The 71,710-nt window shown below is 45.3% G+C and overlaps 1 protein-coding gene, 2 long non-coding RNA genes and 1 pseudogene across 4 annotated transcripts; 2 read left to right on the forward strand and 2 right to left on the reverse strand.

The window, feature by feature from the left end:
* Positions 1–581: 581 nt before the first annotated feature.
* Positions 582–8,748, reverse strand: LOC308619710. Its single transcript, XR_014016220.1, has 3 exons — positions 8,303–8,748; positions 7,290–7,429; positions 582–1,014 (listed from the first exon to the last, which is right to left on the reverse strand). It is a non-coding gene; the product is annotated as an uncharacterized lncRNA (long non-coding RNA).
* Positions 4,225–5,925, forward strand: LOC308619706 (lysine-specific demethylase 4D-like; annotated as a pseudogene). Its single transcript has one exon. The product of its transcript is annotated as a lysine-specific demethylase 4D-like (transcript).
* Positions 8,749–8,892: 144 nt separating the features above from the next.
* Positions 8,893–39,835, forward strand: ENDOD1 (endonuclease domain containing 1). Its single transcript, XM_081238787.1, has 2 exons — positions 8,893–9,308; positions 35,624–39,835. The coding sequence occupies exons 1-2, from the start codon at positions 9,009–9,011 to the stop codon at positions 36,824–36,826; spliced, it is 1,503 nt and encodes a 500-aa protein (XP_081094913.1). The 5' UTR covers positions 8,893–9,008; the 3' UTR covers positions 36,827–39,835.
* Positions 39,836–61,276: 21,441 nt separating this feature from the next.
* On the reverse strand, positions 61,277–68,609 carry LOC308619709. Its single transcript, XR_014016219.1, has 4 exons — positions 68,492–68,609; positions 68,290–68,382; positions 67,288–67,391; positions 61,277–61,472 (listed from the first exon to the last, which is right to left on the reverse strand). It is a non-coding gene; the product is annotated as an uncharacterized lncRNA (long non-coding RNA).
* Positions 68,610–71,710: the final 3,101 nt, after the last annotated feature.

The raw sequence follows: 71,710 nt of genomic DNA on the forward strand, positions 1-71,710 counted from the left end.
GACCATCAGTTCAAGTTTCATTTGGAAATGTTTTCTTGAGAGAGTACCTGTTTTCTTGGAAGGATAATTGTCTCTACTTTTATCCAAAGCAAGAAGATCAGAGGAGACTTCACTGCAAAGGTGATGCTTGGGCTGAGGCTTGAGAGTTGCCTGGGTGCAAAGACCATCAGACAAGAGTATATCGGCCTTTTTGAGACACAGCCAGGAATGTGTCTGGAAGGAGAGAGCAAGGAGCCGGGTAGAAAGGGGTGAGGTCAAGAGGTGATGGTGGGCCAGATCGCTTAGGGACTTTTAGGACATTCGAAGGATTCTAAGTGGGGTGGAATAGGTGTGCCTGATGTTTGAGGACAGGAAAAGTGAAAGAGAATATTTGAATGGTGGAAATGAGGGGAGCTTAAGAGGATTAGGAAACAGTATTAAGGGAGCACTTGAAATTGGGTTCATGAGATACTTTGCTTTGTTTTCTTTTTCTTGTTTTATTTGTACACATATATTTTCTGTCCTAAAATTATAACTATTACATGTGCTCTATAGAGTTCAAGTTGAACATGGAGTATACATAGTGAAGTTTATTTTTGGAATTGTTTTCAATATGTTTTTTTCACACACACACACTGTATTTTATTTTTACAAGAGATAAATAAAGTGACACCAAGCATTGTAAATGGATGACCACAAGAAAAGCAAAAATGATTGCAATTACCAAACACGAAACACACTCATATTATGTCATAATAGTGACATTCAGTCCAGTAATCTTCCACTGTAACAGCTCCTTTACTTTGCAGTGAAAATTAACTTGTATATTTTTTGCCTCTGAGTTCTTGTGGGATTTTTTTTTATTCAAACACAAAGTCACAAAAATTATAATCATCAGTTCACTCATTCCCATGTAATTAATTTCTTTTTCTTCTTGATGTTTTGTAAGGCACGTTTATGAATTCATCAGGTTTCCATTAGAGTTCTGAAAATGCTTATTCCTTCAGTTCCACAGTATAGTCAGTTACCAGAAACCTGTAATTGTCAGAGTGTTGTCCATGAATTTCTTCAAGATGAAACACTTTTATAGGAACATTTTTGCAAAAGCATCAGAGTATACGCAGTACTCTCTGTAAATGACAAAAGACTTAAAAATGACCACTGTTAAAGATTTGATGAAAGTTCATAATAATGCAATTGACAAGGAAATTTAGTTATTTCTGAGATATACATTTTAAAGTAATAACTAGAATTATGAGTTATAACATTATACCAGAACATATAAGATTTTTAGAAATTTTGTGTAATGTCTGAAACATTTATTTTAACGTATTTCCATACAAATAACCTAAAGGAAGTTTAGTATTAGCTGTTTGTTTGTTTGTTTGTTTATAGAGCAGGTTCTTATTAGTCATCAATTTTATACACATCAGTGTATACATATCAATCCCAATCGCCCAATTCAGCACACCACCATCCCCACCTCACTGCAATTTTCCCTACTTGGTGTCCATACGTTTGTTCTCTACATGTGTGTCTGAACTTCTGCCCTGCAAACCGGTTCATCGGTACCATTTTTCTAGGTTCCACATACATGCGTTAATATACGATATTTGCTTTTTTTTTTCAACTAACTTCACTCTGTATGACAGTCTCCAGATCCACCCACGTCTCAACAAATGACTCAGTTTCGTTCTTTTTTATGGCTGAGTAATATTCCATTGTTTATATGTACCACAACTTCTTTATCCATTCGTCTGTCAATTGGCATTTAGGTTGCTTCCATGACCTGGTTATTGTAAATAGTGTTGCAATGAACATTGGGGCGCATGGGTCTTTTAGAATTATGTTTTTTTATCTGGGTGTAAGCTCAGTCACGGGATTGCTGGATCATATAGTATTTCTATTTTTAGGTTTTTAAGGAACCTCCATACTGTTCTCCATAGTGGCTCTATCAACTTACATTCCCATCAACAGTGCAAGAGGGTTCCCTTTTCAACACACCCTCTCTAGCTTCTGTCGTTTGTAGTTTTTCTGATGATGCACATTCTAACTGGTGTGAGGTGATACCTCATTGTAGTTTTGTTTTGCATTTCTCTAATAATTAGTGATGTTGAGCAGCTTTTCATTTTGATGCATCTCTTTTTCCTAACTTTAATGAAAATGTTACTTTTGTTTCACTGTGAAGAATGATCCTTGCTATTTTTTACCTTGAAATTCTTTATCTTACAAAACAAGTTTCTCTTGATGTTTTGAAAGTAAGAATTGTAAAATCATGAATGGATTTTGCTTTTCATCAAATGCTTTTTTGGTACCTACAAGATGATGACATTTTTCATTTATTTTGTTAATATTTTGAATTATATCATTAAATTTTCCAGTGTTGTATCATCCTTCCTTTCTATTTGGTCATGATGTATTATTCTTTTATAATATTGCTGTATTTCATTGGATAACATTCCATTTTATGTTTTCATCTATGCTTATAAACAAAGATGTCCTGTAGCTTTATTTTTTATTGTTCTGTTTTCGTTTTGCTATCAGAGATCAGAATAGCCTCATCTGAGTAGCTTTCCAACTTTTTCTATACTCTGAAACAATGTGCACAATAAGAGTTAACTGATGCTTGAAACTTTTCTAGATTCACATATAAAATGATGTGTCTCCTGGACTTTCAGGGGTCATACTTTGAACCAGCTTATTTTCCTGGGGTATTATTCAAGCTTTCTGGTGTTTCATGGATCCATTTTGGATATGTTTCCTCTCCAGAAAATTATTCTTTTCTCTTTTGAAAATTTTGCTGTCAAGTTTCTCCTAAGATTCTCTTTTGAGACTTTAAAAATTCTTTTGTGCACTACTTCATTCCTAGGGGTTTATTTTCCCCTTTTTTCTTAGGTTCAGTTATGCCCATGCTTTATTGCTATTATTAATTTCTTCCAAGTATATTTTTGGTCATCACTGTGTGGTCTTGTATGTGTTTTCTTTGATTAAGTTTGTCTTTATTCTTTGTTATTTGTTTACTCCTACCACTTTTTTCTCTTGTTCTATTTTCTAGCTTCTTCAATTGAATGTTTAGTTCATATATTTTCAATCACCCTTCCTTTTCCTTTTGGTACGATGAAAGATATCTGTCTCCTTTAATTCTTTTCACACTAAACTACACTTTAAAAATGTATTTAAATAATTTAAATACATTAAAAAAATATTTCACAGAAATTTGTAAAAATCATCATAACTTGATGATTTATGACAATGAGCCATTCTGATGGCTGTGTAACCAGCACCTGCCTTCAGGATAGAATATTGACATTATTCTAGAGACTTCCGCACACCCCCACTCACAACCTTTCTCTTTCACAGCGGTAACCACTACTCTGACTTCTAACATAGATTACGTTGCCTCCTTTTTCTCTTTATATAAATGGAAGCATAGAATAGGAATTCTTTTGAGTCTGGATAATTTTCCTCAGTATTCTGTTTATAGAATTATTCTTATATTTTCATGTAGTTCTTCTTTATCTTCATTGCTGTATTGTATTCCATTGTATGAATATACTACAATGTACTTAACCATTCTAATGTTGACTGGCATTTGAGTTGTTTCCAGTGTTTGGCTACTGAAATAATGTTGTTCTGAACATTCTTGGACTGGACTTGCATTGCACAGACATACACATATCCTAGGCATGAATCATAGCTCACGGGTAAGTTCAATGTTAGTGGATACTGTCCAAATAGTTTTTCAAAGTGAATGCAATGATTTCCATTTTCCTTACTAGAGTACAGGAATTTCCACTGTTCACAACACCATTTCTTGTATTGTCAATCTTATGAAATTTAGGCTTTATTTGAATATGCAATTATATTCCATGGTGGTGTTTTATTTGTAGTTCCCTAGTAACTATTTGCAAACATTAGTTTTCAACCTGTCTCTATTGTATTTTTTTTTTTTAGGTTTTGTTTTCAATACTGCCCTGAAGACACTACATTTGGGATACCCACCCAGGGCTGGGTGATTCACTAGACCTAAAGAGGCCAGAGCCAAGTGTCAACCAAGGACATCCCAGACTTGCAGGCTCAGCCAGCATCAGTCCTGAGCAAGGCTTCTGCCCAGTGTGGAGTCCCCTGCAGAATCAGCAAGCCTAAGAAATATTATCAACTCATTGCATTAAAGTCTACTGGGGGTTCCTGCTGATATACTCCAACCCATTTTTGAAAAAGTAGTGTTTTCCAGCATCCTCACCTATCCAGAACATAAATAAAAACTTGGGAGTTTCTTGCTTATTAGTGAAAGCTATGAAGTCTAAGTCCAACTGGGACCAGAACCCAAGTTGTAGCATAATGGTATTTCATCCAACCAAAGAAGAGTTTAATGATTTCGAGAAATACATTGCTTATATGGAATCCCAAGGTGCACACCGAGCAGGCCTGGCTAAGATAATTCCACCCAAGGACTGGAAAGCCAGAGAGACCTATGATGATATCGATGACATCTTAATAGCTGCTCCCCTCCAGCAGGTGACTTCTGGGAAGGCAGGTGTGTTTACTCAGCACCACAAACAGAAGAAAGCCATGACGTGAGCGAGTATCGCCACTTAACAAACAGTGAAAAACACCAGACTCCATTCTACTCTGATTTTGAGGATCTGGAGCGAAAATATTGGAAAACACGCCCCTATGATTCACCAGTATATGGTGCGGACGTCAGTGGCTCCTTATTCGATAAAAACACGAAGCAGTGGAACCTTGGCCACCTGGGAACCATTCAGGACCTGCTGGAACAGGAGTGTGGAGTGGTCATCGAAGGCGTCAACACACCCTACCTGTACTTCGGCATGTGGAAGACCGCCGTCGCCTGGCACACGGAGGACATGGACCTTTACAGCATCAACTTACCTGCACTTCGGGGAGCCTAAGGCGTGGTACGTGGTGCCCCCGGAGCACGGCCGGCGCCTGGAACGCCTGGCCAGGGAGCTTTTCCCGGGCAGCTCGCGGGGCTGTGAGGCCTTCCTGCGGCACAAGGTGGCTCTCATCTCGCCCACGGTCCTCCGGGACAACGGCATCCCCTTCGGTCGGGTCACTCAGGAGTCTGGAGAGTTCATAGTGACGTTTCCCTATGGCTACCACTCTGGCTTCAATCATGGCTTCAACTGTGCAGAAGCCATCAATTTCGCCACCCCGCGCTGGATCGATTATGGCAAAGTGGCCTCGCAGTGCAGCTGTGGGGAGGCCAGGGTCGCCTTCTCCATGGACACCTTCGTGCGCATCCTGCAACCGGAGCGCTATGAGCTGTGGAAACGCGGGCAGGACCGGACCGTGCTGAAGCACAGGCAGTTCCCGGAGCCCAGCAGCCAGGGCCTGAACGCCTGGAGGGAGGTCCGCGCGGCTTGGGGAGCCGTTCTGGGCCCGAGGCACCACCAGCCCCGCCGCGCTCTGCGCCCCTGTGAGCCTGTAGCCGCGGACGGTGGGACCCGCCACCGAGTCCCTGTGCGTGCTGTGTCCCGGCGCCCCTCGCCGTCCCGGGGTTCTTGCTCGGCCGTCCAGTTCGAGGCTGCGGCCACCTGCACCTCCGGGGAGCCCGGACCGCCCCAGCCGCCGACCCCAGGTCCATCTGCCCCGGATCGCCACCCAGTTGGAAGATGTGGCCCTCGTCGTCGTCCTTGGGAACAGGGGACTCAGGAGCCAACTGCTCCCCCCAGGGCGAAGAGGAGGCTTTCCTTAGACATAGCTCAGGACCCAGAGGCTCAGCCCCTGCCTGTGGAGGCACCCTCGCCAGACAACGCTGACCCGCTCAGCCCTGGTCTCCAGCATCCCGCCAAGGCTTCTGGCTGTGGTTGTGGCCTTGTCCCCTAAGCCCAGGGGATGCCTTTCTACCCCATCCTGTGGGCCAGCTCTGGATGCTCCTGAACTTCTAAAGCATCCTGGGCTTTGATTAGCCTCCAGTCTCTCTCCTTTTCCTCTTCCCCCTCCCTTCCCACTTTTCTTGCCAAACTAGGCCCTTTTGACCAATTAGGTCAGTAGAGACTCAGATAATAATTGATCATCTTTCTGAGTCTTTGATGTATTTAAAATGTGTTCTCTGCCAGTAAGGTAAACAGAATGTTAAAATCTGACTTTATTAAATATATTAAAGGTAACCAGAATGTTAAAATCTGACTTTATTTTTTGTGTTGTTCAGTCAACTGAGAGGTGGTCGCTTTTCCTGCACTTTTCTTAATTATATCAAAACATTTCAAGCAAAACTTATTTTTCTGAGCTTGTTGCCTTGTGTGACGTTGGTGAGTGAGTTTGTGGTTGATTGCTGGGTTCCAGCTGGCTGGCTGGGTTGGGGGATTTGGTTTGCAGCCCTATCTGAAGGATGACTTGGTGGAAATCACCTGTCACTTGGTAGCTCCAAGTTGCTAGGAGTGATGAGCAAACATAGGGCAAAAAGTGCCAGCATGTGAAAATCTCCTCTCCAAGTCTCCACTGCCTTCTCAATGCTGTATGTATATTTCACATGGTTAAGTCATTGATACATCCCAATAAACAAATCCATAAATAAATGAACAAGACAATTTCAAGTGGGCATATGTTCTGTGAAGAGATTAAAGGGGATGGGGTGATAGTGCAGAATGGGCAGTGTGGTTCCGGTGGTCAGGGACTACTTCATAGAGCAGGAGACCTTTCTGAGTCCCAAATGACAAGAAGGAAGGTCCAGAGCTGATTTCCACTTGGATGAAACAACAAGTGTAACAGCCCTAACACAGAGCATGGTGTTTTTGTGTGGATAGAGAGGAAGCTCATTTGTGTCTGGGGCATAGAGAAGGGAGAGGCAGGGTCCAGGGTATGTAGGACCTTGTAGCTCATGTTAAATATTTGAGTTTTTTTCAGCTTGAAATGAGAAGGCATTGGAAGTTTAAAACAGCACTTGACATGATATAATTTGCATATTTAACTAATCACCTTAATTGTTCTGTGGACACCTTGGGGGCAGGAGAAGTAGTTACAACATCTAAGTAATACAGGTGAGAATTGATGGTTACTGACATAGGCCATATTGTTGAAAATGCACAGAAGTGGCTAAACTCAGAATAAATTTTGGAAATTGAAAATGATAGTTTGGATGCAGAAGGAACATGTGACTCCAAGTCTAGTTGTTACTGTGACATCACACTGTATGTGTCTTTTTTTGTTTTTTTAATTAAGAAATAAATTTAGGTTTCATTTCAGGGGCCAAGTCAACCTTTTCAGGTATTGAAGCCTCCAAGAATTGGTTCTTAAGCTCCAAAATCTGCTTTTCTGACAATTTCTCTATTTTATAGGCTCACCTCATGGATTTGCTGTGACTTAGAGGAAAGGCCAGGCTTAGGAAGCAGATGGGCCTGGCTCAAATCTGGCTCAGGACTCACTGATTATGCCATCTTGGACAAGCATCTGAATGCTCTGGTCCAGTTCCCCACGTGGCACACTGAGGAAATAAGATTAAATAATATGATGTGAGTGAAGGCACCCTAGTAGGCGCTCTGCTTCAGTCTCTACCACCACCGCAGTCCAAGCTACCATCTCTCATCTGGATCTTTATAAATGTTTTTCTTCATTCATTCTGGGCCATTCCAGTCTGTCCATTTCTGACCAGAAAACAAATGTGATTGTGTCTACACCACTGAAAGATCAAAATCCTCAAAATGATTTATATAATTTTACTTTCCAAACTGCAGGACATGAGCCATTAGTGGGTCATAGAAACAACTTTGTGGGTTACCAGCAGCATGTTTTTTAAAGGGGAACAAAATAGAATACAACAGAAATACTAGATTGCAATGTCAATTTTAAGCGTAAGGATTATTACATGAAGCTTGTTTTCTCAATATGGGTCCGTGTCCTGCTGAAAAATGTTTGACGGCCTCTAGCCTATGATCCCCTGAATGCTGTGTCTCCCGCCTCCTTTAGCCCTATTTCTCATAATCTTCTCCCAGGTCTCTGTTCTCTACCCACACCCACCTTAAATTCCTCCAACATACCACGTTCCCTTCTGCTGGGAGACCCCTTAGCACATGCTGCTTTCCTCTTTGCCTAGTTCATGTCAACATCTTGGTCTCAGTCCAGACAACACTCTTCAGGCAAACATGCCCTGAATCCCTGGAGGGGCAGGTTCTCAGAGCTCCATGTTCAGTGTGTGTCATTATTCCTTTAATAGCCTGCTTCTTTGATTAACGACAAGCTTTCCCACTAGGTTTCGTCTGCAGGACCGCAGGGACCCTATTCTTGTTTACCACTGTACCCAGTCGCTGAACACAGGTTGGCACATAGGCACTCAAGAAAGACATATGAATCAACCAACCTATCAACCAGTGATGTTGGCCGGTCTCGTTTATTTCTTGGTTTTGGTTTTGATTCTAAGCCTCGCAGCACCAAGTAAACCACAAGAGCTGTCCTATCTCCCTAGGTTAGGAATTTCCTAGAAGCGGATTTTTAACTTGGGTCTCCTGGCTTTTGATCTGCTGAAACTTCATCAAAGTTGTGTCCGTGAATTGGCGGATGAGCATTTCGTTGTAAAGGGGGAGACTGATTTCCGTCGGATGTCACTGGGGGGGTCCCTGCCCATCAGACCCAAAGAGCCACAGTTCTGTGGGCATCTCCTGCCGCCTCTTTGCATCCTTGAGGATCCCTGGGGCGCGCTGGCTCAGTAGGCTTCTAGGCTCCCAGCCCCGGGGACGGTTCCTTCCCGTTTCCTCCGATTAAGCCGACCCGGTTCATACCTTTCAGTCTTGGGAGCGCGCGTCCCCGAGCCTGCGAGCGCAGACTGCAGAAACCAGGCGGTGCAAGTCCGGGTGCATCGCCGCGCCCGGCCCCGGGCCTGCGCAGCCATCTTCAGGGAGGAGGGTGAGAGGGAGGCGCGGCCTCGGGACGCGGACCCGCCCCCGCCGCCGGGGCCGCCCAGCTCGGCCCGCAGAGCGCTAGCTGAGCTGCGCCGCCCCCGGCTTCCGACTTCCCCGCGGCCCCGCTCGGCGGCCTCGCGCTCTCCCCGCCCGGCCCGCAGACGCGCCATGGGCCCCGCGCGCTGTTTGGCGCTGGGCGGCCTCCTCGCTCTGGCGGGGCTATTGGAGGGCCGGCTCGTGCGCGAGCAGGAAGCCGGCTTCGGCGAATGCGACCGATTCTTCTACGCCGGGACCCCGCCCGCGGGGCTGGCGGCCGCTGCCCACGTGAAGATCTGTCAGCGCTCCGAGGGCGCCGAGCGCTTCGCCACCCTGTACAGCACCCGGGACCGTATTCCCGTGTACTCAGCGTTCCGCGCCGCGCGCCCCGCGCCCCTGGGAGCGGAGCAGCGCTGGCTGGTGGAGCCGCAGGTAAGCGAGGCGCTTCCCAAGCCCGGCCGCTGGGCTGGCCTCCCAGGGCGCTTTGCAGCCACCGTGAGCGGTAGGGCGGGGAAGGGCAGCCCCAGCCTTCGGTGCCAGGGTCGGGGAACCCGGGTTTCCACCCGCCCCACCGCGCCCCCGGAGTTACAGACTGCCTCGTCCCCTGTCAAAGCCACGGCCAGAGCTGGGCGATCTGCGAGCCTTCGCTTTAAGCCTCAGGGGTCCGAGGCCCCCAGTGGGAGGTGGTTCTCTCTGCACTTCAGAGGAGACATCTGCAGTGTCTCATTCACTTCCTGAATAATGAGGACTGTGAGACGGAGACCCAAGAGACCACTCAGATCTTCGGGACGCCTAGGCTGGGAGCTCACAGGTCGTTGCCACAATTCTGTGGGATGGGTGGGTGAGTGGGCATTTTTATGCCCATTTTACAGAAGAGGAGATCAAGGCTCGGCGGGGCGATGAGACTTGCGTAAAGATGGGGCCGGTCTTTTGGCTAGAAGTTCACTGCCCTTCCTACTAGGGAAAAGCTTTTCTTCTGCAGAGGCCACCTGAGCCTGAAAAGCCTTCCCTTCTGCACAGGACATTGAGTAAATTCGATCTGAAGTTAATGTTGGGTTAGGACAATGAAATAAAGGTATGGATTTTTAGAAATGCGATGGGATAGTTACAAATAGTAGGGACATTGACTACCTCCTACTAATGGGAAGAACAAACCTGTTTCTCCTGGCTCTTCATCTCTATATTGGAAATCGTGTCATCTCTCAGGGTTTTCTGTTCTGTCTGGTGAGAGTGACCAAACACTCCAAGAGGCTCCCAGAGGTCCTTCTGAAGCTGCCTTCACACACCCTGCCCTAGGTCTGCTCAGCCAGCCTCCGGTGGAGAACACCCTGCCAGGCTCCCCTGTCCCAGCAACCAGGGACACCCAATCTGGGGGAGGAGCTGAACACTCAGCCCACCCATTCTTTCTTTCTTTTTTTTTTTTTTTTAGAACTGGTTGACCTTGATCTTTTTTTGTTTTACTTTTTTTTAATTGAAGTATAGTTGACTTTACATCAGCCTGCCCATTCTTGATGGCCACAGCTGCCTAGGCATTGTGAGCAGGGGACTGGCTTTCAGCTGTTGTGTTCAGAGTCCTGGGTTGTAATTTCTGTATCATTCAGTTATTTCTGGCTCTAAGACCTTGACCAGATCTCAGGCCATCTGCACCTCCGTCTCTTTACCTTCTCCACAGCCTGTTGATGTCAGGACCTATGAGATCAGGCATGTGAAGAAGCCTTTGTAAAGTATACACACTTAAGGCATATAGTAACCTAAAGTTAGTTTGCCCCCATCTGCACCCCTAGAGCTCTCTGCGGTTCCCCCAGTTCCCCAGTATGCATGTGATTGCAGACCTGTGAGGAAAATAGATGACCTGGTCCTTTCTCACCGAGGATCTCATGGATGGCTTGGGGAGACAGAACATACATGTGAGGAAGACGTGGGATGCATGCCTAACAAATTTCAATAAAATCCAGAACTACCACATTTAGTAGTCACCCACTGTGTGCCAGGCACTTGGGGTGCCAGGGGAACAGAGTGTAGCTCTGGGAATCAAAGGCTTCCTGGTCTGCTGGGTGAAGAGGTGGCAACACCTCTGATTAGAGCCACGCTGCGTGGGTTTAAGCCTCAGTTCTTCCACTGACTTGCCGTAAACTTGGGCTGGTTGACTTAAAGGTAATAACAGGGTGATTTTGAGGATTGAATATAAGGTTCTCGTGCCTGGCATATCAGTCCTAGCTGTTATTATGACATAAGCAAAAACATCCTCAGTTTAAAAGGGTAGAAGAAGTCTTATTAGATTTAATCCGTCTTGGAGGTGACGGGGTAAGCCTTTGGGTCAGGGTGACGTTTGTGCTTTGCCTGGAAGGATGAGGCGGAGTTCAGAAGGGAGACAGGGACAAAGACATTCCCAGCAGAGGGGACAGGCTGTGTGAGAAACGCATGGCCGAGTCAGGGATTAGTGTGTGGGGAGTGGTTGGAGCAGCTAAACCAGTACAAGTGAGTAGATGACTCAGTGAGTAGATGACTCAAGTGCTCAGAATAAAGAGAAGTGATGGAAGGGAGGGGTCGGGTATGAAGGAGCGATCAAGGGAGGTTTGGGGCTGGGGTGTCTAGCAGAGCCATTTATGCAGTTATTGAAGGAGCCCAAGGAGCGTGACTCATTCAGCAGAGAGGAAACAGACAGAACCTTCACATAGGCAGTGGAGACCGAGGGCCCTGGTAATGAGGGATAGGACTGGAGAGGTAAAACAGGATGGGGAAGGAGGAAGGAGCTGGTGGGGTGGGAGGGAATAGTTCCAAATGGCAGCTCGAGAGGTGAGAGGTGCAGTGGTTCGGAAAAGCACAGGAGGCCAGAGTTCCTGACTGGGGAGGTGGGAAGGGTCCAGTGGCTGAGCACAACTGGAAGGATGCTTTTCTCTGCAAGACAGCCTTGTGCTGCCCGTCCCTTCCCACCCTAGTGTCCAGTCAAGTCAGCCAGGAGCCAGGGGCTATTAGGAAGGAGGCAAGGAAGGAGATGGGGGGAGAAGCCGCCAGATTGCCATGCTGGCAGGCTCTGGAGCTCACTGCAGCAACCCTGCCTCCCTGAGGCCTGCCTCCCAGCCAGTGTGCCCACTGCAGAAAGATGCTCAGGGCTCAACGTGGACTTCTGACTGCTTCCAAGCACTCTGTAATGCTGAGTCACCTTGTGCCCACATCACCTCTTTAGGAGGTTAGTGTTACCAAGAGGCCCAGCAGATAGAGGAGGAAGCGCGGCAGGGGACCAAAGGAGCTGGGTGCTTGCCTTCGGTAGTTAGTCAGGTAGGGCTGTTCTGACCCTGTGGCTCCTGAAGCTCAACTAGGGCAGCTCGCAAGGCTGTCCTGCAGTTTCCCTTTGGGAAAAAAACAAACAAACCCGAAAACCTCCTGAATTGAAGATGATAGAAACTTAGTCACTCGTGCGTAAAACCTTTAGGGTGTTTTAAGCACTCTTGTGCTTAAAAACACAGGGACCCAGAATTCCACCCTGCAGAATGCAGTTTACAGGGGCCCCGTGCCCTGGCTCCTGTCTGTAGCTCCGGCCTGTCTCCTACCCCTCCCCACCCTCATGTACCGTTCTAGCGTTATCTAGCTGCCTGGAGTACCTCTCATAAACCATTCTGTTGGTCACATTTGTTCCTTTGCTCATACTGATTCCTTTTGCCCCAAATGCCCTTTCTACACTGCCCCCATCTTGCCCCTCACTGCCTCCCTACTCCAACCTTTAAGACTGCCGAGGTGTCACCTCCTCCAGAAAGAAGAGCCCACCTGAGTGAGGTCCACTTCCTGAGTTAGGTTCACCCCACAGTGCTCCCTGTCATTTCTCTATTTTTGTACTTATCACACTGTTTTATACCTACCTGCTTGTGGGTCCGTCTCTCCAGCGGAGGGACTGAGGGCTTGCATTTCTAGTGCCTAGGACATAGAAAGCACTCAGTAAGTGTTGAACAAAACCATTTGATGTTCGGAGGTTCAGTCAGGCAGCAGTGGGTGAGATATTCTGCTTGAGCTTTCTTGGTGGAGAGCTGCCTGCTTTAGAAGCTTGCCTCCCAGCTAGCCAGCAACCACTGTTCCAAACATATTCCATATGCAGAGCTGGAACCTTCCTCTAAATCCACCCCACCTGTTCTAGCTCCGGCCTTTGGAACTACCCCAGATGATTTCAATCTCTTTAGCATCAGGTGACAGGATCCCGCATTTGAGGGGCCTTCTGAAGGACATAATGAGAACTTTAAAAGGAAGCAGAGGGACTTCCCTGGCGGTCCAGTGGTTAAGACTTTGCCTTCCAGTGCGGCGGCGGGGGGGGATGCAGGTTCGATCCCTGGCCGGGGAACTGAGATCCCACATGCCTCCTGACCAAAAAACCAAAACATAAAACAGAAGCACTATTGTAACAAATTCAAAAAAGACTTTAAAAATGGTCCACATCAAAAAAATTTTTTTTAAACGGAAACAGAGAAGACAGAGGGCAGTTGTGGGTTTTATGTGGAATGTGGTCACCTTTAAATTGAGAATGAGGAAAAGGCAGGAAAGAGATGAGACAGTGTGTCCCTATTAGCAGGACAGAGATGGTCGGGAGGGTTTGCAGTCAAAATTGAGAACTGGGTTCTGTTTCAGTACAGGGAGCCTCAAACCTTTTAGTTGCTCAGCTCATTTCTGTTTAATGGAAGAATTTTTGGATAAGGTACTAGTGATGCCTTTGCAAAGGATGTTGTCAATTCACGCTAGAAGCCAACGTATAAGACCCTGTCACTTAAAAAAAAAATTTTTTTTTTTGGCCATGCCACGCAACATGTGGGATCTTAGTATCCTGACCAGGGATCAAACCCGTGCCCCCTGCAGGGGGAGTGCAGAGTCTTAACCACTGGACCGCCAGGGAAGTCCTCAAGACCCTGTCATTTTGTAAATGTGAATATTGGAAGGAACTGGTTTTATATTCTGCTTATACTTCTTTAATCTTACAAAAATACTGTGAGGTAGATCTTATTCTCTTCATTGTAGAAATGAGGAAACTGGCTCAGAGAGGTTAATTGTTGTGCCCAAGGCCACACAGCTTGGATTTGAACTCATGACTAGTTGCTCCTTAGTCTGGAGCTCTTTTGATGAACCATGGAGGTCTTTGACCTCCCATGGATCCACTGCATTAATGGTCATAGGACTTCAATTCTCATCTTTTATATGGAAATCTTAATTCCTACTCCATTTCTCTTTCCCAACAGTCATAGGACAAGTCAGAGCACATATTTGGCCACGTGAATGTTGCTCAGGTGTCAGTGGCTCCGGAGTGAAGCAGATATTCCTGTTAACGGCAAAAGTATTTTCCTAAAGGGCCCAATGAAGTCATATTTCAAATCTTAGTAAATGTACGTGAACAGTTGTCACAGCTAGAACCTCGATTAAGTCCTTAATTTTTAATTTCCATCAGAGGCTTCTTTCTTGCACTTCCTGAAACTGTTTGACACACTGTTTCATTTATTCTAACATCAACCCTCTTTTAATTGTGTCAGAGAACAGATATAAAGAAGATATCATACACATCTCTGGGTAAGGGACACAGCAAACAGGACAATTCTGATTCTTCCTTCCTCGTTAAGAAACGTGACTTCAGGGGCTTCCCTGGTGGCGCAGTGATTGAGAGTCCGCCTGCCGATGCAGGGGACACAGGTTCGTGCCCCGGTCCGGGAAGGTCCCACATGCCGCGGAGCACCTGGGCCCGTGAGCCATGGCCGCTGAGCCTGCGCGTCTGGAGCCTGTGCTCCGCAACGGGAGAGGCCACAGCAGTGAGAGGCCCGCATACCGCAAAAGATCAAAACAAAACAAAACGTGACTTCAGATCCCTGCTCTGCCATTTACAATCTGTGCCAGTCCTATTTTTCTGATCTGTTCATTAAAGATAATACCAGTGTTGACTTTACAGAGTGGTCGTGACACATAAACGAGATAATACATATAAGCATGCAGCATAGAACCTGTAATATGGTGAGGTCTTAATAAATAGTAATGTGTACACTATTAAGGTCTTACTCTAATAGATGTTAGACACACACAACACACACGAATGGAATGTTGGATTAGGTAGGCAACTCCTACAATTGCACAAATCTTGCCTACAACATAAAACATCCATCTGTGTATCTTCTCAAATGCTCAATATGTCCCACATTCACATAATAGGTGCTCAGAAGGTACATGGTGAGAGATTGAATGAATGGACGATGGAATGGACGGGTGGATGGGTAGATGGATTTAGGTGATTGGAAGAACAAAAACAAAACAGGTGCCAGAGGCACCTCCACCCTCCTAGCCCTGAGCAACCAAGGGGTGTGTTCTCATGAAACGAACAGTGGGCAATTGCATTCCAGCCTACTCTGCTGAGCCCGAGGAGGGCCAGGAAGCGCCGGGCTCACAGGGCTGGTTCCAAAGTCAATTGCTCACAGTTTCTTCCTTACTGGAGTGCAGATAGTAAAAACAGCAGTCATACATGCTACGCTTCACTCCATTTTTCTCCTTTTCTGGCTTTTTCTTCATCTTTGAATTTAGTGTTTCCATCAGATTCGTGATCATTCTCAGGAGCGAGTTAGGGTACTTGCCCTGTATCGGCAGAACATTTTAGTGATGTTTTGTCCTGGAACAGTCTAGTGGTGATGGAGCTGTGCACCGTTCTTTCAGTCCAGGCTTAAATTTGGACAATCCAGGAAAGGAACTATCATTTACTGATCCCTTACTGTGTGCAAGGATCTTCACAAATTAACTCATTCACAGAACAACTCTAGGTCCTATGACCCATGGCTTATAGTTTAGGAAACTGAGGTTCAGCGTCGTTAAATAACTTATCCAAGGTCACACAGCTGCTAGATGGCAAAGTCTGGGTTGGAGCTTATGGCTGTCCCACTTCAGAGCTCTTAGCTCTGCTTTCTGCTCTACCATGCTGCTTTCCACTGACAATGTCAGTATTTTCTCTCCGGATTCCAAATTGACTGATTTGTTATTTTACTTTATTTATTTATTTATTTTTTATTGCGGTACGCGGGCCTCTCACTGTTGTGGCCTCTCCCGTTGCGGAGCACAGGCTCCGGATGCGCAGGCTCAGTGGCCCTGGCTCACGGGCCCAGGTGCTCCACGGCATGTGGGATCTTCCCGGACCGGGGCACGAACCCGTGTCCCCTGCATTGGCAGGCGGACTCTCAACCACTGCGCCACCAGGGAAGCCCTGTTATTTTATTTTTATTTTACTGAACTAATCCAGTTCTTTGGATGATGTCTGGCTTGGCTTCTAACACACCATTCTGGAAATCTCAGTTATAGCTCATGGTGATTGAATGGAGCTTTCCTTGAGGAATAAAGATTTTATTTGTTGGGTTTTAATTCCTCTTCCTTTTAAACTGTCAGCTGTACAAGTGGAAATATGAGAAAATAAGTCCTCCCGTTTGCCAGTAGCTTTCACTGCCAGTGATCTGGTGTTGCTCCTAGAATACCTGTTAGTTCAAAAATGTTTTTCCTTCATGTTGTGTGTCGTGTCTCCTGAGTGGTCACGTACCCTTTCGGTTAGTAGAACTTGACACCGATGGCAGCAATAATTCGTTGCCTGCTGACATATCTATTTGGCCACTGAAAGGAAGGAGAAATAAAAAAGAAACCAACTCATAGGGTGAACCCAAAATAGAAGCACCATTTAGTATTCCAGTCATGCTTTTATTTACCCAGTGCCTGACAGACGTGTGGCTCATTCAAAGGAGGTCAAATGAGGGCATTTAATATTTTTAATCAAAACTGAAAATATGAGTACTTCTCCTTTTGCAGAGTAAATAGTTGGATGAAATAGGATTTGAAAACATAAAATAGATTACATGTTCCAGTTGACTTGCACCTTCATTTTAGGGGTGGTTGAATTGCCCAGGATGCATGATTGAACAGGGGCCATGTAAGGAAATGGCCACTGTTTATGTGTCTGAAAGACTGGACATCCATCATAGTCTCAGGACACACGGAAACACAGGGAAAGGAAAGCTGGGTTTATGAACCATAAAAAGGTCTTTTGTCATTCTTGGATATTTCTGTTGTATCTGGAACCATGGAACCCATGATAACATTGGACACCTCCTTCACAGCCAAGTGGACCATTTGGGATGGTTGATGGTCTTGCTTCTGCACCTCAGTTGACAGACCTCTAATCCCTACCATCCACACCCTGAGATCCAAGCTACGACCATCTTCATCCAGGCCTCTGCAAAGCAGCTTCCTGACTGGCTAACCTGGGTCTCCTTTAGCCTTTCTCCACCTGGAAGCCAGAGAAATTCAAAACATTCATCTCACTGTATCTCCAGTGGCCTCACTGGAAACCCTTCAGGGCTCCCCATTTCTCTTCAGATAAAGACAAGTCCTTATCAGGGTCTCCAGAGTCCTGTGTGGTTGGTCTCCCATTCCCCTTCTGGCCTTATCTGGCGTCACACATTGCCAGGCCTTAACCTCCTGCCACTTTGGCTTCTTTCTGTTTTGTTTTTGTTTTTGTTGTTTTTTATTTCTATGTTCTCTCCCATCATAGGACCCTTGTACCCGCTGGGCTTTTTTGTCTTCCGTGATATTCCCACCTAGGTCAACTGCCCATAATACTCTCTAGTGGCACCAAACACACCTTTCTTTGCTAGTGTGGTACAATAATACATTTGTTTGTGTGACTGATTGAGTGCCCCCGATTAGACTGTAAGTTCCATGAGTGCAGGGCTCAGGCCTGTCATACTCACCATCGAATCCTCATTGCTTAACACACTGGCCAACACCCTTTTCTGTAAAGGGCCAAAATAGTAAATAGTTTAGACTTTTGGGCCATATGGTCTCTTCTGCAACTATTCAACTCAGCTGTTCTAGCACAAAAGCAGCTGCAGACAATGCATAAATGAGTAGGTGTGGCTATGTTCCAAGAAAACTTTATTTATGAAACAGGTGGTGGGTTGGATTTGGTGCACAGGCTGTAGTTTGCCAACTCTTGGTCTAGCATGATGCCAGCACTGATTAAGTGCTTAATAAATGTTGTTGAATTGTGAGCATCCAGCAGGTATGGGTTGAACACCAGCAGTGAAATTTGAAAGCTGTGCAGTCTTTTTCCTATTATGGCATGGCAGCCTTAGATCTAGACCTACAGACACGTTCCATGAACCTTTTTAATGGGGTGCTGGTGGTGGTTCTTTACCATATTTATGGTTTTTTTAGGATTATAAAAGTAATATGGGGCTTCCCTGGTGGCTCAGTGGTTGAGAGTCCGCCTGCCGATGCAGGGGACGTGAGTTCGTGCCCCGGTCCGGAAAGATCCCACATGCCGCGGAGCGGCTGGGCCCGTGAGCCATGGCCGCTGAGCCTGCACGTCCGGAGCCTGTGCTCCGCAGCAGGAGAGGCCACAACGGTGAGAGGCCCGTGTACCGCGGAAAAAAAAAAAAAAAAAAAGGAATATGTGCTTATGGTAAAAAGATTCTTCTGAGCATTTTGGAAGCATATAAAGAAAAGGATCCGCTTTTCACAGATAGCCAGTCTTCACAGTTTGTGTGTATGGGTGTATGTGTATGCGTGACATTCCAGAAATTTCCATTACATATGGAGAGACGTGCACTCTTACATCCTTTATTCTAGTCAAGGCTTAGCACCCTTTTGGACTCTGTGAAGCCACATCTAACGAGCCTCTCAAACAGCACACTTTTTGATGAGCAAGTTTGCACAGAAACATAAACAATTTGTCTCATTAAGCATTTTCGCTAGAAATAGAAGGCCTGGGGACTTGAAATGCCAAGTCTATTTCATTACCTTTTTCTCTCAAGTCTGTATCATGTATAACTGACTGATGGCCTGAAATAATCCTGCTTTCTGCCCCCTCCCCTCATTCCTGAGCACAGGAGGTGTTAACCTTCTCCTCTTATAGAAGAGACAGGGGCCTGGGGAGTCACTGGTCTGCCCGAAGTCACAAGGCCAGTAAGTGACAGAACTGACAGATCTCTTCATGTCCAATCTGGTGTTCTGTTCGCTCACTAAACCCTACTGCCAAGTAGTCTCACCTTCAGAGGAACTTGAAAAGCTCACAAAACCCAAGAGAAGAGGTCAAAGACATGGAAATGGTTTTGCCTGGGGGCAGATTTACTAGCCTCAGAGGATATATATGACACAACATTGAGAAGCAGATGCTCTTCTGTGCTAAAGACAAGAGGCCTTAAGCTTCAACAGCTTGAGGAGAGTTGAGGTTGGATGCAAATAAATCATTTCCTGTCCTGAGAACTCTGATGCTGTGGAAAAGGGCCCAAGGGCTATCAAGTCCCCTTCTCTAATGACCTGTAAGATGAAGGGTACATTTTGCCTGTTGGCTTTGGAGAAGGGCCATCTCGTAAAGTTAGTTACAATCTCGCGTGGAGATTGGCTATGCGCCTTCCCCAGTTTTCAGATGAGGCTGATGCATGACTGAGTTGATAGTGGTACCTCATGGGCTGCCGTTCTGCACCCAGGGAGCTCTTTGACCAGGCTCTTGTCACTGCTCTTGCTTTTCTGCTTCCATATTGGATGCCCTTCTGCTCCTGGGGCCTCCTGTCCCAGGCCAGTCAAAGCCTAGGACTTTCCTCTCACTCATTTATGTAATAAATGTGGTCACAGCCAAGCAGCAACAAGAGTTCATCATCAATTTGTTCTCTTCTCTGTCAGTGGATCGGGGTTTAAGAGGTAGGCGTGCAATTACAGGGCTCTTCAGTGGCAGAAACAAGCTCACCCTGTTTATTATCTGTTCATCCCTTTATTCATTCCTGGGCAGCAGGGGGAGAATGTTAGCGTTGCAAAGGCTGAGTCCCCAGACCTGCTCGTTGATCCTTTTATCAGTATTGTTATTGTCGTCAGCATCGCAACCATTTATTGAATTCTTGGGTCTAAGCCCAGAAATAGGAGCCCATGATGTGCCCTGCCCTCAGGTGTCTTGTTAACTTAGTCGGGAAGGCAGATCAGGCATAAGAAGTGGTTTACTTAACTCCCTCCCACCAGACTCTTAGGCCTGAAGGGTCAAGGATTGGGCCTACGGAGTTGTTAGGAAGATTGGTTTTACAGTGAGACAAAACTGGGCTGAGTCCCAGCTCTGTCAGTTACCAGCTGCTTGACCTTGGAAATGTTCCTGAATCTCATGGAGCCCCAGTCCTCATCTGTGGCCTGGAGCTCATAAATCATCCCTACCCTATGGATGAGTTAGGGCGGTTCAGTATGACTGCGTTGTGTCTACACTCTCAATATGTGTATGTTAAGCATGTGGAATGAATAAGTAACCTTTGCTTCGCAGCCAGTGCCTGCCTTGGAGACAACCAGGATGAGGGTTACCGTACCCTTAGGTCTGACCCAGTGTTATGGCTGAAATGTCCTTACTTCCCCCATACTCCTGCTGCATTGCCACCTTGCCTGTGACAGGTCTCCATTTTTTCTGAGTTCAGCTGTTTCTGCACTATCCTCTGTGTTCCTTTGCCCATTGATACCCTCTGTTGAAGAATTTAGTAGAAGTGCCTTCTCTCAGTCCCTGGGTGCCCCTCTGATCTGTTCCAGATCTTCTGCAACCAAGGCACATGTGTCTCTTCCTTTGTACCTGAGATTTAATCCAGGTGTCTAGACGGTTCGGTTCCTGGCCTGCAAAGTCCCTGCCCCGATTCACTTGGGTTCTCATAAGAGTAAAGCTCCTGAGGTTTCAGGCTTTTTGATACATGAATCATAAGCTTACCCAGGCTTATTCGGGTGAAGGGTAGGACCATTGTACGAGATCACTGGTAAATTCACAGGCACAGGAACAGGCCTCAAAGGATCCAGAACAGGGAAGCTTCTAGAAATCAAACAGTCCCATAGAGTCTTCAGGATCTTTCTCCCACCCTCCTCTGTCTTTTCTCTCTTAACCAGTTCTTCTGCTTTCCCATGGGTCAGGCTGGCTGCCAGTCCTAACATCCGTCTAGCAACCTTCACACCCTGACTGTTGTCAGGCTTTGAGCTCCTTGGATCGAGAACCCAAGAGAGCCATCTGGTAGGCTGCTGTCCCTACCAGGCTGGCTGTCCCTTGGTTATGCCTGGCAAGGAGGTGGGTAGGAAAGGGTCATGTGCTAAGAAATACCACCAGTCTTTTAGAGATAGTGTCAGAAGTACTTGGTTAATTTAGAAGTAGGGGTTGAATGTGGTGCATTGGCTGACAGGGTTGGCATACCTGGTGGTTGGTTGGCTGGGAGAGCCCAGAGTGGGCAGCCAGATTAGACTACTCAAGGGACCCTCACTGCTCAACAGAGCCCATTCTGCATACCAACCATGTGTGTAATTCATGCTACAAAAGGCCCCGAGGTGGGTGTGATATCCTAGGACTGGGTGAGCTGGGGTCTTGGGAAGGCTCTTACTGAGGCTGTATCAGCCAGGGTCTGGGAAGGAAACAGGTGGAACTCTCAAAGTAATTTAACTGACAGAATTGAATGAAGAAACTATTTGCCGAGAATTAAGGGAGTCAACAAGATATGGTAAAGTACCCAGGGCCTAGCCATCGCAGGAAGCTGTCACCATCCCAGGCCTGTGGGGTCAGCGGGGAGCCTGGGGAGAGCTGTGACTGCAGAGGAACTCAGCCAGAGCCAGGACCACAGCAGCCAGGTGGGAAGGAGCAAGGGAATACATCCTCTCTCTTCTGCCCTCCCACTGGCTGCCCCAGTCAGAAGCCAGAGGGCAAGAGAGCTCAGATGATGTGGTCCCTAGAAATCAGCCTCCTGGGACACAGAGCAGAGCACAGGAGAGAGTGGAGAGTGGATCTGGGGGGCCAAAGGAGACCACCCAACGCAGGAGCGGTGAGGTTGGAGCTGGACCCGGGCACCCAGCTAGGATATAAGTAGCGGAGGGGAATGGTGAAGGCCCCCCTCCACCAGCGTTGATATGGACGGCAGTACAGAGGGAAGCAGGGAAGCATTTACATCACAACCATGTAACTGACTCCGTTGGGGGACAGGGATTGTCTTTTGCTGGTTGAACATAAGGGAAGACTTGAGAGAGGAGGTTGGAGAAATTGGGGACGGGGGGAGTCATGACTATGCTAGTTTGTCATTTAACCCAGAAGTATAGGATGCTACTGAAGATGTTAGAAAGAGCAGTGAGATATGACCCAAAAAGTATAAATAAACAAAAAGAGACTTCTCACTTCACATATGAATAAGGCAGGAAATTCATGTTTATCCATTTTGGGGATCAGAATATTAGCTGCTCTGATGGGTGGAGGATCCGAATGGCCCTATAGTACTTTATTCTCCTTTTTGGCATTATCATCCCAGCTCTTGTGATTTGTGGACAATACCTCTTGGAAAGTATTAATAGCGTGTGAATAAATTAAGCCCAGCTGGGCCACTACCAGAAATGATGTAGTAAGCAATTGTGTTTCACTGCTGTCCATGGACCCCCTGCATCAGCATCACTTGGGGTGGTGGTTAAAAATGCACTTTTGGGGCTTCCCTGGTGGTACAGTGGTTAAGAATCCACGTGCCAATGCAGGGGACACGGGTTCGAGCCCTGGTCCGGGAATATCCCACATGCCGCATAGCAACTAAGCCCGTGTGCCACAACTACTGAGCCTGCACTCTAGAGCCCGCAAGCCACAACTACTGAGCCTGTGTGCCACAAATACTGAGCCTGTGTGCCACAACTACTGAAGCCTGCGTGCCTAGAGCCCATGCTCCGCAACAAAAGAAGCCACCGCAGTGAGAAGCCTGTGCACCGCGACGAAGAGTAGCCCCTGCTCGCCGCAACCAGAGAAAAGCCTGTGCGCACCAACGAAGACCCAACACAGCCAAAAAAAAAAAAAAAAAAAAAAAAAAAAGCACTTTTGAGCCCCACCCCAGGCCTACAGAATACACCTCTGGTGTGAAGCACACAAATCTACGTTTTTGTTTGTGGGCCTCTCACTGCTGTGGCCTCTCCCATTGTGGAGCACAGGCTCCGGACGCGCAGGCTCAGCGGCCATGGCTCATGGGCCCAGCAGCTCTGCGGCATGTGGGATCTTCCCGGACCAGGGCACGAACTCGTGTCCCCTGCATCGTCAGGCGGACTCTCAACCACTGCGCCGCCAGGGAAGCCCAAATATACGTGTTTACATGATTTATTTTTTATTTTTTGGCCGCGCTGCGCAGCATGAGGGATCTTAGTTCTCCGACCAGGGACCAAGTTGCTTCTAATACAAACTGAATTTGGAGAACTCTAGATTTAAGGAAATATCACTAATTTCTTGTAATAAGTGTCCAGGCAGGGGCTTAATTCCACCAGAGACAAAGGAGAATCTGATAGGGATCCAGCCCAGGGGGTCTCCATTTAGAATCACCTGGAAAACTTAAAAAAAACCCATCGTGCTGATCTCCAAGCACTACCCCCCACTCAAGCTTTTTAAAGCTTCCAGGTGATTCTAAGAACCTCTGATCTCTGAACACAGAAGGTGGAAAAAATTAGAAATGGAGATGTCTCAGTTTAACTGACTTGTTTGAATTCTGTACCACATTGTCAAATGCTAAGAATAATTGCTCTGGAAAAGAAAACAAGAGCACAGAATGGAAAACTGGCTTCAGTGAGTGAAGAGGAAGATGACCAGGGGTGTTGTAACTTGAGAAGGTATCGGAGGTCTGGAGAGGTCTTAAAGGCGCCGGCGCACTTTCTCAGGCTCCGGGGAGGAGCAACTGGAGGCGTTCCACGGGAATTTGTTTGCTCTCGAGGCCACCCCCTGGCCTCTTCTCAGGCCTCCCTTGCCTATACCCAGTGCCAGTTTAGGGTTGGGGTATTTTTTTTTGAACCTCCCCCCTTTCATTTTTCTTTTTTCCAATTCTGAAGACAAAGGAAGGTCTGAAATGGAAGTGGAGCATCCTTTCATTCCCTCCTCTGTTCCACCACCTTCCGACTTAGGAGGAGAGAACTCTTAGGCCGTTTGTCTCCCTTCTGCACGGTTCACCCCCCACAGACATGTGCCACGCGCCTACGATGTGCACAGCACAAGGACAGCTGCGCCTCCCCAAAGGCAGGGAGGTGTGTGGGCAGCTTGGGGAGCCCAGAGGAAGGGTGATTCAGGGGGAGGAAAGCTGTTCAGGAAATGGAAAGCCCTGCATTTCTCATTCCTTAAAAAAAAAAAAAAGGAAAAAGCATCCTTCTAATTCTTCTAAAGCTGTTTTTGTTCCCAAGAGGATAAAGAATATTTTAGATGCCAAGCAGGGAGGTTTTTTTTTTTTTTTCTTAAATGGGTGGGTCGGAACTCTGCTTATGCCTTTCCTGTGAGCTGAAAGGCCTGGTGGTTTATTCCTCTCCAAACGTCCTTCCGTGGCTCTTGTGGCCCCTCTGGCCTCCCGTTTCTTTTCTGAAAGGCAGCTCTTTCCCAAGCTGGGTATTTTTCGTGGTGGGTCCTCAGATCTAGTTCATTCTGACTTGTGGGGGTGTGCAGCGGGCCTGGCTGCAGCGTCCAGCTCCAGCTCTGATAAGATTATCTGATGTTCCGATTTCAGCTGCAGTTTTAGTTCCTTGTAAGGGGGGGCCCTCTGACCCACCTGGTGATGGGCAACAGGGTGACAGCACCTCTTTAATGTCTCTGTGTGTGTGTGTATCACAGTTCACACGGCAGAAACAAAATTGGAACACCCACTGTTCAACTCGTCTAATGATTTAACTCTGGTTGAAAAATAAAACAAACCCCAAAGGAAATAGCCTCTCTGTCCCCACAGAGTTAGATAGGAGCTCACTAGGTCTCCCCCATCACAGGATCTTGTCTGAATCATTCCCAGCATGTGCTTATCTAGCTTCAGCCTAAGATTCTGCCGAGGAAGGAAACTCCACCCTTCCCAGGGCGAATCAGTGCAAAGTTTCACCACCATTTTGATCATCCTTCTCGAGGACCAACTTTCCCAGGGGGAAATCCTGGAGCAGAACTAGAGGACAGTCTATTTTCTCTGGAGCCCCTCCTTTCTTGTCTGCAAGTTGGAGGAAATCATATGCGCATGTGTAGGTTCTTGTGGAGCTCAAGGGAGATAATTCTTTCAATGCGTCTCAATTAGCTCACTGGTGTAAAGGGCAGACTCTTCCCCACTTTGTCTTTGGAGATCAGCCTGCCCAGCAGGATGGTCCCCTCATGTTCCACACTCCTCAGCACTGTCCGCACTCCTGGCAGTCGCTCTTCAGCAGCAGGGCCACCCCGACCCCTCCCCCTGCTAGCTGCTGACACAACGCACCCAGTCTTCTCCCCGTCCCCATGTGCCCCGAGCCAGTCTTGCTTCTCACTGTACTTGCTTGGCCCCCTCACATCAGCAGGGCCATTAGCTGTCACCTGCAGCCCTTGGCCCCGTCCCATCCGGACACTGACAAGCGCCGAAGCTTCATGTTTGTGTCCTGCAGAACACTGCCCCTGTCCACAGCAGCTTCCTTTCCCCCCGCCCCAACCAGTGACAAATTCCCCCATGCCAAATCTGTACCAGGTGACGTTGGTCCCTGAGGTGTGCGTGGATTTCGCAGCCCAGGAACCCTCAGGGACAGGGGCTTCTGTTCACTGGTCCCCTGCCCCTCCAGCCCGTCACCTTGTCATCGTCCCCATGACATGCTCTCAAGCCCCAAGATGCTCCCTTGTACGGAGACCTAGGTAGCCCCACCCTCCCAATGCCTCCTCTTCCCTGGATGCAGGTGGGGGGCTGGAGGACAATCTTGGCTTAAACCTGTAAGCCCTGCTTCTCCAGCTAAGGCTGTGTTCCTCTCCTGCCTTTACATAAAAACTTCTCAAACGGAGGTCTGTCTGCAGCCTCCTCTTGCCCATATCCAGTCACTTCCACCACCTGTCTTCCTTCCTGAGCCCCCTGTGGAAATCGCCCTTTGAAGCCTCACTAGTGACACTTAAAGCATCAAAGCCTTTGTCTCCATCCTTCCCTTTCCTCTCCCAGCAGGTGCCACACACTGTGATCCTCCTCTAGGAGAAGCTTTGTCCTCCCTTGACTTTCATGTGACACTAGAAGATTAATTCTCCTAGGCGCCATCAGTTTCCCAGTTGCCCCTTCATCCCCTCCCTCCCCTCTCCCCGATCCTCTAGTGTGGCTTCCCTGTGGCTTTGGGCCTCCCTTCTTCACCTAGAGGCATGGGCAGGGCTAGGAGCTTTTGATTCTGCGATGCTGGGCGTAGGCTTGGCTGTGCCACTTATAAATTGGGTGAGCTTGTAGCTGTCACTTACCTGAGTTTTCATTTTCCCGTGTGTAAAATGGAGATGTTGATAATACTTACACGTGGTAGGGTTGTATGAAGAGCCAATGGGATGCAGCAGTGCAGTGTTTTCTAAATGATAGTCATTTGCAGACCTGCTTCACAAGAGTCCTCCTGTACTACCATTTACTTGAAATTTGGTCTTTGCATTGACTTTAAATCAACTCATTGGAAAATAAATTTAGTCTTATCCTAAATAATCATATCCATGAAATCATGTGTAAGAAATGCTGGTTATATCTTCCCAGAACACGTTAAACATAAATGCATAACTATTAAAATATCAATAGAAACATCCATTGGTTCACTTCTCATTGTCCACAAGGCACCACGGGTTTACATGCACTGCAGTGCAAGTCTTTTTTTTTTTTAAGATTTATTTATTTTTATCTATTTATTTATTTTGGCTGTGCCAGGTCTTAGTTGTGGCACGCGGGATCTTTGTTGAGGCACATGGGATTTTTTTTTTTGGCCGCATTGGGTCTTCATTGCTACGTGTGGGCTTTCTCTAGCTGTGGTGAGCAGGGGCTACTCTTCATTGCAATGCTCGGGCTCTAGGTGCGTGGGCTTCAGTGGTTGTGGCACGCGGGCTCAGTAGTTGTGGCTCTTGGGCTTGGTTGCTCCATGGCATGTGGGATCTTCCCGGACCAGGGTTCGAACCTGTGTCCCCTGCATGGGCAGGCGGATTCTTAACCACTGTGCCACCAGGGAAGTCCCACATGGGATCTTTTAGTTGCAGCATGCAGACTTCTTAGTTGTGGCACGTGGACTCTTAGTTGTGTCATGTGGGATCTAGTTCCCCGACCAGGGATCGAACCCAGGCCCCCTGCATTGGGAGCGTGTCTTACCCACTGGACCACCAGGGAAGTCCCGTACAGTGCAAATCTTATGTGAGTCACACCACAGTGCCCGGACCCCAGAAAGTGTGTGCATCAGGTTGAGCCTTTGTTACTCCTCTGCGGCCAACCTCACCTTTGTGCCCAAGCTCCAGTTCTGTATCTCCAGCTGCTATCAAATGTTTCTGCCCGTCAGTGTAGTCTCCTCTAAAGATCAGCCTGTCCAGTTTCCCTCCACTGCCCCTCATTTCCAGGTGACCTTGGCTCCAGCCTTGGACATCATCTTTTACCTTCCACGGACCCTCCTGCATCAGCCTCCACATCCCGATGCTCCTTCCTTCCAGAATCTCACACATGTCCTTCCCTATCCATTCCCTCAGCTGCCTTGTGGTCCAGGCTTTCCTGGCCAGTGCTGGCAGGTGTATATCTCCCTGGAATTATACATCCCTAATGACGCTCCAGCCTCAGAAGCCATCAGGGAATGTCCCCTGTATACAGGTCAAGTTTAGACTTGGAAGCATAGCATTGAAAACACACAGAAAGCAGAATGGAACAGTAGTGCGTTAAGGTCGCTGAGGTCACACCATGTGGGTTTGCGACCTCACACTCACTCACTGAAAGTGTGACATCCGCATGCTACTCAATGACTGAGCCTCAGTTACATCTTCTACAAAGGAGGTAATAGGGATCCTGTTAGGATTTAAAAAGATACGTTCTGTAAAACACTTAACACGGTGCCTGCTACGTAGAGAGCGCTCTATGAGTCGCAGTTATAATTATTCTATGATTAGTTATCTGTTATGTCAGATCATTTATAGTCTGGCCCCCTGCTATCCCTTCCAATTAAACCTTTCACTTTTCCTTACTCAGAGTCGCATTTTCACAGGCTGCTTGTCTCTGCCCTCAAGCCTTTGTGTAGACGTCTGGTTAAGCCTTACTGACCTTTCTATTTTTCTAAGTTTATCAAAGTCTTGCACATCCTTCTAACCCTGCCTCAGCTTTTGTTTTCTCCAAAAAGTAAGATATCTTCTCTGACCTCATTTATTGTGCCCCTCCTTCCTCTGGATCCAATTGCTCTTTTTCTTCATCACATTTATTTGGCACCGAACTTTATCTGCATTGCACTGTTGTTGTTTTTTGGTTTCCTATTTAACTTTGTATGTATCCGTATCTTGTTTCCTTAAGTTGATCATGAGTTTCTTGATGTGGAGGCCTATTTTGAGGCATATGAAGCAGTGATTAAGAGCAGCAGCTGTGGGGATGGACTTCCTGAGTTCATGCCATGACATCACCACCCACTAACTGTGTGACCTTGAGTAAGCTACTTAATCTTCATGTGCCTCAGTTTCTCCACCTGTCAAAATGTGATAATAAAAGTACCTAGTGTTCATGAGTTTAGATGAGTGAATACTTAGTGCAGCCACTTACTGATTTAGTACAAGTGAAATTCTTAGAATAGGGCCTGGCATATAGTACTTGATAAGTGTTGGTGGTGTTATTATTACCAGTCCTACTGCTTTCTCCTACAGTAGTGATCACACATAAATATGCTTAATACATATTGTTGAATGGGTACCTATTTTCCCTCCAGCTCTCCTCAATTTTCTATTAGTCTACTTTTCTTACATGCATCTTAGCAGGAAAATTGAAAGTCTCCTTCCATTTAATTTCAAAGCAAAAAAGAAATCCCATGGGTGTAAATAGCTTTGACTGTCTGGTTAAAGGAAACAGACCAACTCGTTGAGAGAGAGAAACAGTTTTGGGTTTTTTTTTTGGTACTAAATTTGAAGAGGAATTTTTTTTATAAGATTATTTATGGGGCAGGATGCTGGTGGTTGGGGAGCACTCATTCTTCTAAAACCTACCTAGCATGTTGTGATTAGGAAAAAAAAATTTTCCATTAAACCCAAGAACTGTATCAAATTATATCGGCAGCCCCGGAGGACTAGGTCAACAGGGAGGTGGATTACACAGAGAGCTTTGTGCCTGTCCCTTCATCCAGCGATTCCGCTGGGAAACCAAAGAGAAAGATTAGTGGTGCCTGCAAAAGGGCAAGTGCAACCCAGAAATTGTAATCTGAATTACATCTTACATCATAGTTGTATTTTTGTCTTTAGGGAGCAGTGTTGTCAGTAATTTACTGTAATTACTATGAGCAGATCCTTAAACTGTGTCTGCAGAGAGCATGGAAAAAAACACCTGCCCTTTATGTGACAGTGTCTCGAAGAATATATTAGACTTTTAAATCAAATATTCTTATTATTTTTAGTACAGTGTTCCATACACGAATCAGGTATTTTAGTTACAGACACACTTTGCCATTCCTTCAGAAAGTGAGAGCCTACCAAGACATAATGGCTGTTTTGTAGAGTTAGGAAGCATGATGATGAGGGGGAGCTGCTATACCAATTTTATTTAGATTTTCAGATGACTCTTTAACAAATGACATTAGAACATTAGTCATCTTGAGATCAAAAGAAAGTTTTGTCATAAGTTAAAAAACTGGTTTTAAGACAGGAAGTAGAAATCATCATGGACATTTCTCTCAGTGGAGATCAGTTAGCAGACTATTATAAGGACCTGGGATTTAATGTTTCATAAATTATATGGTAAAGTGATTTCATAATGGAATATCCATTTTTTAAATGACTCTAAGTTGCAAATACAAAATCAATGGAAATAAATTTCAGTAAGACAGAAATGCCTACATGAACAGACAAGAGAATTATAGGTGATAGATAATGCAAAGGAATTGGTAAAAATAAACAAACAAAAACCAGACAGAATCAGATTGTAAGCTGGCTGATGTGATTTGGCAAAGGTCTGGGAGTCCCTATATCCTATTCTTAGTGAGAGATTTCAGCCTGTAAAGTTCTTGACACATCAGTAAAGGTGTTGGAAGATACTGTTCTACTTACACCAAACAGGTATCCAGTAGGTGGTCTAAATAGAAAAAAAGAGATTTAAGCAGAGTAAGTAAATTTGGGTATGATAAATACATAATAAGTTATAAAAGGAAACAAGGCATACTTTAGGAGAAACTTTATAAACCTTAGACGGGGAAAAACAAAGTTTCTGGGCAGATGTTGAATGCCTCTCCTTCCACTACAAACACATAGAAATGTTGTATTAAAAAATATTATATAGAGGCTTCCCTGGTGGCGCAGTGGTTGAGAATCTGCCTGCTAATGCAGGGGACACGGGTTCGAGCCCTGGTCTGGGAAGATCCCACATGCCGTGGAGCAACTAGGCCCGTGAGCCACAACTGCTGAGCCTGCGTGTCTGGAGCCTGTGCTCCGCAACAAGAGAGGCCGCGATAGTGAGAGGCCCGCGCACCACGATGAAGAGTGGCCCCCGCTTGCCACAACTAGAGAAAGCCCTCGCACAGAAACGAAGACCCAACACAGCAAAATAAATAAATTAATTAATAAACTCCTATCCCCAACATCTTCTTAAAAAAATTATATATATGTATTTAAATTAAATTCGTATTTCAGCAAAAAAGTAAGAAGAATTTTCAGGTGCCAGAAATATATAAGAAATCAATAGCCAAAGCTGTATGTGGGAAGCCATAGGGATGGTAGGGACTAGGGCTCTAACCTGCCTGGGGACAGGAATCAAGATTACATAACCTATTCATGACATGGGTCTGGAACTAGGCTCACCAGGTAAAGTTGGGGGCTGGCAAACTGTTGCAGCACTGGTGAACCAGACATGAAAACTACCTGAAAGTTGTTATAGGAAGTAGCTGCCCACATCATGTCATTAGTGGAAATAGTCACCCTCCAGAAATAAGCTTAAAGCCATCATCTTTCTTTTGTATGGGTCCAAATGTGCACTGCTTTCTCCATGTGGAAACCCTGAACTGAGAAGATAACTCAGAAACTAGTCCAGAATCATTGAACTCTTTAGGGCTCTGGCAGAGGCAACTGTGAAAGCAATCCTATTAGATTGGGTTTTGTTTTCATTTTTGCCTTTTTTGTTTTCAACAAAACATCATGGACCTCTTATGAAGACAAGCTTATGAACAAACACTGCAAAGCACTTAAGTATACATACCAGCTTGAAGTCAACCAATAGGAGCAACAAAATAAACTGAAAAACCAAATAAAATAGATCTTAAAGGGACTTTAAGAATGTCTAAACTATTGAAAGATAAAAAAGAATTCCTCAAGAGAGGAAAAATAAATAAAAAAGGAGACTATGAAATAGAAGCAAATAGAAATGCTAGAAAAGAAAAGACGATTCATTGAAATGAAAAACAAAAAGAAAAACACCTCAACAATGTAGGCAGTAAGCTAAACATAGCTAAAGAGAGATTTAGTGAATTGGAAGATAGATCTAGGGACTCACCTGGAATGCAATATAGAAAGTTAATAAGGTATAAAGTATGAAAAAGAACATAAGTCACTAAAAGGATAGAAGGAGAGGCTTTGATGTAATTGGATCCTCAAAGGAGAGAATAGAGGGTTCATTGAAGATCAGTATGTGGTCTCATAAAACATTCTTTGGTATTTTTGTCAGAGATTTAAGACTGTATTAGATAAGCCTTGGGAAATTTCTCTATTATTTATTTTATGTTTTAATTTTGACTGGTAGCATCCATACTAATTTATATACATTATGTACATTAGTGTATTGGACTATGGCCAGACAAGACAAGCCTAGAATGCCTGACACAGTCTTCCTCCATAAAGTTTTGCTGTGTTTACTATTCTCTGTTACAGCTGCTGATGTAGAGAAAAACAGCAAGCCAAGTGAGGTGCTAATAGGAACAGTGCTTCTGGGGGAACCAGCCAGCTGACCAGTTTCTAAGGGTAGTAGTACTCTAGAAACTACTCTGGCCAGTTGCCTGCTGCCTGTGCTGCCACATTTCTTAGACTGTGAAGCTAGAGGCTCAGCTTCCATGTGCTCTGGGTAAAGGCAGAAAGGAAGCATGAGGGCCAGCCTGTACATGTGCCCTTTTACCTTCTCCTTTCCACTCTCTCTCCATTCTGGGGACTGCAATCCCAGGAGCTCAGACATCAGCTTCTCTCCCTGCAACCTTAAGGAACTTCATTTATTCTGTGACACAGAGAGAAAAGGAGACTTCAGTGTTTTTTTTTTTTTACTCTCTGGTGGAGAAAACTGGTACAGCAGTGTTCTTTAAGATGGGGGAAAATATGGCTTAGTAATAAAGAACATGTACCTTAGGAATAAAAAGACTGACCTCAGTTCAGATCCTGTCCTGCTAATTATTGAATATCTTTTGAAAAGTTCCTTCATCTTTCCGTATTTTAGTTTCCCCATTTGTAAAATCAGATAAAAAATACCTTCTGTAGAATGTTATATTGAAAGCATTTACTTGGCAGTTAAAAAAAAATTAGTTCTTGACCTCCTGTTATATCACTATGTATGTACAGAATTCAGGCATTCTGTTTTGATTTCAAACACTATAGTCTACCTTGTCATCAAACCATAGGGCCAAATTTGGGGTTCATAAGAATACAGTGACCATGGATATGGGGTTCTGAAGAAATCAAGGGGAAGGGGAGGGAAGATGTGCTCTCTTCTGCCTGCACATCCAGAGCATATTGTTTAGTTTCTGCTTTGCCTAGGGAGGCCCAGGGCAGGGAGGTGCACAGGGCCCATTGTGGAATTGGGCCCTGGCCTTCCTAACCACTTCAGTTCATACTGGCCCATTTCCCATGTACCTGCGAACTGTGGGCAGAAAAGGCTTAACCATGGCAGCCCCCTGAACTCAAGTGGCATGAGAAGATGCAGAAGCAACCAGCTCAGTCTCCTCTGACCTTGGCAGCTGGGAGACCATGCTCTGAAGTTTGGGAGTAAATCAACCCACAGTCCTGGTTTCCGCCTAAGAGCAGGATAGTGTGTTGTCTCTTACACACACACACACACACACACACACACTCGCACACACACGTCTCCCTCTCTTTCTTTTTGTCTTCCCCTTGTCTTTTTTCCCTCCCCTTTTCTCTTCCTGCCTGGCTCTCTTTTGTTCCTTCCCCTTGCTCATCCAAGAATCTCTCTTTTCTCGTGTTCCAGCCTACCTTCTGTCCTTGTAGGCATTATTTCATCCCTGGGTGGCTCTCGAGCAGAAGACGAAACACTGTGTTGACCTGTGCTCTGTCACACAGCTACCAATTAAAAAACCAGCTCCAGACTTCTGCTAGATGGGATAAAGCAGCTACACCAGGCTAAATGCAGACACAGTTCCCTAGTAACCATGGAGAAACATGCATCATAAAATTCCTGACCTTCCACCCAAGACTCCATAATCTTGGCTCTGCCATATCTTGATCTCATGATTCAGGAATGAAGTTGATATTTCCATGGGGTGTATCTTTCAGCTATAGAAGAGCAGCGGCAACCGCTCTGCAAAATGAATGTGCTGCTTATTTCTGTCCTGTGAGGATGTGGTAGGAGTGGAGACCATCCAGGAGCATTTCTTTTTTTTTTTTTTTTTTTTGCGCGGTATGTGGGCCTCTCACTGTTGTGGCCTCTCCCGTTGCGGAGTACAGGCTCCGGATGCGCAGGCTCAGCGTCCATGGCTCACGGGCCCAGCTGCTCCGCTGCACTGTGGGATCCTCCCGGACTGGGGCATGAACCCGCGTCCCCCGCAGCATCAGGCGGACTCTCAACCACTGCGCCACCAGGGAAGCCCCCAGGAGTATTTCTAATTCTAAGACTGGGGGAAAGGACAGAACAACCTTGAAGGGTGAGGCTATGGCTTACTTCACCGTTAGACTTCAGTGAATAGTCTTGCTTTCATAACAACTTGCTCATCTGTTGCCCTGCTAACCCTACACATACATGCATGAGCATGCCTACATTTGCCATTGCAGAGCTGGAGAAATGCAGGGTTGGTTGCCCTCCCGACAGGAGGTGCAACAATCACATGACCTTGACTCCCTTGGGTTTAGAGACAGGTTTAGCAAGTCTAAACCTAGGGAATCAATCAGTAAGAATTTACTTATTTTAATTCGTTTCTTTTTTGTTTTTTCCTTGTGAAAATAACATATAAATAATTTGTGGGTTGATGTGGGTAGGAGAGGTACAGGGAGAGAAACAAGAAAATAGAGGGGAAAAAAAAGTATCACCTTCACCCTCGGGAGTCAAACAACCATTGTGGACGTTTTCATGTGTTTCCTTCCAAGGTTTTTTCATGCCTATTTTTAGAATTTAAAAAAAATTGTTATCATTTAATTTTATAATCTGCCTTTTCCTTTCAACATTATAGCACATATTTCCCCATTATTACAAGTGCTTTTTAATGACTTTGAGATATTTCTTTAATGGATATAACACTATTTATTTAACTGTTCCCAGTTTTTGAAAGTGTAGGTTGATTCAACTTCCTGCTATTATAAATACTGCATTGATGGCCCTCTCAGATTAACAAGAGTGCCTTGAGATTCTAGTAGGTGTCAGTCCTTGACTGGGTCCTATATACAGGGTCCCTGGTGTCAAGGAATTTACAGTCTAGTTTGGGAGCAAAAAATAGAGTTCTAGGTTAACCCTGAGCTCCTTCCTTTCATCTTTTCAGATTGGCAAAGTGAAAGTATGTATTATACTGCTGAATTTAAAAAGAAAAGAAAAAACAAACAGAACCAAGAGGGATGTATATATTGATCATTATTGATATGTAACACATAGCTAGATTGGCCTGGACAGAAAATGCATTGCTAATGATAGCAAATATTATGAGGAGATGAAATTCGAAGAGAAGTTGGTCTAATTTTAGCTTGGCCTGAGAAGTATCTAATAACTGACAATAATCTATACATTTTCCCCTGTTTGATTTATTTATTTATTTTTAAACTTTATTTATTTTTTAATTTATTTATTTTTGGCTGCATTGGGTCTTCGTTGCTGCGTGTGGGCTTTCTCTAGTTGTGGCGAGTGGGGGCTACTCTTCATTGCGGTGCATGGGCTTCTCATTGCGGTGGCTTCTCTTGTTCCGGAGCACAGGCTCTAGGTGTGCAGGCTCAGTAATTGTGGCTCACGGGCTCTAGAGCACAGGCTCAGTAGTTGTGGCGCACGGGCTTAGTTGCTCCGCAGCATGTGGGATCTTCCCGGACCAAGGCTCGAACCCGTGTCCCCTGCATTGGCAGGCAGATTCTTAACCACTGCGCCACCAGGGAAGCCCCCCCCACCGCATTTGATTTAAGTGCTCTGATTAGAGTTGAATGTTTTTCGTATATCCCAAAGTATGGAAATTTCATTTAAGAATATGTTCTTTAAATTGCAGCTAACATTGGTGGCTGACTATCTGAATTACAGTTATGATTTTTATGGGCCTGCTGAGATTTACTTTTCCCCTTGTTTTCATTTTTTAAATCGATTTGAATCTCATGGAAAAATATTCCCAAAAAGGGCTATGAAATTTATAAAGCCACAGCAGACTGAAAACCAATGTCCTGATGGTGTATTTGTGAGTGTGTGATGGGGTATTACTGCAGGGCAGGAGTGGAGTGTACACAGAGAGTGAAATAGGAAACAGCCTATTTGAAAGATGCTTTCAGACACCAGGACTGTGGGATATTAGAATGAAGTGTGTGTACACTTCCAAACCTAAGCCTTGCAAGTGTTGGTGTGATAGGGCCTTTGCTCGAGTCTTGGCAGAATGATCCAAGGACACCCTGTCTGCTGTGAACAGGGACGCATCTCAACCTCGCTTTCTTCTTTCAGATTGATGACCCCGACAGCAGCCTTGAGGAGGTGATGGATGAGGCTGATGCCGTCAGCTCTGTGAACAATCTTGGAAGCAAGCAAGCCTTGCATGCAGATTACCTGGGTTCTGATTACCAGACAGGACAGCTGTACCCGTTCTCCCTCAGCAGTGACCCCGACACGGCCACATTCACTCTCACAAATGCAGCTCCAATGACCCCATCCTTCCAGAAACGGTGGTATGTGAATCTCAACAGCCTAATGGACCGGGCCCTGAGCCCACAGTGTGGCAGTGGGGAAGAGCTCTACATCATCGCAGGTGCCGTGCCCTCAGACCTCAAGGTCAAAGACAAAGTGACCATCCCGGAGTTTGTTTGGCTGGCAGCCTGTTGTGCTGTCCCTGGAGGAGGCTGGGCCATGGGCTTTGTCAAGCACACCGGGGACCGGGAGGTCGTAGAAGATGTGATGGTGAAAGAACTTGAGAAACTGCTTCCATTCAAGCCTCAGCTGTTCCAGAACAACTGTGGGGAAAGTGAACAAGACACAGAGAAGATGAAAAAAATCCTGGAAATGGTCAACCAAGTCCAGGATGAGGAGCGGAGGGTAGACTCTGAAGGGGACTCTGGGACCCTCTCCAGCACAAGGAGTCCCAGGTCCACTCTGCTGCCTCCAGAGGCATCTGGGGAAAGGAGTAGCCTTTTGGGAAAACTCTTGGGCTTCACTGCTACCCCATTCATCAAGCTTTGCCAATTAATTTATTTCCTTGCAGTCAGAATCCTGAAGTACCTTGTATATTTCCTGTGGTATGTCACCAAACAGGTGACTCATGGTCTAGAAATTTGTCTTTACCGCCTGGGGTCAGCCACCGTCTCCTACTTCTTGGCCATTGGGGAGGAGTTGGCCAGCATTCCCTGGAAGGTACTCAAAGTCATGGTCAGGATCACCAGGGCCATTCTCCGGATCCTTTGTTGCCTGCTGAAGGTTGTTTGCCGTATCGTGGGCATCCCTGTCCGAGTCCTTGTGGATGTGGCTACTTTTCCTGTGTACACCATAGGCGCAGTTCCAATTGTGTGCAGGGACATTGCAATGGGCCTTGGTGGCATCATCTCTCTGTTCTTTGACACTGCTTTTGGCACCATGGGTGGCCTGTTTCAGGTCATTTTTACTGTGGGCAAGCAGATTGGCTACAAGATTACTTTTGACAATCCTGGGGAGTTATAGAAAAAAAAAAACTGAGTGCCCAGTCACAGTGAATTTGATTTTTTTTAATAGAGAAAGCTGGAATATTTTGCCTATATAATGGGTTTCTGTTCACTGTCAATTATTGTAATATTTTGGCCTTTGGTGGGGGGTGCTGCCTGTTTTTGCAAAGGAAGATGATACAATTTTGACTTCACCCAAGAGAAGTGTTCAAGGTGAGATTATGTGTAGGTCGCCTGCTGTGATGTGGGTGAACTTCCAAGCCGTCACCTTCAGTTATTCACTCTGATACAGGTGACCATGTGAGAGACTCCGGTGTTCATTTGTGATAATTAAAAATTACAGGAAAGGAGGACAACTTTAAACCAAAGGCTTTCCAAGAAAAGTAGAAAGGAGTCTTGTTCCTTCTATTACTCTCTGAGACTTAAGGCAAAACTGATATAAATATTCCTGACCAAGTTGTTATCATTTTGCTTCTTTTTCTCCCCAACTCAGCTGACTTGGTGAGGTAAAGACATGTTTCCCTATTGAAATAACTTTCTTAGGACACAGAATCTGCTATATCCCTTAGCTTTCCATGGCTCCCAAGGACCTGTAAGGTTGTTTTGTTTTCTTTCTTCAAAGTTGAATTTTGCTGCATTTTTCCTTTTAGGTAATGATAAGCATTTTATGGCAAACGTGGCATAACAAATTCTGAATGCAAGGACTAAGATTATTTGCCCCTTGAATGCTATAGTACAGTCCCCCCAGGTAAAAAAAAAAGGGAGTGCATAGGTCAGACCCCTGCTCTGAGTAGGTGCTGTAGGTCCGAGGGTATCCTTAGCCAAGCTTGGATTAACTTGACATATATTAACTCTCTGGCTGAGAAGACAGAGCTCAAAGACCTACATGTTAAGCTAATATGAAAATTCATATTATGCAACATACTAGATCATTCTTTCTTACACTTCAAACAAGTACCCAATACCAAAAGTAGAAAGTAGTAAAACACTCTGACTTCTGTCCTTAAATGATTGCTTTGGTATAAAGGTATAAAAAAGAGCCCCCAAATAAAAACTCTTCTGGCCATCTTGGAAAAAGAAAAATCCATATACCTATATATAAGTTTACATATGGATAACCCTGATTCAGAATCATTATCTCAGGAAATTATTTTTTAGTGTGTTTGAGGCTAGAAAACATAACTCTCCCATTAATTCAAGTTCTTTGTGAGAGCTAATCCCCAATTTTTTGATTAAGCACTTGTCATTTTAAATCTTGCACTGAAAATGATTAACAGGAAGAAGCTGAAGCTCCCAGACTTTGCTCTGCCTTCCACAACTAAGATGGAATCACCTGGATTTTTCTGAGTTTTCTAAAGAATTGCTGTGGGGTATAATAGAAAAGGAACAAGGGTAAACTACTGATTTTGGGATTGCAGGCCACCATGCATCTGAAAGTTTGATGCAGAAACTTGGGGTCCAGAAAGGCAACAAGGAGAGAAGGGTGGGTCAACCATTTGCATCAAGTTGGTGGACAAGAAATGTGAGTGTAATAAGAGTTACATTTTGTAGAAAAATAATTGAATTGGACCCAGAGTGGAAGAGCAGCCAGCAAGCTGCCATCCTGATCAGTTTGTGATGCAAGGTAAGGTAGTATGACACCAGACTGCGAACGTGTCATAGGGAGCTATGCACCAGTTTACCTAAGACTCTTAAGCAGTATTTTACCAACACTTCTGTTAGTGAGTATAAAAATCTGTATTCGGGCTTTCCTTCATTTTAGCAGCATGAAAGTACATGAGGAGCAAGGGTTTGCCTTGGTACTGATGGGTCTAGAATCCTGCTGGATGAAAGAAAGGGAATTTCAGAAGGGACCAGTGAGATGGTCTGACCAAAGCCTCATTTGATGAGGAAGCTGAGGCCTGATGCTAGCTGATGGCATATCAGGAGCCAAGGTCTTCTGCATATGTCCCATCACACCTGGGATGTCAGATCTGTGGTCCAGCTGCCTCCCTGGACCAGGGCAGAGTTTTCTCCATCATCCATCAAACAGACTAGGCTCTGATGAATCAAATGGGTTTGGCCTATATGATGAAACAGCTAGCCATCCATGCATACCATCATGCTTACTGCCTCTCATGGACTCGATATCCCCTCAGAGTACTTATTTGCATACTGAAAGACCCAAAGAGGGCATCCATGGTAGCTTGAGTCCCTTGGCACCATGGAAGGAGCAAGGTATTTGAACTGCTGCTTGAGAACCATTTGAAAATGTCTTCCTTTTCAGTTCCAGTTGTTTAGCATCTTATTTATTTATTATGGTGTGTCCTTTTTTGAAATCTGGAAAAGAGAAAAATATCCCTAAGTTTAAGTGGCTGAGACCCTTTGTTCTGGACCACTGGTATTGGCTGTGCCTCTGGTTCACTGGCTCCGGCAGGTGGCTGGACTGCTGGCCTGTTCCCAGTGATCTACTTTGGGCTTTTGGGTGAGAGTTTGGGTTGATGAGCCCCATCTCTGGCTTGAAGATTTTTCTGTGGCTCCATTATATTCTTAGGCCTTTGGGGACGTCAGCCAACTCTTCATCACTATGGAGATTTTCTAGTCTGGATCAGACATGTCTTTGGACACTTTTCTTTTCCATTGTGCCTTTTGAGTGTTTGCTTCTCCGCATCAGCACTTGCCCCTAAATGCAGACGACGGTGTCAGGAGAAGGAACTAGAGTGAAACACTGGTCATTCATTGAGTCATTCATCCATCAAACGTGTATTTGAACAGCAAAGTTGCAGAGGTCGACGATACATGGACCCCATGTTTGAGGAGTTCAAACATCTAGTGGTGAGGACATGGTGCAGTTGATCCATGTACCACATCATCGTAAGCCTGCAATGGTACTAGCAGCATGAGCCCTGAAGCACAGCAGGAAAAACCACGAAACCGTGGACATTGGGGAATCCTTTACAGAGGGTGTGACAAAAGTCAATTTGACATTTTAAAGCTATGTACAGTGCTGTGCATCTTACAATGCTCAATAAAGTAATTGTTGACAATGCATCAGCCATTCTGGAAAATATCTAAAGGGGGAGAATCCTGATGGTTGTAATGAGGTTTGGGGGGTTATCTGTGATGTTAATTTTTTTCCCATTTTCTTCTTGATCGACATTAACTCAAGCTTTTTCCACTCCCATCTGGATTTTTTTTTAAATTTTGAATCATATGTGAGAAAACACGAGAAGGTTAGATCAGTGAAACAAGCCCTGGAACTTCTTTTCCATGTTGTTTCTCTGAAAAGCTATTTGGGACATGAAATATTTGGAGCACCCAGGGCTTATTGCTTCACTGACTCTGAATCACATAGCAAGTTATAGAAACACTCTGATTTGTTTATTCATTAGGAAACCCCCCCCAGTGTGAGAAATGACAAGCAGTCTCTGGAGGGAGGTGGTCCTCTCTGGGGCCTTTATTAGGGCACCCAACCCTGGGGTGGAGGTGGCGAGAATTCTTGGCTGCCTTCCCAGTGTGGTCAGGGTCTTATGTGTGATTCTGTGTCTTGTTCAGCATTTCACCTAAACTCGTCACACAGTACGAGCTTTTCAAAATGTTACACTATGAGCCATATAGTGTGGACTCCTTGACCTTTATAAATGGGTTCTCAGACAGAATTCTCATTGTCTCTTTCTGTTGTTATTTACTCCCAGATTATGGCTTGATTTCTAATAATTACACTCCAAACCTATTGCTTTTAAGCTTAAATTTCAACAAAGAAAGCACTCATGACCACTTGTCCTCATTGATTGTATGCAGTGAGTAGGAGTTCACAGAGATGCTCTTAGGAGGGGATCAAGGTCACTCCTGGAGGCTGTGTTGCCTAATGGTTAAGAGCGCAGGCTCTGGAGTCCAAATGACTTAGGCTTGAATCCTGGCTTCGCTGCTTAACAACCATGTGATATTGGACAAGTTACCACCCAAAGCTTTAGCTTCCTTGTCTATGCAATGGGGCTAATTATTAGTACCTACCTCAGAGGGTTGTTTTGACAATTCAATGAGTTAATGAAGATAAAACATTTATCCCCATGCCTGTCACATGGTGAGTGCCCAGTAACTGTTAATTGTTGTCGATATAGCTATTGGTCATAATATCCATACATCTTGGATGAAATGATGAAGTTGCCTTAGACCTCAGAATGTTTCTAGATCAGAGCTGGAAGGGTTAAAGTATGGTCTGGGAGTTGAGGTTATGAATGAAAATGAAGGAATCCAGAGCTTCATCAGTTGTGTCAAGATACCTGAAGAGACAGGTGACGGCTGGACCTAGAGTCTAGAGAAAGGAGATTCTGAGAACAGGAACTCTGCATGTTTTTTAGCATCTATTCAGGAAGGGAGGCATGAACATTTCTGGTCTGTCTCTGGAGTAGAGAAGCATTTCCCCTCCAGACCCTTCCTTGCTAAGTCCATAGTTTTATAACAGACTCAGCTTCCCAAGAAGCTTGGAAGAGAGTTAACTAGACAGAGCATGTACACATTAGCGGCTGAAAAGGATGAAGACCCTCCCTGTACATAGTCAATACTATTTATTCTTCAGCCTCTTATGAGTTAAGGCATTATGAATTAGTGCCCGAAGACTAACTGATCCTGGAGTATTGATTAGATAGAATTTCTGGGCCCTCATAGTTAATCCTTAGACCTTGCACTAGAATGACCACCCTCCTTCCTCCACCAACTCGCTCTCACCAGGTACAGCCTCCAAGAGGCCCTGCCTGTCAGTCTCAGTGCCATCCTTGGGTGATTTCATCCCATCCAAAGCAGATGCCGACAACACATTCGTACTTTGGAGGCTTGAGTAGGATATAAAACTGCATGCTCTCTCTGAAGATGGCATACCTTTCAAAAATGAGATTATTTTTATAAAGAAGAATCTATACTAATCAAATGAACCAAAAGATAATTTTGATATTAAGAAATTATAAGAGGTCTACTTATTCTCTGTGTCCTAACTTGGCCCACTTAATGGATCACTCTGGTTCAAACATTAAACTTAGAAGCGTCATGCTGGCAGATGCCCAGAGCTTGTGGACTTAGCTCCTGAACCACCCTTTTCACTGGCAAGTTCCACCCCTCTTCTTGACCACTTTGCCAGGTATCTTTTCATCCCTCTGCCTCCTGCTGTAACTGATGCACATATTAGGTACCTTCCGAGTTTCTAAGATTTGACCCTTCAGGACCAGTCTTGCTTCATTTTATCTTGATCTAGTTACATCCCCAGAGAGATCACTTTTCCAACCAGAGCGCCTTCCGATGGACAGTTCCTCGGGCAGCCCTAGCCAGGAGGGGTCCTCATGGGCACTTACACAACCTGAAGGCTCCTGGGCAGTGGGAGAGGTTCATGAGGGTAACAAAAGGGCTTTGGCTCATGCAACAACCCAGAGCTAAACTTATATGAGTCTAACTGGCCTGACACCCTTCTCCAGGGAAGACCTGTGAACCTGAGCCAAAGGGCTGGTGTACACTTGTTTACTCTATAAGTAAGAGGAGAAGAATGTGTGATGTATAGTGGAACCTTGTACAGAATAAATAATAGCTTTGAGAAATAAAAAAAGTATAGAAAATATAGAAAACTGTAATTCATGCTTAATGAAAAGGGCTTTGAGAGTAAAATAATTTGGTGGTGGTTGGGATAAGGTGATACCTAGAGATGTTTCAAACCAGCTCTCATTAAGATTCTCATATATGTCTATAAGTCCTTCCTAAATACAAGTATAAGTTTGGACACTCCTTGCCCATCTAAACAAGTTTATTGGTTTTTTTTTCATCTGAAGGTGGCAGACTCACCTACATAGAACCCTAGACTTTGCAGAAGTACTTTCATCTGCAGGGATTCATCTGATCTTCCCAAACATTGCATACACTGGAGTATTGACAGGTGTACCCACAGTCGTCTAGACTTTGACAGCTGGAGTCTAGAGTTCCTTAGGGAGTATTTCTTTCTCTTTTGGATAGGAAAGAGCACACTTGCTAAGATGGAACAATATTCAGTTAAAAAAAAAAGTTTGTTAGGTTTATTTATTTATTTACTTTTTTTTTTTGGCGGTACGCGGGCCTCTCACTGTTGTGGCCTCTCCCGTTGTGGAGCACAGGCTCCGGATGCGCAGGCTCAGCGGCCATGGCTCACGGTCCCAGCCGCTCCGCGGCATGTGGGATCTTCCCGGACTGGGGCACGAACTCGTGTCCCCTGCATCGGCAGGCGGACTCTCAACCACTGCGCCACCAGGGAAGCCCTATTTATTTACTTTTTACTTTATGGGTGCAGAGAGAAGTTCCATCCAGTACTGTGTGGATCAGTGCTACTCTGATTTGGAACATCACTATCTAGAACCATCCTGAAGACTCCATGTTATAGGAGAGGTCATGTCCTAACAAGAGCTTCCAGGATTTCAGGCATCTTTGGAAGAAAAACAAGGAGCTCAAGATCAAATTTGCCCTGAATTCTGCACTTCAGTGCTTCTACAAAGAGTTACGGTATAGGGCTTGGGGTTGGTTTTGTTTGTTGTTTGTTTGTAAGCCTGCACTCTGGATTCTGTAGACCCGGGTTCAACTTTTAGTTCTCCTACGACACTTTTGGGAAAGTCTCCAAACTCCTGTGAAATTTAATTCCTTATCTGTAAAATGTGGATAATAAAAATATCTTATGTAAGAACCAAATGAGAGGAATTCCCTGGTGGTCCAGGGGTTAGGACTCAGTGCTTTCACTGCCGAGGGCCGGGATTTAATCCCTGGTCCGGGAACTAAGATCCTTGCAAGCCGCAAGGCGAGGACAAAAAAAAGAAAAGAAAAATCAAAAGAATCAAATGAGACAATATGCTTTGTAAACTATAAAGTACAACAGAAATATAAAGATTTATTATTATAGAAGGCTCCAGGTTTGGTTCTTTTTCTGAAAAATCAGTGCATAATTCTTTTTTTAAAAAGGTGAGTAGACACAAATGAAAATTAAAGCAGTTATCCATAAAGTGTTCATGGCTTAGCCAAAACTTGGGTTTGACGGTAAGCATTGTACACTATGCCCTGAAAAGGCTCTGAACTTCAGGTCCTCAGAATTCTGCCTCTTGTCTAACCTTAAGTCCTATGTTCTTCTTCTTTTTTTTTAATTTACTTATTTTATTTATTTATTTTTGGCTGTGTTGGGTCTTCGTTGCTGTGCGGGGGCTTTCCCTAGTTGCCGTGAGCGGGGGCTACTCTTCATTGCAGTGCGTGGGCTTCTTAGTGCAGTGGCTTCTCTTGTGGCAGAGCATGCACGGGCTTCAGTCGTTGTGGCATGTGGCTCAGTAGTTGTGGCTCTCAGGCTCTAGAGCACAGGCTAATTAGTTGTGGCACAGGGGCTTAGTTGCTCCGTGGCATGTGGGATCTTCCTGGAGCAGGGCTTGAACCCGTGTCCCCTGCATTGGCAGGCAGATTCTTAACCACTGCACCACCAGGGAAGCCCAAGTCCCATCTTCTTAAAGTCAGTGAAATCCATCTTCAGTAGACTGCTCTGCACTCACCTCATGCCTGTTTGCTTTCCTCCCGTATGAATCAGCCGAGTCCCTGAAATATTAGGCATTAAAAAGACACCATATGAGTAATAAATAATAAGAGCTGAACAAGAAATGGGTGCCAGAGAGTGAAAAGTCCCAGGGGAGTCTCTTAGAACCGGCGGAAACACCCAGACCTCCCCTGGCAGCCTGCCAATGGGAGGCCAGCACGGGCCTGCCACTGAGTCACTGTCCCCAAGAACACCAGACAGCAGCTCCTGGGATTATGATTCTGGAGGTTGTCTCAAGTCTCTGATTCCCCAAGCTATTTGTTAATGAGGCATATCCAGGTGTATCCTGTTCATGGTATTTAGATGGAAGCTTCCAGGAAAGTGAAAGTTCCAGGAGTGAGGAATCAGCAGGCTGGTCAAAGGGGAGGGTGCCCCTGGGACCCAGGAGATCTGAGTTTACTTCCTGTGAGTCACGGCGCCTTTTCTGGATGCCATGGCAGGACCGTCTTTAAGATCTTGCCAAATTGCAGGTAATAAATCTTTGCTTTTCAACAAGTACTTTCACATTAATGAGTCACAGAGATTAAGTTTTATCAGTTTCCCTCTCCTATTTGAGGGTTCCCCAAAAGTCGGAGAAATCTCCTGGGACATTATTGGGACGACAGCGAACATCATCAACGTCGTCATCATTATCACCGTCATCAGTTCTTCCCCGACTTGCAAAATTGATGAGCGGGGTTACCCTGAGGTGGCAGCCAACCTGCGAGCATTTAAGAAATGTCGTGGGCTTCCCTGGTGGCGCAGTGGTTGAGAGTCCGCCTGCCGATGCAGGGGACACGGGTTCGTGCCCCGGTCCGGGAGGATCCCACGTGCCACGGAGCGGCTGGGCCCGTGAGCCATGGCCGCTGAGCCTGCGCGTCCGGAGCCTGTGCTCCGCAACGGGAGAGGCCACAGCAGTGAGAGGCCCTCGTACCGCAAAAAAAAAAAAAAAAAGAAATGTCGTAACACTCATGCTCCCAAATAACCGCCCTGCCCCCACCCCCAGCAGCCTGCAGTATTGCCAGAAATCTCCCCCCCTTGGCTCCCTTCCCTTAGGCTGTCTCTTTCCTATGAAAATACAAAGAGCAGCCCATTGTGTTGATACTAACAACTTAGAATAAATGATCCTATGAACTCCTTCCCACTGGCTGGATCAACTCCCGTAGGCAGTAATTGTTTTGCTAGGTGAGAGGCATGGTGGGAAGCACTGTGCTGAGAGGGTCAGGAAGTGCCTTAGACCAGCTTCCCACGGGGCTGGAGCCTGGCCTAGGCGAGCCCTGTATTGTGAGGGCTAGGGACAAATTGAGGTGTCCTCTAAGATCTTAGAAATAATGCCAACAGATTGCTCTCTACTTGTCAAATAAAAGATCAGTCCATAATAGATCAAAGTAGAAATATACACCTGAAAGAAGGCTCATCACCTGTGCTAGTTAATGGTGAACAACCAGCTTGCTGAGGGAAAAAAAAGACCCTGATTTGTAATGTTTGCCAATTTCTCTGATATAAACACCCTCACCATGCCTGATTTCCAGCTGCCAGTGTAACACCACTGAAAGCAGAGTGGGGAAGAGCACAGTCTGCTCTCCGGAGCTGGCCACACACACCACAACTCCAGAATCCAACTGAGGGCATTACTACATGTATAGAAAAAGTGTTTCCAGCACAAAAGGAGGTGCTCAGTCATCGTATGGCAGGGAAAGAAAATTCGCCGAGACAGACACTGACTATGCCCAGATGGGTACTCTCCAGGAGAGAACAAGGCTTGGAAATTTGAACTTTGGATATTTCCAAATCCAAAGACTACATCACCTGCCCTGCAAAATGAATGCATCATTATTTTTGGCTCAACGCCATTAAACTTCGACCTACCTAACACCTCCTATTCTATCCCATTCCCACCAAGAAACTTTTGATTGTGACCTGGCTTCGGATGATGGTTTGCCTCCAAGGCGAGTGTACACCGCACACAGACTTCAACCCCCCTCGACAATGCTTTATTTCAGCAAAGTTTTTACAAAGTGGCTTTGAATTCTGTTTCGATTTCCTGTGTAGCTTAAGAACATAATGCATTAAGATGCTGATGGAAGTGTTCCAGTCTACAAATCAGTTCTGTTTTTCAGTGTAAATTAATAAAATATCATAGTGGTGTCCCACTCAATCTCTCATGTGTCCTAGGGTAAATCCCTTTCTAAAAGCCCATCACTTCTGGAAGCTCATTAGAGCCCACATCTGAGCTTTCAAATATGAGAAAATACCTTAGGTGCGGTGTCCAAACCAACATGGAGAATTCTACACAGCCCTGGTTAGCTTCCCCTGAAATGCCATGGCCACCTCTCCATCTCCTTCCTCAAGACTCACTTCTTAGCACTGTATCCTCTCTCCATGAATCAGATATCATGAGGATGTATTGAAAATCAGTGAAAACTCATTTTCTGCCATTGTACTTCAAGATGGCAAAATGCATTTGTCAGGATCCTTTCGCTGCATGCAACAGAAACCTCTTTGAAGCTAGCCCAGTCCCAAATTTACTGGATCATGTAACAGAAGCTTGGAGAGGGTCTTTTGATATCTGGGACTCACATGATGACCAAATTCTATCACACTATGTTGTCCTTATTCTCCCCTAGAGTAGATGGTCTTTCTTTGTACAGCATGGAGCACGGTCACAGGCAGCTCTGGATATTCATCCTTATGGCCACATACCTAGAGAGCATGGTCACAGGCAGCTCTGGATATTCATCTTTATGGCCACATATCTAGAGAGGGAAGGAAGCTTCTCTGTTAGCTCTAGCTAGGAGAATCCCCAGAGAGTTATTTTTTTCTTTTTATTTTTTTTGCCCAGTTGGGTACATTCTTTCTTGGGCCAATCACTGTGGCCAGGAAGACATGATAAGATGATTGACCCAGTCTGGGTCATGAACCGTGTGATGTTGGTGGTACTTGTCATAAGAAAGATGAAGGAGGGGGTGTAGGACAGACACCTACAAGAGACCCACATGGACTGACTCACAGCTTGATTTAAGACAGAGTGATGCCCTTTCAATATATAAGGTCCCTTTCAATATATAAGGTACGTTGTGATTTATCTAAAGTCCTTTCACATTTATCAGTGGACATCTGAACCACACCTATTTTGATTTCTGACTTCTCTTAAAAAATAGAAGCTCTGGTAACTGGGCCAGCATTTTTCTGAGGCCATAATCATCTAGAGCTGATTCGACAGTTTGTCATGAACCCCATTTTTTCTTGCTCACCTCTCTGAACCACTTTGCTCATTTAAGTTACTTGCTTTAGCTCCTAGAGCCACCTGGGTTTGCTAATCCGTAACATCATCTCATTTCATTTATATTTATCCTGTGAGCACTAATTATCCAAATTGTACAGATTTTAAACCAAGAGTCAGAGATTCAACTGACTTTCCTAGAATAACACAGTTAGAAGGTGAGATTCAGAACCTAGATCTTAGATTTAAGGTTGTACAGGTTGTGCACTGCACTTTGTGTCTCTGTGAATGGAGTCCTCTAGAGTTGTGTAGTTAACACTATATGTGGAAGCCCTAAGACTATTTTCCCTTTCATTTCACCACAGTTATAATACTGTCAAATATTTGGTTAAAAGAAGTCAATTGTCAATTCCTTCAAATGTTTATTATAGAACAAATCCTCAGATGACTAAGAGAAATGATGAATGATCAGCTTGGAACAAAGACCAGCAAGTCTTGACATGGATAGATGCTTCATCCGACTTATGGAAATGATGCAGTTAAGTCTGCAATGAAGAACTTGCTCCCTAATGGCCATAATTGTGTTAAGGGTGATTTCTCTGTCTTGTAATTTCCCTTACTTTACAAGTAATCCAATCTCTCCCCAGATTTCAGTTTCCACATAATTAAAATGAGAGATTTGTACTCAATTTTTCAGAAAGACAGTAGTGCTTAATCCCAACTGAACATTAGAATCATCAGGGACCTTTTATTTACTTTTAACAGATGCTTAGGTCCCATCCCTAAAGATTTGAACAGAAACTTGACCAAAAAAGATATACATATATTGTGATTTCCCTGGTGGTGCTGTGGTTAAGAATCCACCTGCCAATGCAAGGGACACGGGTTCCAGCCCTGGTCCAGGAAGACCCCACATGCCGCGGAGCAGCTCAGCCTGTGCGCCACAACTACTGAGCCCGCAATCCTAGAGCCTGTGCTCTGCAACAAGAGAAGCCACCACAATGAGAAGCCCGCGCACCTCAACGAAGAGTAGCCCCCGCTTGCCGCAACTAGAGAAAGCCCGCGCACAGCAACAGAGACCCAACGCAGCCAAAAATAAATAAATAAATAAATAAATTAATTAATTAATTAATTTAAAAAAGATCTACCTATGTCAAAAAAGGAAAAAAGCACGTGAAATATGCTCTCAACATCATTAGTCATTATAGAAATTCAAATTAAAATCACAATGAAATGTATTATACACCCACACCCACAAGAATGGTGAGGATGTAGGGCAACTGGAACTCTCATTAACTGTTGATGGAAATGTAAACTGGGACAAGCACTTGCAAAACTGTTTGGCAACATCTTAAAATGTTAAACATATGCCCACTGTATGATTCAATCACTCCACTCCTAAATATTTACCCAAGAGAAAAGAAAACATACATCCATACGAAGACTTGTACATGGGTGTTCAGAGCAGCTTTGTTTATAATAGTCCCAAACTGGAAATAACTCAAATGTCCAGTGACAGGTGAATAGATAAAGAAATTGAGGTATATCCACACAAAGGAATGGAATACTACTCAGGAGTGAAAGGGAATTGACACACAACCACATGGGTAGATCTCAAAATAATTCTGAGTTAATGAAGCCAGACCGAAGAAAAAGAAAATACCATATGATTACATGTGCATACAATTCTTGAAAATGGAAACTAATCTATAGCAACAGAAAGCAGACAAACATCTGCCTGGTGGTGGGATGGGGGAGGATTACAAAGGGCATGAGGAAACTTTAGGTGGTGATGTCTGTGTTCATTATCTTGATTGTGGTGATGTATACTTATGCTGACAAATTGTTTATTATATACCCATAAGATAATGTATACAATACAATGTATATCAATACAACTACAAAAATACTGATACCTGGATCTCAGGTGCAAGATTCTGATTGAACTGGTCTAGGCGTAGGTATTTATTGAAAACTTCATATACAATTCTGTTGTACAGCCAGGGTTGGTTTTATGATTTTAGGTCATTACAGTTGTCCTGTGCCAGGTACTTTGAGAGAGTCCTTCCCTACTTTGTGGACTAGAGCAGAAAGGAATGGTCCCACCAGAGCTGATTCTCATCCAAAAGGATGCAAAGTGCTCAAATCCATTGCCTCAGTGCCCAGGGGTCAGGTCTGGCTGCTTGGAAGCTGGAGCTACCTTGGACTTGCACAGAATAGAAACATCCCTTCACCCCCAATGTTTATCCGTCTCCTCCAGGCAGCCTGATGCCTTCTTGTGACTTCCTTTCCTTTCAAAGCTGCCTTGGGTAAGAATGTTGATGATATTTAACGTAGATAAAGAGGTCAGTTGGGAGGGCTTGTATGTGTAGGAACAGTGTGATTTGCCCCAGCAAGCTGCCTTCTAGTAACACCTGTCAGTACAACCCTGGGCAGGATGAGAGGCTGATACCAGATGCTTAGGCTTCAAAGCTAAGGCAGCAAAGTGTGGATCCAGAATCCCAGGAAGCAGAGGAGAAATGCCCCCCATCCCGATGCTCCCAGTGATGGCAGTGAAACGTGGCCAGTGGCATAGACCAGCAAACATGGCAGTCAGGGACTCTAACTAGGGAGATGCAGTTTTTGCCAAGGCTCTTTCTACTCAGCCCAGAGACACAGTGAGAAAGATATTGCTTTAAGTCCCATTCTATTCTATATTTATTATTAGTTTGGGAAAGTCATTTAACCTCTTTTTGCCTCACCTATAAAATGGAGATAACAAGGTCTTTCTCATTTACTTCCACAGAGATATTGTGGGGATCAAATAAGAACATGGATGTGATCATGCCTTATAAACACAAAGGGATGATTATTTACATGGTTATCTCATGTTTTATAGAACGGAGAAGCAAAGGCATAGACTCAATTGGTAGGAAACTGGATAAACCTGAGGAATGACATCACTGCAGTTTCCAGAAACTAGATTTGCTGTGTACATAACATGCTGGTACTGAAATCATAACATAACAATAATAGCTAAAATTCATTGAACACTTACACTCTAGACATTCTGCTGAAGTGCGCATCTGTATTTTACAAAGGAATTTTACAAAGGAAGGCACTGAGGATTAGGGAGGTTAACACCTTGTCCAAGGTCACACAGCCAGGAGTGAACTTGGGTCTTGACATGCCACAATCCAGCTTCAGAGCCCATAGTTATAACCAGCTAAGCTTTCTCCTCCAAAGGGATGTCTCTCTGCTCAGTATTTTAGTAAATGTCTTATGTACCCTCTGCAGACATTCTCTCTCAATGCCAAATCAGGCAGGACTTTGCCAGGAATCAGGAGACAATGGGTCTTTGTTCTAGAATTTTCTGTGCTATCTGGAGATGAGACTGGATGTTTGTGATAGGGTTTTCAAAACAAATATTTTCCCTCAGCATCTGAAAATAAGCCTAATGAAATAAGATTAGGATTTTCAGATAGGTTGTAAAGTGTAGGGTGATCTGCCTTTAGAGTTTCTGGTTAATATTCATCTGTTGAACACTTCATGTCCTCTAGGCTGTTTGTTAGGCATGGAGGGTAGACCAAAAATACAACTGTGTATTTGTACACCTTACAGTACAAGTTGGTCAGGGAGAGGGGGAGAAGACTGATAAATGTAATATGGCAGACAAACAGCAAACATCCTTAGTATGTACATATTACAAAAATGCCTAAGAAGAACATTGTTGCCAAAGTTTCATTGTTATATAAAGTCACAGTTTGGGCTTCCCCGGTGGTGCAGTAGTTAAGAATCTGCCTGTCAATGCAGGGGACACGGGTTCGAGCCCTGGTCTGGGAAGATCCTACATGCTGCGAAGCAACTAAGCCCATACACCACAAGTACCGAACCTGTGCTCTGGAGCCCACGAGCCACAACTACTAAGCCTGCAAGCCACAACTACTGAAGCCCATGCACCTAGAGCCCGTGCTCCTGAACAAGAGAAGCCACCACAATGAGAAGCTCACGCACTTCAATGAAGAGTAACCCGCGCTCGCGGCAGCTAGAGAAAGCCCGCTTTCAGCAACGAAGACCCAACACAGCCAAAAATAAATAAATAAAATAAATTTAAAAAAAATAAATGAAGTCACAGTTTATCTTTTTGTAAGGAATGAGTTTATAGACAGGCACATTAGGAATGCAATCTTTCCCAAATGACATCTTTCACTGATATGTATTTTTACTGCCAAATTTTTTAAATGGGTAAAGGATTTCAAAATAACATAAGTTCCCATTTTGAGAAGGGAAATGATTTTATAATGCAAAATTATTACCAAAAAACTTATCTTTAAGAGGGGACGCAGATTTACAAATGCCTTCAGCCACTCTGACTAGAGGTGAGGCTGTAGAACAGGGGGGTCTGCCCATTTCATCCCCCATGGGGACAGGTGCTTAATTAACTCTGGCCTTCCCTGAGCAATTCCAGCCACTACATCTGAGTTCTTTGATTTCAAAAGACTGTGAAGAGTCATCTACAGGCAAACCAAGATTGAGTAGTGCTGATCATAAGAACTGAGGGGACCCTGAAAATATTAGAGCTGCGTTCCATCAAAGAGAGGATGTGCCCAGGTAGCCTTGGGGAATCTCATAGCCTTGCCAGTTTGCAGCACAATGGTCCAGATGGAAAATTTAGAGAAATCTCGGAGAAAATCCAATCTTCCTTTGAGAAGGACGAAGGATTTTGGCTCAACTGCTAGCCCATGCTGCCTCCTAAGCCCCTCTTGCTGCCTTCAGCCTGTTTAACCTGCCCAGAAACTGTCCTCTGAGTCTTCCAGTGCCTTGGTCTGCAGGAATAAAATTGAGTCACATGAGGAATCCATCCTTAAGGAACTCATGGTCAGGTTGACCCTCTGATCTGTCAGTTCATCAAGTGCCCTTGCCTCCCAGCTTGTGTACTTACGTGTTCCCAGAACAATGTGATCCTGGAGAATTATTCATTTATTACCAGCTAGTATTGTGTTGTAAGTGAGAAAATAGATGAAAAGCACTTGGCCCACTGATGGGCACATAGAAGGTGCTTCCAAAACAGCCTCTGTTACAGCAGCAGTGTTGTGAGCAATCGTGTCTTCCTTCCTAACTCCACGGCAGGCCGTGGAGGCCAGGTGTGAAGTCCAGCTTCGGATTTCTGGTACTGTTGCAAGCGCTCGCATGCCAAAGCTCCAGAGCCATGTTCTTCCTGGGAGAGGGGTTTCATGCTGCTCCATGCAGAGCTCCAACTTCCAAGCTGTTGGGGTGAACCAAGAAGATAAGGAAGGTGATCTGACCATCAACACACATCTCTCACCAGGACACTTACATTAGGACTGAACCACAGAATCACTCATTTAGAGAAACTAGATATTCTGTAGGCACTCCTCCAAACGCTAACGTTATGTAAGGGCACACTATTGCTTTCTTTGCAAGGTAAAGTAAAAACAACTTTATGGGGTTGGCTTAGACTGAGTCAGTGAAAAGAGTAAAGAAGAAATCAACTTTCAATAATGAGCAACTATGTCCACCACCCCTATCCACTCCTACTGAGGGAGGTAGTGTTTTAATGAAAATGCACTGAACGGTGAAGAAACTCTAGGACCTCTTTAGATTTAATTACTGAAAAATGTAAACAGATCTTATCCCTGAAAATGATTGTATTCCTAACCCTCATCACACAAATATTCTTTCTCTTGAATGAGTATCCCAGTCAATTGGACGATGACCTAATATCTAGTCAGGCATAGCTGGATGTAGGTAAACACTGTGATCATGGCTAAACATTTTTTAAATTGGAGTAGAGTTGATGCACAATGTTGTGTTAATTTCTGCTGTACAGCAAAGTGATTCAGTTATACATATATATGCATTCTTTTTTAAAATATTCTTTTCCATTATGGTTTATCACAGGATATTGAATAAAGTTCCCTGTGCTATACAGTCGGACCTTGTTTTTTATCCATTCTATATATAATAGCTTACATCTGCTAATCCTAAAATGCTACTCCATCCCTCCCCCAATACCCTCCCCCTTGGCAACCACAAATCTGTTCTCTATATCCCTGAGTCTGTTTCTGTTTCTGGATCACGGCTAAACTTGACCCCATTATATGCATTGCTTAACAAAATAGAGGTGATCCTCTTAGGGACTTCCTGGAGTGTTTCCTGAAGCCCTGAGGCTCCGAGTGGAGCCCCACCCTGCTGCATTTCCCTCAGGGCTCTTTAGAAGATCACCTTGCTCTGGGACTTAACACCCTCTGGTGTGGTTTCTCCTCCTTGCCCATTAAAGCTCAGGAGCCTGACATGCTACTACCCTGGGCAGGGCTCTACCACTCTCAGCAGTCATGCATTTGAAGTGTCACTTTTACCTAAGAGATCTTTGCAATCTTTCAGTTGCAAGTGTTGCAAAAAGCAGCTGAAGCTTGGCAGGGCCAGTGGGAGGAAGATGAAGGTTGTGCACCATGATGTGAGTTGATCATGATGTGAGCTATCTTTACCACTAAACCGGGAAAGGAGAAAGAGGAAGATGATGGAGACTTGCTTGAGGGGTATGAGACAGATGGGAAAACAGATGGAGGCCTTTTGGGACCAATGCCAAATGGAAGCTAGAATGAAGGTCTGATTTTTCATAGGCTTTCTTGTCCTGACTCCGTGGATCCATCTCTCTCTAGCAGGGATGCAATGATTTCCCCAATCCTTCTCATTCTAGGAGGGCTCAGCAAAATATCTCAGACCCATTTCACTCAAGGGGCGTCCATCATGATCCTCCAGACACATCGCAGTCTAAGAGGGCTCTTGACTCCTCAGAAACAATGCAAACTAGGAGAACATATCAACATTCCCCAGATGCAGCTCTTCCTAGGACAGCTCATCATGACTTCCCAGATCGATCTCTGTCCAGGAAGACCTGTCATACTGACCAGACACACCTCAATCCAGGAGGGCTTTTGACTCCTCAGACACTTCTTTTCAACCCAGGAGGATCTGTCATGATTCCCCAGTTTTGGCTTTTCATGTCCATTACTTCCTGCCCCAAACCAAAAGAAGTAGTGAGATACTAGAAAGAGCCTCCAGCAAGTCTTTTCCACTTTGGACAAGCTGAGGACTCTTTCATCAGTCATTTTCAAAGGACAGTAAATATAAATATAATTTAGACTCTCTTCTCCATGAAAAAAAAAAAAGCAAGCAAAATCCTATTCTGGAAGTAAGAAGCTTCATGACTTCAAAGTCTCTTTTCCCAGCCATAGGGAATTTCAGATAAACTTTAACTGGAAGTTATGGCTTGGGATCTACTTCCCACCGGAATGAAAGCAGGGTGGCCTCTGACTCAGATCTTTGTTGTAGGATAGACCTTGACCATGGAGCTTTGATTCTGACTCCAAAGGAAACAGGAGACCAGCTTTTCTGTTTCAGACCTGACCTCACTCATTCTGGACGGGTCAACCTCCTGGAAATAAGGCTGGGTACAGGCTTTCTGGGGCTCAAACAGACTTGGTATTAACTGACACACAGTGAGAATCATAGACCCTTAGGAAGTGAGATGAAGTAATCATGGAGTTTGAAGATGAATTCTAAAATGCCAAAGCCATATTTTAAGATAAACCCAATCAGATGAGGAACTTGAAACTGGTTTGTAGCAAAGGAGAAAAGCAGAGAAGATTGGGAGTCTGCCAAGTGGGGTAAGGAGCCTGAACAACAGAATGTAGAGGAAACAATGATGGAGATGCAGATGCCACTGGAATGTTACTTGGATTGGATGCTTAGGGAAAAACGGGGAGATCTATGGCCAAATTCATTGAGAATAATACGCCCAAGGAGAACATGAAAAATAAAGGGAAGCCTTGTGGTAGTGGCCTGGCACCTCCTCCCAACAGATTTGAAATCTGGCCTGGATATCACAGGATGGAGTAGACAGATCCAGTAGTTTTGAACTAAAGCATTTTTCAGATTTGTAAGCAAGAAGGTAGTGGAAAAACTTGCCGGTAAGAGGAGTGTTGAGGATATGTAACTCTTGTGACTGAGGGTATGGTCATAGGGGTGTAGAGGCCCAGCTGCTGCATCTGCCTCAGCTAACAATCGGGGTTCCCCCAGACCAGCAACAATTTATTGGACACCAACTCTGATCCTAGAAGAACTTGGGACTGGAGTTCTAACTAGGGGCACCCTCAGCTTCTCAGATATTTCAATATAGAGGAAACACTAATTTTTCAATACTCTTAGGACCTCGAGAGTTTGTTATGGTTAGGGTTTTTCTCTCTTTTACTTTTCTTAATTAAACAAATGCACATTTATTAGAGAAAAAAATCACAAAGGCCCTCAGCTTGAGCTTCTGGCATCAATGAGGGGTAGAGTCAAGACCACAGTTTGGGGTTGTCCTCCTCCTCTGAGAACAAGCAGCAGCACAGAGATCATATCTGGAAGTTGGCTGTAAAGATCAGTGACATTAAACAAGATTCCACATTTTAGGAACAATAACTTGGGCTCATATGAATGCAAGTCTACCTGACCCTTTATAGCAAGGAGGTGAGTTACCTAATACATAAGGGAAAAGCAAACCAAATTGATACAGAGATCAGCCAAGGGGTCTGCAGCTCAGCCAGTGCTGGACAAGGTCAAGGTGATGAAGAAGTCAATGAAAATCAGCCCTTTGGGCTATAAAATAACCACGCAGAGAAGGTTAACGGTGGATTGCAGAGCCTCCTTCTCTTCCAGATTGACTATCTAGAGCTTGCCAAGGGCACCATGCCCTGCCGTTGCTTCATTTTGCTAAGGAACAGAGGATTGAACCCCCAGATGGGTACTGGAAGTACCCACTGATAAGGTCTCACAAGACAATCACCTTCGAGATGTTGAGCAGAGAGGATGACCAGGAAAGGTTTGGACACACTGGAACTATTTTCCCTTCACTTCCACTTTAAGAGGGAGCAGCCACCACTGGCCCTCCTGGTATGAAGGGGCCCTGATTCTACTGATAGTTTTTCCCCTTGGCCAACACTGCTCTGATTTTTTGCCCCCAACCTGGTACCCCCTGGCTACTCTGTTACCTCTGCAGCTCCCTGGATCTAATCCTGACACCAGGAATCCACCACCAACTTCTAGGTCTATTCCCAGCTCCCAGGTGCATCCTTCATCTGCTGGTGTCCACATCTAGGTCCAGAAATCCATCCGCCAAACACTGCAGTTCACTCCCAGGCCCCAGAGGTCCACCAGCTTCTGGGGTTTATTCCGCTGCTTCTGGGGGTCACCCCAGCATCTTCAAGTGCATCCCACTGACCCCAGACTGCACAGTGATTCCCAACTCTCTAAGGAGGAGGTCCCCACTCACCTCTGAAGAAGGAAACGTTCCTCCCCCTCTTCCTAATGAAAAGCTCTGCCCTTTCCCCACCAAGTTTTCACTCTGTTCTGATTTCCTGTATTTTCCTCCATAGGAAAGTTTTGGTCATTTTGTGGAGGAGACTGCATTATCTCCAGAGCTGGTGATACAGATTCTAACCGCGCCCCCCACCCCATGATATGAAGACACTGTAGCAACAAAAAAAATAAACAAATTGCTAAATAAAAGAGCCCTGTGCTATGTTTCATGTAAACAACCATGCAGGGAAACACTCATACAAACAAGTGATTACATTTTCAAATAAGGAGGAAGAGAATGAGCAGAGAAGGGGTCTGACTTATATGAAGGGGAAACTATAAAGAAATGAAGCAAATGTTGGTCTATTCATGCCCAGGGCTCCTGCTCCCCATACCTGTGAGGTGTGGGCGGGGCTCTCAGCAGGTGAGTTAGGCTGGGAAGAAAAGGCCCAGCTCAGTGGCTGTGTGTTCTGTCCTGGTGGGTTATACAGTGTTCTCTTCCTGTTTCTCAAGAGAAGACAATAGCGTTCTCAGATGTGCCACAGAACTTATACTTATCATTTAAAATAAAAATTCTAACCCGTAGATTTGTGTAAAGCTCATGGTTTGTGAAACATTTTTTAAAGGTAATTTTAAGAAGCCATAAAACAGGGCTGTGTGTGGGAAACAGTGACAGCTCATAAACTGTAGCAGCTATTAATTACCTGGCTGGAATGAACTCAAAGTGAACTTTTTCAGGGTTTTCAGAAACTGGTTTCACCTGCCTGTTAAAACCCCAGCCTATTAAAAACTTAGACTCACTTGAAGCTTGAGAATGCAGCTTATGCTGGTAATTTTCCCTGCTGTCTTTGTTTGAAATCAACTTGAATTAAAGGAATTTTTGGCATATTTCTGAACCCACACATAACAGGATGCAGTTTTGTTTGTTTTTGTTGTCTTTTGTTTTCTCCCCTCCTTCTCTTCTCCCTTCTCCTCCCCTCCTCCTCCCCCTCCCCCTCCTTTTCCTCCTCCCCTCCCCCTCCCCTCCCCCTCCTCTTCCCCCTCCCCTCCCCCTCCTCCTCCCCTCCTCCCCTCCTCCTCCTCCCCCTCCTCCTCCCCCTCCTCCCCCTCCTCCTCCCCCTCCTCCCCCTCCTCCTCCTCCTTTCTTCCTGGTTGCTCTAGGAGCTGCGGCCCCAACAATGAACAGGACCCAGGTACTACCCTCAAAGAGCCCATGCTGGTGTTCACGTGCCCTTGATGAGGGTCAGCATGAGCAGAGGTGGGTAAGTGGATGTGTAAACAGTCAACTTCAGGATATGGAGCAAGAAGGCAAAGAGCCTGAGAACTGCCATTCAAACTACAGGTTGATACACAGAAAATACAGCAGCAGGAGCCAGTGCACAGGGAGGTGAAATCACCAGAGCTGGCCGACAATGGAATGATTCACCCCATTCAATGCTGGGGCATGTGTCCCTCTTCTCCGCAGATGGTACACTGTGCAGAAACTGTCCACGTGTTTGCCTCTGGCCCTGGACTGAGTCTTAGGCATCTTTGTGTTTGATTTCCCAGCATTACCATCTACCACCCTTCCCGGCACAGAGCAGGGGTTGATAAATAATTGTTGGGTTAAGCAAACATTCAAGAAGGAATGTCCTCACTTGGTGGGAGTTTGAACTAGAAGATTCCTTTCTACTATGAGGTTTTCTGATTATAGAGAGAGCCTGGCATGTGACAGGTGCTCACTAAATATTGAATCAGATGATGCCTGCTTAAGGTTGAGTTTATTTGTACCCATGTCTTAGCTCCCATATAAATCAGCTTGCCTTTTTCTCTAAGTGTAGTAATCCTTAACCAAGCACTTTGCTAATCAATTTGCATGCATTATCTCATTTACTTCTCACAACAAACCTAGGAGGTAGTATTTTGGTTCCTGTTGCTGCATGACAAACCGTCCCATAATTTAATGGCTTAAAACAACAATTTATTATTATCTGTCATGGTTTGTGGGTTGGCTGGGCTCAGTGGGGCCATACTTTTTGGGGTCTCACGGGGCTGCAGTTAGATGTTGACTGGGACCACATGCATTTGAAGGCCCTGTGGTGCTGGACCTCAAAGATGGCTCCTTCACTTGGCTGGCAGTGATGCTGGCTGTCAGCAGACGCCTACACCATGACCTCTCCCAGGGCTTGGGCTTCTCACAGTATGGTGGCTGGGTTCCAACAGGGCACGTTATAAGAGACCCAGACAAAATGACTTAGCCTCATATGATCTAGCCTTGGAAATCCCAGAAATTGCTTCTGTTACATTCTAATGTTCAAGCAAGTCACTGAGGCCAGCCCAGATGCAAGAGGATGAGAACTAGACTCCATCTTTTGATGGCAAGATCATTTCAGAAGAGCAGTGGGGATGGGAAACACTGTTGTAGGCATTTAAGAAAGATACAATCTGCCCTAAGTATGTACTATTAATAATAACCCGTTCTACAGGTGAGGAACTTTTGCAACGATCAGCTAGGTGATATGGTTAGCTTGCTTATTTAAGATCACCAAATCCACAGTCCTTCTGATTTCTTCACCATTATACTTGACCTAAGACAGTGTTCTAGAACTTTAATAATGAAAGAGTCACCCCTTTCAAAGATACAGGATTAATTTCAAGATATAAAAACAGAAATTCTACTAAAATTTATAAACTAGAAATATAATAATAATTTATAAACTAGAAATATAGTTCTAGTGGGATCTGGGATGTCACGTTTGAGAACTACTATTTAAGGAAGGACTAACATTCGTTGAGTTACTCCAGTGGTCCATGTTCTTACACACTATATATAAACTCATTTAATCCTCACAATAATCTTTTTCCTTCAGGTGAAAAATGAAATTTTGAGAGGTTAAATAACTTGCCTAAAGTCACACCGTCACTAAGTGACAGAGGCAGGATTTAAACACAGGTGTGTCCCAGTCCACTTTCTATGTGCTTTCCATGCAGCTCCATGGTGCAGGTTGGGCTCCCAGGGATCAGACTCTGAGATGAGATTAGCGTGAAGGAAGTTAACTGAGGAGTGCTCAGGGACCACACCTGCGAGGGAAGGCAAAGACACAGGACAAGGCAAAAGAGAAGGTGGGCTGTGATGCAGTCAGAACAAAGAACTTAGCAGGCCCATGAAGCCTTCTGAAGCTGGCATAGCCCTTCAGAGTTGTCCCGATTAGGGGCAAGGGGTCTGGACTTTTGTTACCACCCTATCCACCATAGCAGTCATCACAGTAGATGGCTGCAGAATAAACAAATGCATTCGTGGTCAATCCAGATGGAACTGTAAAAGGGAGGCAGCATCACAGAGGGGAGGGACCGCGATGGGTAAGGGCAGCCAGCCCTAGCTCTGGGCCAGGAGAGTCTTTCCTGCAGGGCTCTAGAATATTCAGTGCCCCCCTCGAAAGGAGAAGCCAGATCTCTAAGCCTAAACAAAGTGCTAAGATGAACACTCCAATTTCCTCTATGTAACCTGTCCTAGGAGCCCTCAGGGCAAGCTGGTACATTTTTAATGTTGTTGAGTTTAGGCATGACCCCACATTGAATCAACTTACAGTATTGAATTTATTCTAGGATTCCAAGTTGTGACACATACCCAATGAAGAGTTCCTAAAAGTAAATAATTCAGGAGCTGTTCGCTCATAGAGGCCGGTGGTGGGAAATTGCTAATCATAAAGACAGGGCAGCCGCCCAAGAGGGTGGGATGGAATAAAGGAACCGCATGTTTCCCAGTCCTCAACGTCCAGTCTTTGTGGGAAAAGGGAAGAAGGAGAGCAGGGAGAATTAGAAGTCAAGAGGGAAGAGGAAAAGATGAGACAACTTAAGGGAAATAGGACTGATTTATCGAATATATGTTATCTCATTTAATCCTTATTACAACCCTATGAACTACTCTTTTTTTAAAAAAAATTTTATTGGAGTATAGTTGATTTACAATGTTGTGTTAGTTTCTGTTGTACAGCAAAGTGAATCAGTTATACATATACATATAACCACTCTTTTTAATATTATTTTAAATCTATTACATTAGATCTTAGAGGGTAGGAGACACTGCACAAAATAGGGGAATTGTAGAGGCATCCTTGGCAGAAACATTGCAAGAGAGTAAGAGAAAAGCTGAAGATGACGTGAGTCATCTCAATTCTATCAACACAATTTAAGCTCCAGTGTCCTCCCTCGGCCTTAGTTAGCTTACCTTGCCCTAATTATCAAGTTAATCCTATTTATTATTTTATAAAACATCTTTTAGAAAGTCTTTTCTATGGCTCTTACAGTGCATAAGTGGTCAGAACTGGATCTCAGCACCTCTAATCCAACATAGTTTCCGGTTGGTCTTCCAATAAGAATCATATCTTGGCAAGTTGTGGTCTCAAAGGAATGAAATCTGGACACTGTCAAAGGTCACAAGGCTGGCAGTGGCCTGCTGGAGAATCTGGCTTTCTTGTGGGACCATGTAGTAGGTGGTGATGGCATAAGGAACAACTTGAAGCAGGTAGTTTCTTTGAGCAGGACTGCAAGTTTATCCGAAAATCAGGTGAAGCTCCATCTTCCTGCCTTGACATAGAGAAAAAATGGTCTGATAGGCTTCCATTCATGGAAAAACACCCATCCCCATGTTCACCCCATACCCATGAAAAGAAGCACAAATTATTTTAATGCACACATGTTATACCTTGTAAACATATAATTAGGAAAAACATCATCATCATGTGACCCTTTAGTGATGTGAAAATCTTTTAGACAACACATACTCAAATATAGTAGAATTTTAGCTCTCCTTACAATCTTAACTAGTCAGGAAAATAAATCTAGAATTATGTATTATGCAAATTTAATACATTAAATATTTATCTCAAGTGAGAGTATGGAGGTGAGCACAGTAGAATGCTAATAATCTTTAAAGGTAATACCTTTAGATGACTCTCTCATTGTCAGGTCTTGCCTGGACCTTGGTCTCTACTGCTCTACACTTCCCATAACTGGAAACATCTGGCTGCAGACTTCAGGATATCACTTAAGTCAAATCTTTGTGACTTAAAATGGAGGTGGCCATGTGGGTAATCAGGCCTTGACTATTCTAGTTCTGATAAGTGAGCTTTTGCTGCTTATTCTCAAAATTTGGCCTCCATGTAGGACCCAGACTTCTGAGGATGGGTCTACTTTGCACTCGCTCATCTTCCCCCGGAGAGCAATTCACAGTACCTCTTTAAGTCTTAATCATTGGTCCTATTTTAAACATGAGAGAACCTCTTACCTTTTAGGGACTGTTGTGAGGTTGAAATGAGATGTAATGCACATGAACCATCCAGACCACAGGTACTCAATGCACGTAAGCCCCTACCGTCCTTCCTTCTCTTTCTAGGCATTTACTGAAGGCCAAATGTTGTACTTACCATCCCAAGGATCTAAATCATTTGATGACAAATCTGTTCAGCCATCTGCTATAGCATTTAGAAGCCCCAAATATATAACCAATGCTGGGCACACACATCCCAGCCAAATGCACTATAACCCTCACAGAAGCTAGCATGATGTTGGTTGTCCCTCTGAATAATAACAAGGTTCCCCAATAGAATTTAAGGGCATACAAAAATTTCTGTGGTGCTGGTCACAAAAATATGTATTCTGTAAACCTCAGTTTCCTACATTTTTATCTCTTGATCAATTACTATCAGATGCCTACTATCCTGCTCTTTTTTCCTGATTTGCCTTACCTGGCTGTTTTGTACTATTTTAGTCAACTATGTACACACCCAGTAGCTAATTATAGAAACTCTAGCACCTACTAACTGGCTGAGTGACCTTAAGCAAGTTACTTATTCTCTCTGAATCTCAGGCAACTCATTTGAAAATCCAATAATAATCTCAAAGAATGATTGAAGATAAAATGAGATGATATATCTAAAGCAGCAGTTCTCAAACTTTTTTTTTTTTTTTTTTTTTTTTTTTTTTTGCGGTATGCGGGCCTCTCAATGCTGTGGCCTCTCCCACTGCGGAACACAGGCTCCGGACGTGCAGGCTCGGCGGCCATGGCTCACGGGACCAGCCGCTCCGCAGCATGTGGGATCTTCCCGGACTAGGGCACGGACCCGCGTCCCCTGCATCGGCAGGTGGACTCTCAACCACTGCGCCACCAGGAAAGCCCTCTCAAACATTTTTGACTCAAAGCTCCTTTAACTATTAAAAATTATTGAGGATCTCAAAAACCTTTTTATTTACATGAGTTCTATCTATTGATATTTACTCTATTAAAAATTAAAACTGAGAAATATAAAAAAAATTTATTGGAGTATAGTTGATTTACAATGTTGTGTTAGTTTCTGTTGTACAGCAAAGTGAATCAGTTATACATATACATATAACCACTCTTTTTAATATTATTTTCCCATATAGGTCATTTCAGAGTACTGAGCAGAGTCCCTGTGCTGTACAGTAGATCCTTATTAGTTATCTAATTTTTTTAAAGTCTTTACTGAATTTGTTACAATATTGCTTCTGTTTTATGTTTTGGTTTGTTGTCTACAAGGCATGTGGGATCTTAGCTCCTTGACCAGGGATTGAACCTGCATCCCCTGCATTGGAAGGGGAAGTCCCAACCACTGGACCTCCAGGGAAGTCCCTAGTTATCTATTTTATGTACAGTAGTGTGTATATGTCAATCTCAATCTCCCAATTCATCCCTCTCCCCATTTCCCCCCTGGTAACCATAAGTTTGTTTTCTATATCTGTGACTCTATTTCTGTTTTGTAAATAAGTTCATTTGTACCATTTTTTTAGATTCCACATATACGTGATACCATAAGATACTTGTCTTTCTCTTGTCTGACTTCACTTAGTATGATAATCTCTAGGTCCCTCCATGTTGCTGCAAATGGCATTATTTCATTCTTTTTTATGGCTGAGTAACATTCCATTGTGTATATGCTCCACATCTTCTTTATCCATTCCTCTGTTGATGGATATTTAGGTTGCTTCCATGTCTTGTCTATTGTAAACAGTGCTGCAGTGAACATTTGGAGTGCATGTATACTTTCGGATTATGGTTTTCTCTGGATATATGCCCAGGAGTGGGATTGTTGGATCATATGGTAGTTCTATTTTTAGTTTTTTAAGGAACCTCCATACTGTTCTCCATAGTGGTTGTACCAACTTACATTCTCACCAACAGTGTAGGAGGGTTCCCTTTTCTCCACACCCTCTCCAGCAATTATTGTTTGTAGATTTTGTGATGATGGCCATTCTGACTGGTGTGAGGTGATACCTCACTGTAGTTTTGATTTGCATTTCTCTGATAATTAGTGATGTTTAGAATATTTTCATGTGCTTTTTGGTCATCTGTATGTCTTCTTCTTTCTTTCTTTTTATTTTGGCCATGCCGTTTGGCTTGTGGGATCTTAGTTCCCCAACCAGGGATAGAACCCAGGCCTTGGCAGTGAAAGCTCTGAGTCCTAACCACTGGACCACCAGGGAATTCCCTGTATGTCTTCTTTGGAGAAATGTCTACTTAGATCTTCTGCCCATTTTTTGATTGGGTTGTTCTTTTTTTTTTTTTGATATAGAGCTGCATGAACTTATTATATTTTGGAGATTAATCCCTGTTGGTTGCTTCGTTTGCAAATATTTTCTCCCATTCTCTGGTTTGTCTTTTCATTTTATTTATGGTTTCTTTTGCTGTGCAGAAGCTTTTAAATTTAATTAGGTCCCATTTGTTTATTTTTGTTTTTATTTTCATTACTCTAGGCGGTGGATCCAAAAAGATATTGCTGCGATTTATGTCAGAGTGTTTTACCTATATTTTCTTCTAAGAGTTTTATAGTATCTGGCCTTACATTTAGGCCTTTGAACTACTCTGATTACAAGCTTTTCAGAGGAGGAAATTGAGATTCAAAAGGACTAATTGCGATCTCATGGGTGTGGGAAGAAACAGGAAGAGAAGGAGAAAGGAGTGAAGGGAGGAGAGAAGGGAAGAGACTGGAGGTGGGCAGGTTGATCAGAAAAGGGGACAATTTTTGAAATGTTGCCAAAACATACTCATGCTGCCAGAACACCATGCTTCCTCCCTCTGCACCCAAACTGGGAAACCAAGAGGGAAATAAGTCCCTGAACCCACAGACCCCATTCTACCTTCTCCTTCTCCCTTCTCATACCTGCAGATCCTGCTTGAGGCACCCAAAGACCTCCGATGGCTCGTCTTTCCAGAGGTTTTAAACACGTGATCACAGAAATCATTTTTAGCTTCAATTCTAATAGAATTTTCTTTTTTAATTTATTTAAAAATTTTTTATTTTTATTTATTTATTTTTGACTGCGTTGGGCCTTTGTTGCTATGTGCAGGCTTTCTCTAGCTGCCGTGAGCAGGGGTTACTCTTCGTTGTGGTGCGCGGGCTTCTCATTGTGGTGGCTTCTCTTGTTGTGGAGCACAGGCTTGAGGCTCATGGGCTTTGGTAGTTATGACACATGGGCTCAGTAGTTGTGGCTCACGGGCTCTAGAGCTCAGGCTCAGTAGTGGTGGCGCACAGGCTTAGTTGCTCCACAGCATGTGGGATCTTCCCAAAACGGGGCTCGAACCCATGTCCCCTGCATTGGCATGCAGATTCTTAAGCACTGTGCCACCAGGGAAGCCTCTACTAATAGAATTTTCAACAATAAAATGAACACTGTCTGTACTACAGGAACTTTCAAATATGTTATTTCCTTTACTCTTCACAATAACTGTGCCAAAATAAAGAATTATTATTTCTTTTTTTGTAGAAGATGAATCTGAAGCTCTGAGAGCTTGAGTAACTGGTCCAAGATCACACAGCTTGTGTCAGAACTGGTATTCTAAGCCAGGTTGGAGCCTACACACTTTTCACTTGACCGTCTTGCCTCAAAATTACTGAGGTCCATGAACCCCACATATATTGCCCTGGTCTTGCTTTTGATTGATCCAAACATTCAGGGTCCATCAGGGGCTGCAAATTTTGCATCGATCAGTTACCAGTACTGGGCATTTTATCTTTATTTAGGTAGTTCAAATTTTTTTTTTTTTTTTGGTGACTGTTGGTATCCAGATAGCATACAGGCCTCCCTCAACTAAATTAAACTTCCCATATGTACTGAGTCATTTGGCAAGAAGTGGTTCACAGCTAGTGCAAATAGAGGAAGAATGCAGGGAAAGGGGTGGGGTGGGGTCGGGGAAGACGTTTGTAATGTATGGAGCTGTGAGTGCAAGCACCGCATCTTTGCCTCCCCGCAAATAACCAGCACCCCCATGTCAGTATTCACCCAAGAAGTCATTCAGTCTCTACTTTGGGTCTGTAGTCCCTTAGCGACCCCACAGCCAGCACCCACTGCTCCGTGCCTTTGGCAATCATCCTTGGCCTGGGACTGGCTCTATCTTGTGTGGATGCCTGTGGATGCTGCCAATAGTCCCTCAGAGGATGGGAGCCCTGAGGCTCTGCCCTTCTGCAAGGTGGCTGGGAGGGACTAGGTGCTCCCAGGTCCTGGCAGTGCACTGAGAGATGGGTGCGAGCACTGAGTGAGGGCTGACAAGCCAGAGCCGGAGAGAAGAGGACCATTCTGGAAGCACACCCGGCAGATGGCACTGATCTCTCAGATCCAAACGAGGAGGCAGGAAACCCCCCCAAAGAGTCACACTGTGACCACTGCAATCAGGCAACCAAGGAGGTGGGTGAAAGAGGGGGTGGAAAGATGTTATTTCTTGGGGCATATGGAAGAACTGGAGTCAAGCAAATGCCAGGGACAATGTCAAAATGGCTTTAATCCTCAACCCTGGGTGGTGAAAAGAAAAAAAAATGTATATGTAATTTCTCTTAGCGCTGAGTTTGAGATCCCTTCTGCCATTTACCATTGTGGGACCTGGCACAAGGCACATAAACTAAAGGCGGGTAATAATTCCCCTGGACGAGGCTGCCAGGGAGGATTTAAGGGCCGGCACACACGGAGCGCAGGAAAAGTTAGTTCCCTTCTCTCTCACCCCCTCGGAAGGATTAGGAAGGATGCTTTGCTTTCTTTCCAGGTCGAGACCTAGAGGAAGAGCAGGGCTTGCGACTGCTTTCGGAATTCTCTAAGGGGAGGGCCCTGGGCGTGGCAGGCCGCAGCTGCCTCGAGGGCCCGCTACAAAGAGGCATTGTTCCCAGCCTCCCGGCTGGGCGGCGCTGGCTCTGCCGCGGGCCCGGGAGTGGGCAGCTTTGCCCCCGCCGAGGAGCAAGCACAGGGGCCAAGCTCCAACAATAGTTTTGTTAAAAATCAGGAATGCAGCAAAGTGTCAGAGGCCGTTTATTTTCCCTTGGGGGTGGGCCGGAGAGAAAGCCCCTCCCTTTCCTGGGCGGGATCGAGTCTTGTCCCGCCGGCGGTGTGGACGCACCAGGTTCCGAGGTCCCCGGGGAGGCGGCATGGTGACCTCCAGGCCCCTTCCTCTCGGCAACTGCGCTCCTTTCCCAGCCCCACTCAGCCTGTTTTCTTCGGCGCCTGAAAAAGATGCTACGGCTCACAGGCCCGAAACCGGGATAAATTAAGCCACCCTCACCCCACTGTAGTACCGGGAGATGGAAAATACACACACACACACACACACACACACGCACACACACACACACACCACACCACACACCACACCACACACCACACACACATCGTTCCCTTCTACGAGGAAACCCGGCGCCTCCTTTGACAACTCCCCAGCCCCACGACGGCTGTGGTGGGGAAGGCGTCTCCGCTTGGAGGAGGGCGGCTGGGTCGCCACCCGGTTCTCTGGGGGGCTGTCCGCTGCCTCCGGGGCTCCCCTCCCGAGGCCCGGGCTCGAAAGAGGAGGGGACGGGGATTTGAGAGAATCTTTCTTCCCTGTGATCGCTGTCAGCCGTGCCCACCTGGGGGTCTGGGGTCCTGCCCCGGCCGCTCCCGACACCCACCCGCTCCCTGCCTCTCTGGTGACACGGCACTGCGGGGAGGATGAGCCCAAAGAAGTAGGCCGAGTCCGGATGGGAGAGCCAGGCTCCTTCCCGCTGGCCGGATCGTGTCCTTCCTCCCCTTCCAAGGACTGGTAGCCTTTGAGCGTCAGAGGGAAGGAAGCCTTAGACTCTTCCCAGAAAGTTGCGCTCTCATCTACCCAATTCTGCGTTACCCTCTGGGCCTCCCTTGGACCCGCTGGAGACCCGGCTGGGACCCGATCCCAATTCGGGAAGGCGGCTGGGGCGTCGGAGGCCAGCCCTCGGCTCCGGGATCCGAGCCCCGCTCGCCCCCTCTGGGTCCTACCTGTGCGCGGCGCCCGCACAGCACTGGTGACCCGCCTGGGAAGGGCTGGGCGGTGCTAGCCACGCGGAGCGTCATTTATTCATGTACACCGAGAAAGGGAGGCTGGGGTCCACACCTGTGAGCTCGCCTGCGGGTGCGTCTCCTCGCTGCTGGCAAGCCCAGTGGGAGGCCGGAGCCGGCGAAGTTGCTGGAAACGGTGAACTCAGAGCTGGAGAGTTAGAGGAATCAAAGGTATGGGGACATTAGGATCGGACAGTCTGTTAACCCATCTCAACGTGACCAGATACTTCCGTGAGCCCCATAAGGCTCGCCCTTACCTAGATCCGTGTCCCCTTCCTCCTCTCTTTTGTGATGCGCCCCATGTGAGCTGTGTTAATACAGGCACTCAGGTTACGGTTTAGTCGGGCTGTTTTTTGCACGTTTATCTCTGCACTCTTCCTCTGTTGGCTGATTTCACAGGTTCACCGGCAGAGGGCAACCTTATTCCAAGTTCTCGAGGGCTCCTAGGCACGTCTCCTCTCTCCACCCAACCGCTGAGGTGGGACTTAGGTCTTCCCTGTTTACAGCCATTCCTTCCCATGACGTTCCCTTTCCTCATCGGGGTCCTCCAGAAGATCCAGCAGTTCTGGCCTCCCCATCACTTGCAGTAAGGGGAGAGGGTCCCTGCGCATCTCCTTTCCAGCACAGCCAGTGTGAGCTGACTCTGTCCTGGTGACTCTCCTTTTATTCCCCCTCCTGAGAGCTGTTTACATTTTAAGGAGCCACAAGGCCCCCACCTGAAGGAAAGCAGGCCCAGGGAGGCAGGGCGTTGGGGTGTGTGCATGGGCGCATGCAGGGAGACAGAGAAAGAGAGAGCAGGACGCTGGGCAGCCTCTGAAAGAGGGTGAGGGAAGGCTTTCCCTGCTTTCTGAAATCCCTTCAGTTTCCAGTTCAGCGAGCTTGTGGGAGCCCCTGCTCTGTGCCAGGCACTGGCTTGCACACTCTCTTCCTCAGGGGATGAGCTCTGGGCTTGGAGCTGTAAGATCCAGCTGGATTCTGGCTCTCTCCCTGTGAATTTCCTTTCAGAGGAGCACATCTTGTTCATAGAACATCCTATATGTAATCAAACACTTGTACGGTCATTTTATCCATTCAAGACGTATTTCTATGTGCCAGTATAGGACCCCTGGCCGAGCTTGTAGTCAGACAATGAGCAATGAATATAATAACTAGAGCATGTCTGTTGGAAGGGGGCCAATTGTATAGGGCTTTGCAGGCATTATATGAGCTCTAATGTGAACGATACGGGGACCCATTTGTGGGTTTTGCCCAACAGGTGGATACTTCCTCTTCACAAGGATCACACTTGGCTGTGAATAGGAGGTAACAACAAAATGAGGGCCATGGTGATGATCCGGGGAGGTTCTCTCGGGGCAGGGGTGGAAAGAGGTGCTCAGATTCTGGATGTAGCTTTCAAAGTAGCAGAAAAAAGATTCCTGCCCTCCTGTGGGGTGTGAAGGAAATAGAAGATGAGTCCAAGCAGTTGGAAGGATAGAGCTGCTGCTGACTGAGACTGGAAGACTGTGGAGAAAAGGTGGAGTAGGGCTGTATTTTGGACATATTCAGGTGAGGTATCTACTAGAAAAGCCAGTGGAGAGGTTGGCTAGGCAGACACTCGTGTCTCGGGAGGGCTGGGCTGGAGATGGAAATGGGGGGTTGTCGGGATACATATAGGCGGTGCTGAAAACCCTAAGGCTGGAGAGATCAGCGAGCAGATGAGTGGGACACCGGAGTCCAAGCCCTGAGCCCGAGGTGCCATCGTGCACATCACAACTCCCATGATCCTCTCTGGCTCATGGCTCAGGCACAGGGCCTGCTCAGAGAGCATCTGGTAAATGGACAAACCAACCTCTCTGACTCTTACTTGCATCACACGTAAAATGAAAATAAACGTGGTACTCACCTCAGAAGGTTGTCTTCAGGAAAAGTTAAATGAGGCCATGAAAGTGAAAATGCCTTACAAGCAGCAGGCACTCAGTGTATCTTAAAAATCTAGGTTCGATGATCTCATCCTCTTCTCTCTTGTTTGTAACTCAGATTTATATGAACGTTACAGCTTATATTTCTTTTTTTTTTTTTTTTTTTTGCGTTACGCGGGCCTCTCACTTTTGTGGGCTCTCCCGTTGCAGAGCACAGGTTCCGGACGCGCAGGCTCAGCGGCCATGGCTCACGGGCCCAGCCGCTCCGCGGCATGTGGGATCCTCCTGGACCGGGGCACGAACCCGTGTCCCCTGCATTGGCAGGCGGACTCTCAAGCACTGCGCCACCAAGGAAGCCCTACAGCTTATGTTTCTTGATGGTATCGTCACAATAAATTCCTGATGCGTGCAGGGCAAACACTGTTATTCTCATTTTATGGATGAGGAACGTGGGCTTGGGGAGGTAAAATAACTTCCTGAAGGCTCACCTTTGATAGTAATTCCACTGGCTAATATATCTGCGTATGTCTGCGTCAGGCACTGGGTTAATGATTTTGCTTGCATCTTTCAAGGACACTCTTGAGGTGGGTATCATTATCTCCATTTGCAAATAAGGAAACTGAAGCATGGAGAGGATGGCTCACTTAGCCAAGGCCACGTGGTGAGTGCCCGGGTCATGAGCAAACCTCCCAATCCTGCCTTGAATGATCTGTTCCTCTTCCTCATTTGCATCCTAGACTCCTGCCAGGACTGGGCCTTGCCATAGGCAGCGTGAGAGGCTGCCCCCTGGCTTTGAAGTTGGAAAAATTCTCTCTCCTCACACTTCTCTCCTACCAAGGCTGCTGCAGGATGTGAAAGTTCATTCACTCCTCGGGAACTTTCTAAAGCAAGCTGAGTCAAAGCATTTTGGTTCATTGCTCCCTCTCTCTGGAATGTCCTTTCCCCTCTTCTTTATATGGTGCATGACTCCTGTGCGTTCTTCTGAATTCTGGTCAACTCCAGCTTGTTTTTCCAAATCCAGCTCGTACGGCACTTCCACTGTGAAACCTTCCCTGCTTGCACCAGACAGAGTTAGTCACTACTTAGTTCCCACGACGCTTTTGTCGTACCTCTCTCACAACAACGGACAGTTTCCTATGTGTTTGACTGATGCCACTGTAAGACTGTGATTTCCTCCAGGAAATCTTTTTTTTTTTTCATGTCTTTGTATCTGATGTGGTGTTTGCTTCATAAACACATAAATGAATGAGTGACCCCTCAATAATCACTATCAAAGCGATTTTATGGATACCAAATACTGTTTCAGAGATGAGGAAATAGACTCACAGAATTGACTGTGCAAAGCCATCCAGCTAATTAAATATTGGATCTGGAGCGCCACAGAGGCGATGAGGTCGTGCCTTATGAAATCTCGTGACAACCGGTGAAGCCCTAAGACTCCACGCTGCCTTTGCCTTCTCTTTGCGCCGCCATCCAGGGTCCTTGAACTCTCCCCCAAATGATCCTGCAGGTGGCAACAGAGACCAAGGAAAAGTGCAGCTCCCGTCCTGAGCCCCTGTCTGGGCGTGTATATAAGGA

This window comes from Mesoplodon bidens (genome assembly GCF_964165515.1).
Source record: "Mesoplodon bidens genome assembly, chromosome: 7".
NCBI classification, from domain to species: domain Eukaryota; kingdom Metazoa; phylum Chordata; class Mammalia; order Artiodactyla; family Ziphiidae; genus Mesoplodon; species Mesoplodon bidens.

Coding starts and splice junctions, on each gene's coding strand:
- ENDOD1 (XM_081238787.1), top strand. CDS start 9,009: ATGGGCCCCGCGCGCTGTTTGGCGCTGGGCGGCCTCCTCGCTCTGGCG. Junction 9,309..35,623: donor GCTGGCTGGTGGAGCCGCAG/GTAAGCGAGGCG, acceptor TTCTTCTTTCAG/ATTGATGACCCCGACAGCAG.